Source organism: Silurus meridionalis, chromosome 1 (genome assembly GCF_014805685.1).
Source record: "Silurus meridionalis isolate SWU-2019-XX chromosome 1, ASM1480568v1, whole genome shotgun sequence".
Taxonomy (NCBI): domain Eukaryota; kingdom Metazoa; phylum Chordata; class Actinopteri; order Siluriformes; family Siluridae; genus Silurus; species Silurus meridionalis.
This window is the reverse complement of record NC_060884.1, coordinates 12,716,006-12,770,238: the sequence shown is the minus strand read 5'-3', so window position 1 is coordinate 12,770,238 and position 54,233 is coordinate 12,716,006. Positions and strand designations below refer to the sequence as shown.

At 36.6% G+C, this 54,233-nt stretch overlaps 1 protein-coding gene across 2 annotated transcripts; it reads right to left on the bottom strand.

The window, feature by feature from the left end:
• Window positions 1-875: 875 nt before the first annotated feature.
• On the bottom strand, window positions 876-50,647 carry sema3fa (sema domain, immunoglobulin domain (Ig), short basic domain, secreted, (semaphorin) 3Fa). Of its 2 annotated transcripts, none has more exons than XM_046850103.1 (19): window positions 50,393-50,647; window positions 49,230-49,396; window positions 19,971-20,131; window positions 19,034-19,096; window positions 18,419-18,538; window positions 15,790-15,879; window positions 14,174-14,267; window positions 13,847-13,966; window positions 13,349-13,488; window positions 12,202-12,316; window positions 9,165-9,234; window positions 8,279-8,423; window positions 6,956-7,178; window positions 4,974-5,062; window positions 4,837-4,878; window positions 4,379-4,536; window positions 4,045-4,112; window positions 3,806-3,939; window positions 876-3,066 (listed from the first exon to the last, which is right to left on the bottom strand). In XM_046850103.1, exons 2-19 carry the CDS (start codon window positions 49,378-49,380, stop codon window positions 2,641-2,643), a joined length of 2,409 nt encoding a protein of 802 aa, XP_046706059.1. In that variant the 5' UTR covers window positions 49,381-49,396; window positions 50,393-50,647; the 3' UTR covers window positions 876-2,640. The 2 variants fall into 2 exon arrangements, with proteins under 2 accessions (XP_046706059.1, XP_046706067.1); XM_046850111.1 differs by lacking the exon at window positions 50,393-50,647 and adding an exon at window positions 49,798-49,889.
• Window positions 50,648-54,233: the final 3,586 nt, after the last annotated feature.

Here is a 54,233-nt window from a genome sequence, read left to right as displayed (position 1 = left end):
TTTAACAATAATTTAAACCACTGACTGGGAAGATTTAAATCTATAAAGTTCTTACTTTCAGTGTCGCTCTGGATAAGGGCATCTTCTAAATGCCGCAAATGTAAATGTAAATGTAAGTATAGATTGTGCAAATAAAGCACAAACAATGGTTATTCTTAATCTAAATAAAAGTTTTAGGATTAAATATAATAAATAATTTTTTGTGCTTTTATAATTGTGTTGCAGCTTTTTTTAAATGTTTGCCATTCATTGTCTATTGGTGGAATACAGTATTATTACAGTAACACAACCATACCCTTGCTGTAGTATTCATAACAAATAATTCTTTTGGACTGTAGTTAAATAAAACTACAAATAACTCTGACCTACCAGCAGGTTGAATGTGCATGAAGTCAGCTTTTAATATTTTTGACATTAATATTGTTATTTCAAGTTTATTCAGTCAATTATTAAGTCAGACAGAAATGGACCGCACCACGTTTATACAAATTGTGTGCTATAGTCATTTGTTTTTGTTATAAAATATAGAACTTTATTTAGTCAACAACAATAAAAGGAAAAAAAAGCACAGTAAAGTCAGTACCTTAACATTAACTTTGAAGTACATCTATCTCCAATAATATTTTATACACAGGAAATATTAGAAAAGACAAAATGAAAGACAAACCACAGTGGTATATAATGTATTACAAATAAAAACCCTTGATATGGTACAACAGTCATTTGAAGCAGCCTGCTTTATTACGTGTCAAGCAATTACACAAGACAAGCAAGAGAGACATAGGAGTGAAGTCCACTTAGCTTCCTAGTACCCTGTCTTGTGCAAAAAGTAGTTCTCTGATCCTTTAAATCAGTCTCTATATGGTACTTTGTGGTTTTCGCATAAAGTGAATTTTTTTTTTCTTTTACATAAAAGACCATCCATAAACATCTACACATCAACATAACTGAGTTTTAACTAATAAAGCTGTACAGTACAAAACCATTTCATGCAAAAAACTAAACAAAAAAAGAGAACAATTCTCCTAAAAAGTGCTCTCCTTGAATTCTCTGTTATAAAGATCTACAAGTTTACCACAATATGGCATACCCCTTTTATATTCTTTTAATTTACAAAAAAAGAAACAATATCCTGATTCGAATCCTATGCATTCTGTAATTTAATGTACTTATTTGCACGTGCAATAACTGTATGTACTATTTACACATCATTTTTATGAAAGCATATATTTACTGTGAAGGATGTCTTTTTTTGGGTTTAAGCCAGACCTGGTGACTTACAGAGGAATTGCGCACATTTAGTCATACAGACATGGAAGATCAAGAACTTTACAAAGACATAAAGCTGATGTTTAACACCTTTCCGTGTCGAGTTGTAAGGATTCTGACTTTACACAGTGTTATTCGATTCATCTAAAGATTGTGAATTTTCTTTCCTTAAACAAGTACTCAGAGAGATAATATTATAATTAATTTTGACCACAAAAATGTTCAAACATTTACAAGGATAGCTCAAGAAGGGGTGTGTATAAAGGATCAATCGAATGAATTTTGCACCTATGCACGAAAGCAAGATCGTCTTTTGAACAATAACTAAACTGGAAAGAATTTACCACCGTTTTCCACTAGGGGGCAGAAAAAAGCAAAAGCAAAAAAAAAAAAAAATCCCACCCCATTCACCGACAAATGATTTTGTAATTCTTCATTAGTATGCAAAGGTTTTGACATATTACCCAATTATAGCATCAAAATTTATTTAAGTTACAAGTTATACCATGAGAAAAAGTGGAAAAGTTCCAAGGGGTAAATATTTATGTAAGCCACTGCATGTAAAAACCATAATCAGGAAAAACGCCTTTTCTTGTAATGAACTGCAGATTGTTCATCAGAATTATAGGAGATACATGTTTGTTTATTAACAATTTGGATAAATAGTGATATAATAAACAGTTTTAAGATGATTTGTTCAAATTATTGGTCTAACAAACTGGCCTTTATTTTTTGCTTCGTCTCGCCCTAATTTGGACATCGGACTCAATGCAATGTCTCCCGTTACCTAATATGAGCTGAAGCATACATGAACGTGTGACTGACTAGGAATACAGCTTGTATCCATGGAAACTGCTTGGTCAGTAAAACCACTGATGCTACAGCTAATATAGTATTGTATATTACATGGTGGAATATTCAGAACACCTGTGAATGAGGCACCATGAGTATTTATCCACTCAGTATATACAGCTTGTAACTGTGCACTCACCTTCCCTCATAATACAATCACACAGTTCATTGGGACAAGAACACTATAATAAATATGCTATACGAAGAATAACAATAATAAAATATCTGCACAGAAGAATCATATACACACAAAAAAAAAAACGGTTTGTTTTTCACTCTTTTTGTGCTCTCGGTACAAAGATATCCACAGAGTCTAACTATGTACAAACTACAATAAATACTGCCTACTCTCGCTGCTCTAATGTGTCCATTTTAGTCCATCGGTCACGCTGTAGTGGAACTTATATTCATGTGTAATGTGTTTCAGTGGGTTGGTGTTTTAGCTTAAGTCTTGTGGACGCATGTACTTTATGTGTCTGTGTTTTTTATCTGGCCTCATCAGCCTCCTCAGCACCCTCCTCATGTCTCGGCTGAGCTCCTCTGGGTCTCATGGTGTCTCCGGTTACGCGGTTTGCGCTGATCTTTCGGTTCGTACGGGTCTTTCTTGTCATGCTCAGCGATTTGCCAGTAGTCCTGGCAGTACTGGTTGATTAAACCCATCTCAGGCTGGCTCAGGATGGTCAGCAGGTCTTTGTACTGCTCAGCGCTGGGTGTCCAGGCACTGGTCTGTAGAGGAACTGCAGGCATGACGGGTATAGAGGCTCCGGTCTCCATTTGGATGCTGTTGACAGTGCGCACTGAGAGCACAAGCAACTGCAGCTTGACCAGTGTGTGCTTGAAGTTCTTCTCTGTGGCTGTGCACTGGTAGGTGCCGGCATCAGAGAGCTGCAGAGAGCGCAAAAGCAGGCCCTGATCTGTGTGCAGCACACGTCCATCTGAACGAATCTAATAAATACACAGAGAAAGCATTACACTATATTAATAACCAAAAACAATTATTTTTTAAATAATAATCAAAATACTCATTAAAATCATCATAGTATGTTTCATGATCAGATGTTTCATGATACAATTAATCCGTTATGTACCTTGACTTAGCTTTTTTTGACATTAAAACACATTTTAGCTGTGATCTAGACTGTCGGTGCTTATCCTAGGGCTTCTGACAGAATTTGATACGCAGATTATACTCAAGACAAAAAATAAATACTAGTGTTACTGAAGGAATATAAGGGAATATACTACACTGTTTAGTAAATGCAAGATATTTCAATGTAAATATTTCCAATGTTCCAATGTAAAATAAAACAAAACATTATATTGTATTATATAAATATAATACAAAAAGATCTGGTATAGTAACAGCAAATCAGGCCAATAAATTAAATACAATAAGGTTAAAGACAAAAGATTTTGTGCATAATGTAAAAAAAATAAAATAAATAAAAGCACAATACATTATGCAAAACCTGTATGTTTTTTGCTAAATGTGTGATTTTGATGGATTTCAAACTGGATTAAATATAGGGTGGGGTGTATGTTTTGGTCACAAGAGCAAGTTGAACTTGACTAATGCAAAACACAAATATATTACTTTGCAAATTGGAAAGTAACCAAATCCTCCAGAAGCATATGACCAACCATAACCCTTTAAAACATGCATGTGATGGGAATCGCTACAAACCTCTCGTCTCCTGTCACTGTTCTCCTTCTGAAAATGCCATTTGATTGATACGTGCGGAGACCTGGCCTGGCACTCCAGGAATGCAGTGCTTCCTTCCACTCCATACTGCACTGCCTCCAGGGTGTTTCGGTTGGCTGGGAAAAAACATGTAAGTAGAACTAAGTGTCTAAACGCAGTGAAGTCTTTACACTATTGCTACATAGTGTAAATCATACTGCTGCTCTTAATTCATTTCTCACCATTAGAGTTGTAACCTCTGCACTGTCTAATCGGGTTGCCGTACTTCACGTCTTGCCTTCGACTGCGCCTAGCAGAGCAGAACATCATTTTCATAATTAGTGAACATCTAAAAATGCTAACATAGCATTTTTGACAGTTAAGCTGTAATTATTTTTACACCTATTTACACATTTCTTATGGAAAATCATTTGAATATGTTCATAGAATAATTATACTAAATATAAATGTGGACAGATTGAATATAAGGTTATAAGGTTTATACAAAAAAACCCTTAAAACCTTACAGCAACACTGCAGTAAAAAAGGTATGTGGCACACACACATCCTTCTCACCTCTTGTGGTTATTGGAGTAGCGGGAGCAGGACTTGCCATCCCAAGCACAATAAGGGTCACGGGCGAGGCAGCAGTCTGCACAACCCTCACCGTACACATCACATCTGTGTAATGCCAAGTGAGTCACTCCCACTGCTGAACTCACATACAGCTGTTGCTGTAAAAATCAGAACACACACATGCTAGTTAATTTTAATTTTGTCTCTACTCCAACTCAATCATTAACTCACGTGTGATTTCTTGTAATTACAAATTGAACTTATATCTTGCTTTATCAAGTCCTGCCATTCAATAAATCTCTTATTGATTTTGTTAGTGCATGGGCTTTTTGAGGAAAAAAATCTACACAATATATACTCTCAATATAAAATAGGTTAATTTTAACATAAAAGAGATGAAAAGTTAATCTACAGGAATGATCTGATATCACAGTCTTAACAAGAAAGTTTGTACTTACTCGTTTTGGAGAAATCTTCATTGTGGTTATTGGTGTTGGAACCTACAGTATGAAGTAATAAAGTTATCATCTTGTCTGTGATCTTAGAATATAAAATAAGGTATGTGTAAAGTAAAAAAATGAAGGTGATTACTCACCCTAAAGACCTCCACTTCCTCCAGAACTAGTTCCTCAGTCTGTAGATCATCTCGAGGTAGAACAATGACCTTCTGCACTGTCCCTTTGTCTGCGGTGGAACAAAACAACACTCATCATATAACGACATAGTGGCTTTTAGACTGTAAAACTTTTAGATGATAAATTCAAATATTAACAATGTCATAAGTAATTGGCTCTGTACATGTATTTTGCACAATGACAACAAAAGTTTTTTGTAATCGAATATAATAATACTATATTAATAATAATAGTGGTGGTAACCTGATGCCATATGCAAGTGCAAAAATCATTTAACACAGTGCACTTTTACAGTGCATCCGGAAATTATTCACAGCGCTTCACTTTTTCCACATTTTGTTGTTACAGCCTTATTCCAAAATGAATTAAATTCATTATTTTTCTCAAAATCCTATAAACAATACCCTATAACAATAATGTGAAAGAAGTTTGTTAAAAATTATTGCAAATATTAAAAATAAACAATTTTTTTTACATATTTTTGGGTGTACAGAACCTCTAAAGTTCTATCAGGTTGGATGGGGAGTGTTGGTGCACACCCATTTTCAGATCTCCAGAGATGCTCAATCGGGTTCAAGTCTGGGCTCTGGCTGGGCCACTCATGGACATTCACAGAGTTGTCCCATATATATATATATATATATATATATATATATATATATATATATATATATATATATATATATATATATATATATATATATATATCACCACCATGCTTTACTGTAGGGATGGTATTGGCCAGGTGATGAGCAGTGCCTGGTTTGCTTCAGACATGACACCTGGCATTCAGGCCATAACGTTTAATCTTTGATTCTCATGGTCTCATTCAGGTGCCTCTTAGCCAGGCAGGCTATCATGGCCATGTTACCATACAGGCCTGATTGGTAGATTGCTGCAGAGATGGTTGTTCTTCTGGTGATTTTTTTTTCTTAATTAATTTGCAAGATTTCAAACAATCTTCTTTCACGTTGTCATTATGGGGTATTGTTTATAGAATTTTTAGGAAAATGAATTTAATCCATTTTGGAATGAGGCTGTAGCATAACAAAATGTGGAAAAAGTGAAGCGCTGTGAATATGCACTGTATAGATTAAACATAACCTGGTACGAACTTAAAATGTGAAACAAAGGTGAGCATTAGCATGAACAGACAATAACTAAAGAAAGTCAAACAAGAGACAAGAGTCTATATCTAAGTCATACTGAAAGTGTAATCTTATGGCATGACAATATTGTTTCATTTTTCATTACAATACAAGATTAAAAATTTTTTTTTTTAAGGTTTAGATACAGTCAGTGACTCATTCTTACAATTGTTCAATCATGTGGCGGCAGCACACTGCATAACATCAAATTCAGAATGGGGGAAAAGTGTGATCTTAGTGACTTTGACTATGACATGGTTGTTTGTGCTAGAGGATGTCCTGATATTTTTGTACACAATAGTTTCTAGAGTTTGCACAAAACTGTCAGGAAAAACAAATTACATCCTGTATAAGTAGGAATGTCTTGTTGATGAGAGAAGATTTCCTAGTTTGAGTCTGTGCTACTTGTATTCAAACTTTCCAACATTTAAGCATAAAAAAGGAATATAATTTAAGGATAAAAAATAAAGTAGATAAATAAAATGTATAAACTATAGAAAATATTAGTTTATTATTCCTAGTCTTAGCTGACAGGAGTGGGACCTGATTTGGACTTGCCAGGACGTTTGACATGCTGTGCATTCTAAGATGCTCTTCTGCTCAGCATGGTTGTAAAAAGAGCTTATTTGAGTCACTGTAGACTTCCTGTCAGCTCAAACTAGTCTGGCTATATTCCTCTGACCTCTCGCATCAAAATCAAAATTCCCAGGAGATCAGCAGTTTCTAAAATACTCAATGCAGCCCGTCTGGCACCAACCAAACATGCTACATTTAAAAAACAACATTTCTCTCACCTGTTCCTAAGAACAGCACCTCGTAACTCCCATCTGCTGCTGCAACTTGGTCCACAGTGATAGTGGTGAACTCGTAATCAACGTTGGTGCGCATCACCAGGGGGCGCTTGTGCACCGGATACACAGCGTTGTACATGGTGGGGTGGTTCCGCATAAAGTTGATAACCTCGTCTGGGTAATCTTTAGTGGATTTCATGTTGGGAGTGAATGTCCCTCCTGGGCACTGAGTTGAGAACACAAACACTTAGTGGATTGTATACTATATTGTGCTTATATTTGTGGCCTTCTTTTACATTTACATAAATCAGAACAAATATAGTAGATATATATTAGCAAATGTGCAGGGAAACTGCATTCTTGAAGCAGACAAATATGCTTCAAATTATGTAGAGTACAAAAAACGTTATCGAAAAACCAGTGCAAAAGAACAAAGAAAAAGATCAAAAATAATGGTTAATATAATAAAAATGTAGAATATCTGTGGAATTGCACATTAATGTGCATATGCTTTTACTGCTAAGATATAGCGCAATAAAAGTTACTTAAATTTTTTCAATAAAAGTTACTTATAATTTGTCACAAGTGAGTTCAGGCTAGAATCACATAAATGCTGTTCAAACCCAGACCTGTGGTAGACAGGTAGCAAAGCCTAACAAGACTCATTTAGTCTCAAACAGCCTGGCTTGATCTCTCATGAGAATACATGTCTCTCACTGAGACAGTCCTATAAAAACTTGGTAGTAAATTGTGTTGAGACTGCGAGCAAATAACACTACACCCACAGGCTTTCTCTCTCAAATCCGCCTGCGTACTACCATATGCTTGTAGATGGTAGGACAAGTCACCATTTCCAATCAGTGCTCCTACTTTTGCCTTAATGATGCATTCAGAGACACGCTTCTCCCCCCCTATGTTCCCAGGCTGCTTTTAATAAGCCAAAATTTCTCACGGACATCTCCAGAAATGTATTCTCTCATTAAAGATCATGTGTGGCCCTGCAAATTTAAACAGCTGTCAACAGAAAAAGGTCACTGTCAATTTATCGAGATAAACATAATTTCCTAATTCTTATTATACAATGCTCAGGGACAGATGATGAAGGATGTGTAAACAAAATAGACAACAAATAGAGCGAAAAAGAAGTACATGACAAACGTGGGAAAAAACAAGGGCAACCTTTGAGAAAAGGACTAGGAATTTTATTTTCCCTACAATAGTTGGCAAGCTCTTACACTAAACTGGAAAGCTGTATTAAAACACATAATAGGGTTTGTTGGACTGTCTCTGTGTGTTGAATTGTGAGAGAAATAAAGAGACGCTTACCGTGCCAGGCCGAGGGTAGGGGATTTTCCCCTGGTAGGCTATCCACTGGTAGTTTGGACCTTCCTTGTGGGCAAAGGGGCCATTGAAGACCATACGTACATCAGCCATGGAATACACACATATGGCTGAACCCTTAAACACTGATCTGGAGAGGAAAGCGTTAAAGACTCATTATAAATCATTCTGAGCTATTAAAGTTTTATGTATATTCCTCACTCATACCCATTCTTTTGTGATCTTATTCACACAAATATATAAAGGTACACATTATCATTATGGAACAGAGAGAAAAAGAGAGAGAGAGAGAGAGAGAGAGAAAGAGAGAGAGCGAGAGAGAGAGAGAACAAAGCGAGCTGTGAAAGCACTCCTGCCCTGCAGCAGAAAGACAACACATTTTTCATTACCATGTAGCAGTGTGCATTTGGCTTTACAAAGCTTAGACAAAACCTGGAGGCATCATTGATTTAATCTAAAATGGAAAGACTTGCAAATAAACTCTCCAACGCTGATCCCTGTTATTCGGTGTATATTTATATAGTTCGTATTTGAACCTTGCTAAAACTGCCTACTGTTCCCATTAGAGGCCTCTGTGCGCTGTGCTGAAATCCAACATCATTCATTACACTGATTGCTCTGATATAACATACAAGGAACAATATTCTGTTCCTCTTGTTGACAGGTTAACCATTTCCTTATAAACCTGCTTCTATTGTTTGAAGTCTGCCAAATCATATTAGATTGGAAACATTTGCGGTAAATCTGCAGTCGTGGCAGCTGGGATATGAAGGAAAAGCAGAGCTCATATTCTCCTGCCAATCTGATAATTCTGATCACCCAGTGGCATTATAACAAGCAACGACTGTATTCTACATACACTGATACTTACCCAGACACTGAAAAGACTCCATAGATGACAGGATTCTTGGTATCTTGAGTCTTCTGAATAAACACATCCCCTGCAAAAGTGCACAGGCTTAGTATAAGGTGTTGTGCGATTAGATATGGATCAATACTGCCAAATGTGTCTACAGAGGAAAGAGCTGAAAACCACATGTGAAATTAAAAAAGCACTATAAAGTTCTCATAAAGTTCATATATTCTCCCTCCAACTCTCCTGCACACATAGAAGCAGTAAATTAGGCCCAGAAGGCTATAGACAGTGCCCTGAGCCAAAATGAAAAAGAGGTTAATATGACAAGAGGGAGAAGAACACACTGCTGGACATGCTTGAGTACTATAGGATTGTAAAATGCCAGAGAAAAAGAGAAGGAAAGAGTCTTAGAAAAAAGAGAAAGACATATGAGGGGAGGGGATAGGTAGGTAACATACAGGTCTAAGATTAACCAAGAATCTCAAATGCAGTAACTTTACTAAAGACCTATTTTTTTATTTACTTTATTGATCTTTTTGTGGTCAGATCACTATTATGCTATTTATGTAACTTATGTAATGAATTATAATGTGTTGTAAATTTTATCTAGATAATGTGTTAAAGGCACACTGTACCAGACAATCCACATTTATTCGCTTCTAAAGGAAGGGCTGTATACTGGGCAAATGTACAAATACGAAAAAGAAGAGTCAGAAGATTGAGACATTCCATCAAGCGCATATGACAGACAAGGTAGGAGATGACCACTTATAGACTGTCATGGATAATCAGACACAAATGAATCATTAACACATTGAAAGCTCTCGGCTCATGATATGATGCGGCACTCTTGCTAACGCATCCTAGAAAAGGCAAACAGCCATAAAATCCTGGCTGGCCCTGAGACGACTTGGTAAAACACGAGGTCAAACGGACTTTTCAGGAGTGAATTCCTTCCACACAATCACAGAATTAGAATAAACACCAGCAAGGAGGAAAGCCAGAGGCCATGATGAGGGAGGAGGAAAAGAAAAGTCTGTATGGAATGTGATAACTGAAATGAACCGGGCCCGGAGCAACCACTTCACCATTTTGTAGAGCCTGCAGAAGTGATAAAAAAATCCATGCTTCACACATTTGGATTCAATTGTGGCTAAAGAGAGGAAGACTGGTTGTTTCTGCTGAATTTATTGCCCACTTCTGTTTCACCCTGTCAATCATACGCTGGGCAAGACTCCCTTACCTTCTGGCAAGCCTGGCTAAGTAATACATTCACAGATTCACACAGTCATATACACATTCACAGGAAACAGCACATACAAATGGCATCCACACTTAAAGACACTTGTGTAAAGAAGGCCCATGCTTTTTCATGTCTATGCCCAGCTTTCCAAAGTATATTTTAATATTTTGGGTTGACTTTTTTAAATGAATGTGGATTACTCAAGGGATTTCTTTCTGACATTGGAAACCCATTTGGCCTGTTATTTGACTTCCAGTACTTAACTTGAAAGAAAAAGAAGCACTTCATCATGAGAAAAAAAGAACAGAAATGACTGTTTCCAAATAGTAAACTCTGGAGAGCTATTGCAGTCAATCCAGCTAGAACGTTTTACAGAAATGAACTGTAACTGAGCTTTTCTCTCAGGCTTTAATTCTCTGGAGAACCATAAATTGACACCAACTTCACACACACACAAAAATAGAAAGGATATTATATATTAATTTATACGAAGAAATAAATATAAAAGAGCCTAATTTAAAATCTGCAACACAACACACAATTACTCAAGTGGTCCTTTCTTCTCTCTCTCTCTCTCTCTCTCTCTCTCTCTCTCTCTATATATATATATATATATATATATATATATATATATATATATATATATATATATATAAACTTCACCAAAAATTTTCTTAAAACATTTGTTTTACTGATGCGCTTTATAAAAAAGACGTGATGATGACTATCATGACAATGAATGTGAAAATGACTAATAAAACAAGCCCAGAGAAGAATAGACTGATAGAAAAGCTCAAAGCATGCAAATGATCCTATTCTATTTTTTATTTAAGCATAAATGGTATGCTAATCAACTGTAAGAGTTTTGGAGTTTTGTTGCTATATTCCAAATGTGATTGTTATAAACCAATTTTTTCCAGCTGTTATTTTTTGCATCTGCAATAATGGAGCAGCCTCGCAGGGGGAGTGTGACTCAAGGTCTGCTGCCACAGGAACATATTTTTAAATCCACTTTAGCCCTACCAAAACATGTTAATTGTTGGCTGAGACACTTTTTTTTTTTTTTTTTTTTTTACAAATGCAAAATCTGCAGTTTTCATGTCTTAAATCTATTCCAGACAGCATCCAGACAAATCTTTTAGCACAAAAATATTGGAGAAAATTCAAAGTAAAAGCTAATCATATAGCATGATAAACAAGTCAATATGTTTGATTGGATGACACAGCAACACATCTACCACATTTAATTAATTCCTTGTAAGCCCACCCTTTAAAAATGGGTTTTTGGGTGGGTTTATCTAGATCAGGGGTCACCAACCTTTTTGAAACTCAAAGCTACTTCGATTAATGTGAAGGGCTACCAGATTGAGACACACTTCTGAAATAACAGATTTGCTCAATTTACCTTTAATTTTATGTTATTATTAACAATTAATGATATTCATCTATATCTAGTCATCTATATTTTAATATTGTCATTTTCAAATTCACACCAATGCAAGTGTGATTTAAAAAAGAATAGCAACAAAAAAAATGAGATGCAGCTCACTGGTAAGTGGCGCTATGGTGAGCTATTTTTAGAAAAGGCCCACAGGCGACTCATGTGGTCCTTGCGGGTGCCATGTTGGTGACCCCTGATCTAGATTGTGTATCTTATAAGCAAATTTTTATTTTTTAATGTTTACTGAAATGTGGGGTTTATATCTTATTAAATTGAGAATCTGATATGAATAAAAACATAAAAACCAAGAGCAATTGATCAAAGCAAACCAATCACTTTGAAATGAAAAATAAAAAATACACACTTACGGAGCTCGTCGAAGTGCGTCTCAATGCCGTCAGCCCCGGTAACGGAGCAGATTAGTCGAGCTTTCAGGAAAGTGCTCCACTTGTTTACCAAACAACAGTGACCTCCATCATCATTCTGTAAAGGCACAAGGTAATATTCATAAGCTATTGGTAAAAATATTTGACATCTGTGTAGAATCTTAAAATGTGGTTTTGTACTATTTGCAATTCAATTATATAATATATCTGTGTTTTCGGTCTCAGATAATGCCATTCTGCATAATTCACAGAACCGACAACTGCGTTTAGTTACACAGAAGCGTCTGATATAAAGACATTGAAGTTGTGCTTTTGGTGTTATGCTTCAAATCGCACACAAAAAATCTGGGATTTATTTTAAATTGTATTGAAACTAAAATCTTGTTGTTTTTTTAAATCCTTCATACAAAAGGTGAGATTTTCTCAACCCTAAACCCTTTACTGGTGGCCACAGATTTTTGGACTCCACTGAACTGTATATGCATGTGAAATGTTATAATAGCTTTTTAAATCTCAATACTTCCCTAAAAAACAATGGATTTGCATCCATTTTTCTATTTATAAAATCTGGGTCAAAGACTTCATAGAGTAATCTGGCTCCATAAACGAAGATCAACCAGACATTTGTGTTTCGACTAATCTTAAAAACAAGACAAAGGGTTTAATATAGGATTCTCTCACACTCAGTGTAGTATATGTGTGGGTTGCATGGGCGGGGTGGGGTATGGTTGTAAACATTGCCTCTGAGCACTGCTTAGACCCATCTGCTATGGATAGCTGCCAACTCCAATAATGAGACATGGCAATGCCCAGTGACCAGCAGCCAACAACTACCCACACGTTACAAACATTCAAGCGGGAAAGAATGGATTTGTGGAAATAAGAATAAGATTCATTATTACAATATAGCTGATAAACATGACCATGGATAACTATCACTTTAGGACTCATTATACAGGTGTGAATTACTTTGGATATGAGTTGCTCATTCAGGATATGAATACTGTAGTTAAATTTGTGGGGGGGGTCCATGAATAACTGCTTATTGCAGAAAAAGTGCCTATTATGCAGAATGTGCCTGTTTGTATACAGCGTACAATGTATGCATGTGTAGGTATGTGTAGCTCACCAAACAGATCCTGCCAATTCTGGATTGAGTCATGGGGGTTTGGCCCATCTCTGAAGCCTTCTCACGAAAGAAAAAGTACAATTTGTCGTCATTCTTCTCCGCACTGTCTGGTATGAGCTGTGCATGAACAAATGTGGGATCTAAGAGAAATGGATATGGAGAAAATTACAAGAAAGAACAGGTTTCATTTATAGTAACACCATATAATATTTGATTTTAGATAACCAATTTTATAAAAGAAAAAAATGACTTTTTGTTGAATTACCTGTAGAAGGACAACAAAAATGTCACAACCAGAACTATATAGACTATGTCTATCTTGTATATCATTTTCACTAAACACAGAGACAAATACTGCTATATTCCTGATCACATAATATATTGGCAAAATAAAATGTGTTCTGGTTATGAAAAGAGATCATGCCAAACACATAATGCTCAGGGCAATAGTAGGTTCAATCAACCTTTGGTATGTGTTTCAGCGAGCTATGTGCATACCATTGAGCCAGCGTGAGTTGTACTGGTCAGTCCTCATGGCCGTGTGTTTTCCTAGCGTACGGAAAATGGCAGAGTCGGTTCCCATAAAATCGATGTACACTCCAGCGTAGAGCTGGCCATCTGTCCAAAGACACAAAGGGACCAACAAAAAAAAGAGGAGGCGGAAAGGGATGCACAAGCATTAAAGACGTTCTAACTACATCCCACAGGGAATGAATGAATTACCAGGCTCATTTGCGTGATTTAAGCTACAGTATATGAGTAAACAGCTTTATTTCTGGATAACGAAAAAAATGTAATGGGCAGATATGTTCCCAAGGTCCTTACTGATCAGCGCAGACACACTGTTCAATTTGGGGTCGAATGGGCATTTTCCCTTTCCAGAATCCACTTTACCCGGCTCCAGACGAAAGATGTATTCCTGGAATATGGGGGAAACATGCAGAGTCCACATTAATGAGTCTGCAGTGTACATTAGAAAAAAACATTATTGATTATCTTAGTGTCCTAAAGCTTTCCTGGTTTTCACACTGTCAGCAGGTCAAAACCTATAACATAATGATTTATGTCAAAAGTGTAACTTCTCACTGAATTTTTGCTGCCACAGGAATTTTTGGATTCTAATGGACAGGGTGAAAAACAAAAGCATCAATAGTTCAGAGTTTCTTGTGTTGCATATAGCCACGATGCATGCATTACTCAATCACTACAAAATGCTTTCATATTGGGCATAATGGGCAGGATACAATTCACTAACCACAATCCATACAGTTAATACAAAACAATCAGTTGCAGAATTGTTATGATTCCTCACCAGCAGATAAAAGGATTAGTTTACATATGGAGCTGTCACAAGCCAGCCAAAGACAAGCTTATCCATTAAAAAACCCAGTTTTTTAAAGCAATTTCCCATGCTTCTTGAATTAATAATGGTCATTCTAATAAACCAAAAATATTTTGTACGAAGGCAAAATGCATGTCAAAAATGTTCTATTCAAAACTGTTACATTTTCAGTAGACAACATTTGTTTGGACTATACATACATCGTTTCATCAAACTAATAAGCACAAGAAGCACTTTCATTTTTCTGTTAAACTCTACTTTTTGAATGTGTATATGAAAAGATGAGCAGGTTTCCCACCTGCCACAACATCCTGGTTTTAGCACGAGATCTTGGTGAAGTCAAAACAAAATTTTGTCTATCGAAGTGCAATCTAACAGGCTCTGCCTTTGAAGTACACTCCCCATGAGGTAAATAAAGATTTATCTGTACGTTGCACGATTCAAACAGCTGTCAGAATGGAAGTTCCAGTAAAATAAGATTAGAATCTGTTGTGAATGCGATGCATGTACGACAGTTAGATAAACGCAGATTTCAGTGTGAATCTCCAGTTCGACAGGTACCATGCATGAAATTCATGTCTCGACAAATCATCCATTATGTTGCACCCTTGAATAAGGGGAACATGCCCCCGTTTGGGATTTGCTCAGCTGTGACACTTTACAAGCAGGCTTTAAATTTAACACTTAACCTAGATTAATTTTTTGGCTGACTCATCTCTTTGCTGTTGTAATAACCTACAATCAGTGGGTGTCGGGAGGGTTTGCTTTTTATACACTGTCTCTAACGCCACTGTTTGGGCATGTGTAGGCAAATCTGACAGGATGAGGCATCCAAAATCAGCATTTTTTTACCCCCTTGTTTATGTATGTTTCCCACTGACACATTTAACAGCAGCCAAGAACAGCTGCTACACTGTGTACACTCATCCCCTTCTCTCCCACCACACCAAACTAACACGGATGCCACATGGCTGATAAAATTAAAAACAAAACTTTTAAACTGATCCTAAGATGTAGATTAAAAAAGAAAACACAGAAATCCTTTAAAAAGATCTTGATAATATATTTTTTCCACTTGAGCAGGTATATTGTGTCCCACCTTCGGTGCATAAGGCTCAGGCGAGGCACTGGGTTCAGCTGCACGACTTGTTCGGCCTCCTGCTCGAAGATTCTGATTCTGGAGCAAAGCCTATGAGACAGGCAATGTTAGTGTGTTAAGCTTTCACTTCACACTGTAGCTTCTTGTCTAAGAGTGACAGGGAAGCATAGTTAGTTAAAATAAAGAGACATGGTGTCATGCTGACTAATTTCATGCTTTGTCAAACTTTAGAATTTTACTGTTACACTGTAAGATGCACAGCATGCAGACATGTTTGTCACGGTCTGGGAAAATCCACTACACGTGGCCAAACACAATAAATGAAAATCTCCCAGTATAGTTTGTTTTTGTGTGTAAAACATTATATGACATCTCTCTCTTGAGATTTCTTCAAGAAACTAGTTACATGTTTCATATTTTACTAAAAAGATTTTATTTGATTTTTTTCTTGCCCAGGCAAATTCCTTAATCCAAAACATTTAATTGGGTAAGAAGCCAGTTTAACAGATGTGGTGGCAAACTAAATAAATCTGCTAAAACCTTAGCATCTAGGTGTGATTTCCACACAAAGTAAATTACATGATTTGATCAGGACACTGGCTAGGTCTGTGGCACCTAACCAATTGACTGAAGAAATTTTGTTTTGAGTCCAAAATATGATATATAATATATGTGTTAATAGATCCGAATTATAGCTGTCGTTTACTGATACGTACATTTGGATGTGAGAAACAAATTAGAAAATTTAAAAATATTGATTGAAAGCTAATAAAAAAAAGAGTGATATCAGAAAAACTAACAAAAAGACATCTGTGTGGAGAAAGAAAGGATCTGCTTATGATCCAAAACACACACAATTTGAGCATTGTAAAGCATTATGTCATGGCTAAGGCTTGCATCCTACTTCTGGATTGGGCTCACTAATCTTTACTGATGTTGTAACTCATGGTGGAAGTGGCAGAATGAATACAGAAACATTCTGTCTGCCAATTTCAACTGAAATACAACAGAAAATCTAATTGGGAGGTACTTCATCATGCAGCAGGACAATGATCCAAAACAAATTGAGAATACAAAACAAAGAATTTTTATTATGTAGAAAAAAAGGATTTTGACTGGCAAAGTCAATCACCAGACCTTAACCAAAAGTGAGCATCATTTTACCTTGTGAATTGAAAACAGAAGAAAGAAGACCCCAAAATCAAACAACTAAAAGAAATTGTTAAGTGACTTAAGCAAGAAGGCAGTTTGATGCAATTATTGCAAGCAAAATATATGCAACCATTAATTGAACTTGTTTGTAATTATTTATTTTAGGTAAATAGGTTTCTTTACATTTCTCACCTGAATTGTATGCCAACAAAGGTGAAATGTTCTAAGTTGTTTAAGATGTACATGCGAATATCATGAAATTAAAGTTGAAATTTTGTTGTCTAATGTTTATTTTGAAATCAAAATGACCAGTATATACCAAAACAGATAGATAAATAAATAAATAAATAAATATTAATAATAAAAAATGTAATAGTCTTGCACTAATATTTTTTGAAGACTGTATAAAAGCCAGTTTTGAGTGTAAGCCTGCACATATACAGTGCAGATAAATTAAATACAGAAACAAAAAATTTTCACACTAAATAAAGGATCATTCATTGCAAGAAAATAGCCCAAAGAAATAGAATATATGGTAAAATTCTAAGAATAATGTAAGCCTGACTTAAGTCAAGTAATCACTTTGAATTATTTTCTTGCGCTTTGAATTCTCATCCAAATTGTGCAGCTGTATTCAAGTGCACTATACATGTAAAGATCTATGAAGACTGGTAAATGAAATATAGATAAATGAACAAATGATCGTCTCAGCCAGCCAAAATGAAATAAATTTATATTTTACAGTTAAAAAGGATGCACCAAGAAAAGCTTTATTACTTAGAGTAATTATTTAACCAGAAATAAAATAAAAAAGATGAAAATCAGCACATCTTAGGTGCTTCATTTAATCTCAAAGACTTACATTTTCTAGATAGGCTGCGCATGTGACATGTTACTTGTTCATGTGTAATTAAGCAGGTGATAGATGTTATTTCTAAATATATTTATACAATTATATCCATTGATATGATCGTATTTCAAACTATTAAATTGTTCCATTTTTATTTCTTAACATTCTTTATTATTGGTTAATGATTTGCAACATGAAATATATTTGCAAAACAAAATCAACAAAATAGCAAAGAAGTATACTTCAAATAAAGAAAGATGGCGCTGTCATTTCACTGGCTCACCTTTAATAATTACGTAAAATAACCAAAAATACCAATATGATGTAGAAACGGGTGTAACCCCATATTTGGCTGAACAGATTCATTTCAAGAGTATGGACTTAAGTTTTAGGAAAATATTGAGACTAATCCTGCAGTAGAAGACATTCTCCAATAAAAATGTTTTTTGACCATAAATTCTGCCACAGTCCAGTGTGGTTCAGTGGTGTTGAGTCAGAAACGGTTAGTTTGATCTAGGATCTGGGGTGAGAGTGCATTCCTTTATTATACTCTGTGACTAAGAAAGAAAGTTTTGACCTTATGACCCCAGAGGTTACAGCAGGTCATCTGTGAGGCAGATGCATTACCTGTGATTTTTGACCCCTGTCCACGTAAGTGCAAATGGGGTTGTAGGCTCCTGTTCCACATACATACAGGTGAGTCCGGTTCCATGGTTCAATCAAACGGATGAAGTTTCCACACTCGCCCTAAAAGCAACATAAACACACAACTATGATCAATTATTTCACTTAATGAGTGTTTCTATCCAAATGTAACAAAGGTTCTGTTGGCAATAAATTCTGTTACACAAACATTCTTAGTAGTAACAAGTGGTTTAATTAAAACAAAACCTTGGTTTGTGTATGCAATATTTAATTTTCTTTCCATTCAGGTTTTCAAAACCTTCACTATTGACACCTTATGTTTTGCTGTAATATCTGACTATGAAAGAAAACCTACTTTTGGAACCTGATGCACATTTGTATTACTGATATGTTTTATGTTTTCACATGAAATGTTTAAAGCTTCCCTTGGACTGGCCTTATGTTTAACTCCCATGTGGTCTTAGAACTTTTGCCACAATAATAATTCACGTCCCTTTCAGTTCTGCTTTTATGTGCAAAGAGTGTACAAGGTATTAAAAAAAAATGATAAAAAGATGACTGAGCATCAACGACTTCAACACACAAGTGGATACTTACATTGATGTCCTTCCCTGACAGAACACACTCATTCTTCCTCAGAGGAGCCACAGGCCAATGGATCTAAAAAAAGAGGGAGAAAAAAATGAATACTGAAAGCTATTACAATAAAACATTGTATTAATGGAGATTTTATTGCAGTCATGCATACAGCGTAAGCTCACAATGATGGGAATTGCATTTAACCATCCAAATAATAAAACTTTCCACAGGGTTTCCTGGCCTGCTTTGGTCTTAAGTGACTGAAACAGGGTTAAGTTCTGAAGTAAAATGACAAACTAGCTTCTTCTAATGACAGAGATGTTTTACTAATGTACTTAATTTTCTAGAATACATACATTTGTAACTTTCAAGCTAAATCTTGGGTACCAGGGCTGCACTTTAGATAGTGTAAGTCAATACACAATATTAAAAATAAATGAAAAAGAACGAGTAAATTTTTCTTATTATGATCTTCAGGAAATTTGGATTAACCTGCTCGTGTGTGAAATATATGAAATATTCTACAGAGATTAATGTGTTCAGGTAACAGGTCTGAGAAAATGTTAATGTTAAATGTTAAGACCAAAGTTGTCATTTCATAACCTATAATTGGATGATGCATGTAAAAAGATGTTTTAAGCATGAGCTCTTAGACTGATTTAAATGGATCAACAGAAACTAGAGATAAAGCCAGGTGAAGCTTTCACAAATCGTTTTTGTTTTGAACAAATCCGTGTATGTGTGCAATGTAAGGATATTGTTAAACTATATGCATTTATTACGCTATGACCATCCAACATAAGCTGATTAAAATTGATCATGATAATGACTATTCTGTCTTAGTGCCAAATTAATACTTTAGAAGTATTGAATTAAACGTATACTTGTGTCTGTTTTTGGTTAAATACTTTAGTGTTCAGAGTTCAAGATAGAATATGAGTATGTTCCTGCTTACTATAAGAGGCTCCTTGTTGATGTCATTTAGGTCCAGGGAGAGGATGTAGTCTTTGCTTCCCACATACATGCGGTCATGATCCTCGTCCATGCGCAGAACCCTGTAGTCAGTAGAGTTGAGCAAGAAGGCAAAGTGATGTGCCGTGCCTGTAGACTTCAGCTCTGCAACAGGAGAGGGAAAAAAAGCCAACACTGGCATTTAGAAGTGGTTTGACAGAAACTAGGAATAAAGCCAGTTGAAGCCTTTGGAGAGCCTTTTGTTATGAATAAATCGGTGTACTTGTGCAGTGAATGGATGTTAATGAACAATGTGCATCTATGACTCTACAAACATCCATCATCATCTAAGAAATGGCTGTTTACTGATAAATGATCACGCTAATGGCTATTCTGTTTCATTTCTGTATGCCATTAAAAATAGAAAAAAAAACCTGAGCCAAGTACAAACCTCAGAAGTTCTCCTCTGAATAAAAGCAGCTGAATAATTGGACCCCAGCAATAAAACTGTTTATCTGAAACTGCCTATTCCTTGACTATTTTCCAGTCCACACACTACTGGCAGCTGCAATTCCCTCAGGACCAACAACAAAGCCAAAATCCTCTGTTATTATTATTATAACACTGTAATTGCAATGCGGCTTTCTCAGTGGCTTTGGGTCGTCACTGGGGAGCCATGAAAAAAGCACAAAACACTAAATGCTGTAGCCACGAGTAGTGAACACAATAGTAATCTGGTAGGATGTGAGAGCAAATTGTCCTTGGGTTTTAGATGTAAAAAATTTGATACATCACTGAGACTTTTCTGAAAGATTCTATGAATTTTAGACAATAGCTAATCATTTGGGTGACTTGAGAACCTCCCAATAGAATGCAATCCTTTTATAAAATCATGATTAAGAAATTAGACAGCAAATTATGAAAAAATCTCAGTGCATCATAAAAAAAATATGTATTTAATTGTGTAGCAAAAACAATTATTGTAAAGATTGTTCATATAAGAGTACAGAGCATTATGACTATAAACACTTTATGGTGTTGTGAGAGTGTACAAAGTAAGGCACTGTTAGAACACAGGCAATTCAAATTAGTTGTTGAGGCAAAACACAGGAAAAACGTTTCTACCTTGATAGCTAATCAGATTCCTTTTTATCACAAATGTAGGTTTGCTTGGATATAATTAGTAAATGTGTGAAAGGTTTTAAGTATGCAATCAGATGACATACACCAATTTTACAAAACTGGATAGGAACACCTGTAACCCTAGTCATTTATATAATTTAAATTAGTTTCAGCTAATGAAGAAACTGAAAACTTTTGAATGTGGCATGGTTTGAGAGGGAGAGGAAAAGTAGCATATCTAGTGAATAGCAGGGAGAATTGTTTTGTTGATGAGACAAGCCATATGAGGGATGCCCGGACTAGTTTAAGCTGACAAGAAGGCTATGATAACTCAAAACAATAACTCTTTACAACTGTGGTAAACGAAAAGAAATTCCAAAAAAACCACAAACTGCTAAACAGTGTTTTTTAGTGAATTGTTGGCCTTCTGGAAAGTATGCTCATTTACTGTGTATACTGTGGCACTGCTGAGGTGGTAGCCCAGGTTATCTTTGACAGTGGCCTTCAGCTCATTTGCATTTTTTGGTCTCTTGTTTCTCATTTTCCTTTCGACAATAACCCACAGATTCTCTATGGGGTTCAGGTCTGGTGAGTTTGCTGGCCAGTCAAGCACATCAACACAATGGTCATTTAACCAACTTTTGGTGCTTTTGGCAGTGTGGGCAGGTGCCAAATCCTGCTGGAAAATTAAATCAGCATCTCCATAAAGCTGATCGGCAAAGGGAAGCATGAAGTGCTCTAAAACTTCCTGGTCTATGGCTGTGCTGACCTTTGATTTGATCAAACACAATGGACCAACACCAGCAGATGACATGACTCCCCAAACCACCACTGACTGTGCAAACTTAACACTGGACTTCAAGCAACTTGGATTCTGTGCCTCTCCTCTCTTCCTCCAGACTCTGGAACCTTGATTTCAAAATGAAATGCAAAATTTTCCAGTCCAGTCCTTTTTGTCCTTTGCCCAGGTAAGACATCTCTATCGTTGTCTCTGGTTCAGGAGTGGCTTGACACAAGGAATGAGTCAGTTGTAGCTCATGGATACGTCTGTGCATGGTGGCTCTTGAAGCACTGACACCAGCTGCAGTCTACTCTTTGTGAATCCCCACCAAATTCTTGAATGGGCTTCATTTCACCTTCTTCTACCACATTTTTTCCTTCCATTCAACTTTCCATTAATGTGCTTGGTTACAGCTCTCTGTGAACAGCAGCTTCTTTAGTGATGACCTTTTGTGTCTTACCCTCCATGTGCAGGGTGTCAATGATCGTCTTCTGTACAACTGTCAAGTCAGCAGTCTTCCCCATGATTGTGTAGCCTGAACCAGACTGAGAAACTATTTAAAGGCTCAGTAAACCTTTGCAGGTGTTTGGATTTAATGAGCAGATTAGAGTGTGACACCATGAATTTCCTATATTGAACTTTTTCACAATATTTTAATTTTCTGAGATACTGAAATTTGGGTTTTCATTAGCTGTAGAACACCAAGAGTCAGTTTCGGACTGTAACTCATTTGTAACCGCAACAGTTTGAAGCAGGAAGATGGTGTGCAAAAAGAATGGAATGCTCCGGCTCATGTTTCTGTGTAACCAAACATCATCTAACACCTTGTCCTGGGTTGATAATGCGAACTTGATAAGGAGAAGTGAGAGCAAATTTGAGAAGATTTAGCTGCTGTATGGCACAAATTTTCAGTTCTGGGAAAGAATCCTGGCAATTCATATTAGAGACTGACTGTACATTCAGGTTCAAGGCTAGACAGGCTCAACTGATCTAATCCAGATACTAAAAAGAAATAACAAGCCAAGAATAATTATACCTAAATGCAACCATTCTTTTTGCCTTTTGGCACTTTATGTTTGGTTTCAGGAACTGGTACAATAAAACAAATTTATAGTCATTAATGTAATTCCAGATTATTATTTCTGTTGCAACTATTATGCTTTAAATAAATAGAAATTTTATACAACATTTTTATGATTTATTATTGAATTCCACATCATTTAATATGAAGAAAATGTGATTGCTCCGCTGATTTGTTACATTGCCAGTCAAAAGTTGGAAAACAGTCTTTTATGGTTTTTGACAAACACATGCATGTCTCTTTTGTGTATACAAACTAGGCAATTTAACAGTATGAAGATTTACTTTGACCAGTTGTTACAGATGTTCAAATGTATTTAATTGAAAAGCATGAATAACAGTTTTTAACATAGTTGGTATCCGGACAGTTAGTTTCTCCAAATATTTAGTTGTTTTCATTAGTTAGAAATTTCTTCATGCCCTGTTGATCCAGTTCACCCCAGAGCAGTTAAGTAGGATTTTAGGTCTGGTGATTGGGCAGGCCATTCAATGATTAGATAACACTCCATCATCTGTTTGCTCTGTAAGTTTTGCTGACATATGCTTTGTGTTATTATCTTATTGTTTGGTGAAATTGGTTACAATTAGACACAATCCAGACAATGTTTGTGTATGGAATGGTAGCCATGTTGGTTCCTGTCATCTCCAACCTTCCTTGCTATAAAACAATTCCAAACCATTAGCCTCCACCTCCATGTTTGACTGTGGCACTGTTTGGGTGTGAGTAACATCTTTGCCTCTCAACTCCATCTTACATAAGACCTTTTTTTAGAGCTAAAAATGTTTTAATTTGGACTCACCTGTCCACAAAACCTTTGTATGTTAATTATGACAACAATACTGTTCCAACATACATAAACATTTTTCAAGCTGTCAAACTTGAATTTTTCTTTTTTTTTATAATAAATCAAAATATGTCAAAATATGTCACACAAAAAAGAGCAACACTAAATATATGTGTAAAAAAAAAAAAGAATAATAATGTTTCATGCTTTTTTCATAGTATTATTAATTATTGATTAATTTGTTAAGTTGGTTATTTGTGTTCTTTTGGTAGAAAGTGCTTTTTAACAGACTTACTGTAATAAAATATCTAATCAAATACTTCCACTAAATTCCATAATCAAATACCAACTACAAAACAAGTGCTTAAATATTACTACTAATTAATTAATTAATTAATATTATTACTACTTTCTCAAAACTACTGTTGCATAATACTAATAATACATAATAACTCAGTGGTTGAGGTGTTGGGTTACTGATCAGAAGGGCAGGAGTTTAATCCCTGGTATCACCAAGCTGCCACTCTTGGGCCTTTGACCAAGGCCCTTAACCCTCTGTATTCCATTGGCACTGTATCATCTCTGATGCAAAGAAGGAATTTATCTGTAATATATATCTGACAAATAAAGGCTACTCTAGCACAGTTCAATGTCTTATTTCTATGAGCATATAATTCACCACCAGACAAATATATATATACAGCATTTTCTGAGTTTTCTGTCTGATGCTGAAATGTTTATTATCAATCACATTCATTAACATTTCAATGACTAGCAGTAGTTTAGTTGTTCAGTGATCCTCCAATCGTTATACTGAGATACAGTAAACTGGGTGAGTCAACAAAGTGTGAATTGTACACAATAAACAGTAAAATATTTTTCTATACAAAATTCATGAATATTACATTTATAAATTGTTTCAGAATTAAAATAAATTTTACTTATTAGTGAGTTTATAGATGCATGGATTTCTTGGTTCTGGGAATATAGAACTATATGGAAAGTGTATTGTGATACCCAACTTTCCCGCCATATATGGTTCTTGCCGAAACTGTCTTCCACAAACTGAAGGCACACAATTGTATTGGATGTTTTTAGATGCCATATCATCACATTTTCCCTTCACTTGAACTAGGAGACACAAACCTGTTCCAGCATGGCAATACCCTTGCGCACAAAGCCAGCTCCATGAAGATATGGTTTCTATGGGTTGGAGTGTAGGATCTTGGGTGGCCTGTTATACAGCACTAAGCCCTACTGAACACCTTTGGGGTAAACAGGTAAATCTTGTGGAATATTTTCTCAGAAGAGTGATGGTTATTTAAAAAAATGTGTACTGGGATGTTCAAAAACCAAATACAAATCTTGTAGTTAGGTGTCCCCAAACTTTTGTCAATAAAGGATTGTATAATTTATTGTAGTTTGAAGATTTGGGAAATGTGTGTATTATTCTGGGAAATGTGTATCCAATGGACAAAAAACACTTTACTTAGCAAACCTTCTCTATATATGTTAAGGAATTCTCTTAAATGAAGGCTGAGCAGAAAACAAAGGAGAAAAGGGCTGTAGTGCTAGGAGACATAGAATGTATTATATTCTAAACCAGCATATCGCAGCACTACCAGATGACAGGATCTTTACACGTGGAGTCATATAAAGTGCAGCAGCAGACACAAAACCTTCTTTTACCTGTGCGGGCATTTCAAGAGCATAGTTAAAATTCCTCCCGCTCTTATTTCAGCATTCCAATTAAAAACAAGAACAGATTAAGCTTGTTCCAACAGGACCAATGCCACGAGTGTGTCATTATCAGTGCTAATAAATGCAATGCAATGATTGAATATGTGGATGGGTAAAGGCAAAAATTTCAATTACTCCTTGGGCTGAACAAAATAAAAAATTGCTATTCAAGCCACTATTTTGTGGCCATGTTAGATTTTTGGAATATGTAGCAAACACAAGTTTGCAGCAATAGCTTAAACATGTAGTAGAATACACATAAATAACATGATCAGTTCAGTTGAATGCCAAAAGATGCCAATACTTGTACATGAATTACTCTATGGAATGGGCGATTCAACCTGAATTTACTCACTCTCTGTAAATTTAAATCAAATTTTATAATGAAATAGTGCTAAAAAGGGTATTTATTATGGGCAGTGTGGCCAGCAATTTAATTATCTTCAAATCTATGAAAGTCTTTTACTTAGGCCAAAAGGAAATACTTTTTTTGACAGAGAAGTCTGATAAAGGCTAGGACATTTGGAGGACATCGGAGCATCAGCAACACACTTACACACACATAGCCATCATTGCCCATAATCACCACAAGAGCAGATCTTATCTCTAGCATTCCACGAGCTGTCACTCCTCTATGTATGATTGAAAGAGAAGTAAAGGGAGAGGAAGAAGGAGAAAATGAGGTTATGGAGGATTTTTAGTTTGTGTATTTGTGTGTGTGTGTGTGTGTGTTAGCACATGTTACACACCTGTTCACTGATCTTCCAAATAAAGTATATGAGACATCGATTTTACTGGCATTCATCGACAAAGGATTAGCGCATCATCTTTATCGCTCCTAGATTTCTCCACATTGCAGAAGGGCCTGACTAGAGCTTAGAGTTTTAATCTAACAAGTCAGATAAAAATTACTTTTTCTCCCACCCTCCTCCTGTCCATCAAAGTGCACAGGGGAGAGAGAGTAGAGCAAACAGAATAGTTATGCTTGTCAAATAAGTTATACATTATAAAAGCATAACTATGATGCTTTATTTCATCATATCTTAAAATTACATCAGGTTGCAAAACTCAGCATTTAAACTAAGCAAAGTTTTTTTTCAATTGAGTGCTTAGTTTTGCTCAATTTCAAATCATTATGGTCATACAGTATATTTCAAATGGTAATGTTTTCTGCAACTGAAAACTATCATATACAATAGAAAATGAATCAGATTTTATCCCTGCTAAACCAACAGCCCAAAGGATTCAAATAATTAAATACATTGAAGAGCAGCGAATCATAATACATTAAATATTGGTAGTGTGATGAAAGAAAATAAAGCAAAAAAAGGAAAAGAAATAAAAAGAAAAAAAAAAAAGAAAAAAAATGAAGAGAAAAGAAAAGAAAAGAGAGAAGTGTGTGAACAGGTGCCCTGACATCTGTCTGTCCTGAGGGAGACAGAGAAAGCCACTGTTTGCTTTGGATCATGACTTCAGGGAGCCTGTGGTTCATAGTACTTGCGCGCACACACACACACACACACACACACACACACACACACACACACACGCATGCACGCACGCATACGAGCGCACCCGCACACACACACACACACACACACACACACACACACACACACACACACACACACACACACACTGTCTTAAGCAAATCCATGATCACACATTACTCTGACCTATCTGATTCTTTCTAATAGCTTTTAGCTCCAACAACAGCCCCAGGAGCAGATAAACACAGCACTAATTAGCTATAACTTGGCATTATGACCCACAGTGGTCTGCAGTTTCTCCTGCACCGTGAAGAAGCTTATTGAAAATGTCAAGTTATGTTATCACAAGATCAGGTCCAATAATAAGCTAGAGTGATGTGTATTTATTTTTCATTAAAGCTTTATATGGTATCATTTTTATCCAGCCTTCAAGAGTTACAGCTCCTGCCATTGGCCTTTAGAGTTTGACATTTTCTTTTCAATATGGCCAAGAATAACATCTTAATTTCTCTCTTCATATCGTTTCAAGAGTCAAATAAATCACGTGTTGGAAACAGATGGATGGTTGATGCTTGATTCACCAGCGGTTAAAGAATACTATGGGTGTACTGTATATGTGTGTGCTATTAAGTTTCTTAAAAACTAATAAAGGCTAAGATTTTCTTATATATACATATACATTACAGCAAAGTGAAATTCTTTCTTCACATTCACCAGCAATGGTAGGAAGCTGGGGTCAGACATGATATAGCACCCCTGGAGCACAGAGGTTTAAAGGCCTTGCTTAAGGGCCTAAGAGTTGCAGATTGGTGGGGTTTAGTAAAGTAGGCATGACTTGTATGTTAAGGAGCCAACATAACCCACCTGTATAAACCCATACTGCAATAAATCAGGATCGGTATAACCACACAGCTGGTTTGATAAGGTTGATCTGATGTACCCCAGATTTTTATGATGTAACTAGTCAGGAATTTCCCATGCCGCTTTTACTTTAAACGTCCTTTAAAACAAAATCCTTTAAATCCTTTCAACGTATTATTGTATTATCTATTAAATGTATCTTATTTACAGTATCCTGTTTGTGTACATTCAGCAATATACAGTACAAGAAATGGAAATAAACAGCTCATTGCTGAAAGTGCTGGCCAGGTCCCTGGTGGTCTAGTGGCTGGCCCAATGGTTAAAGGCTCTAGATGATGAATGAAAATCAACAGCCTAAAGATCCATGATGGTACTGTAAAGGGTTGAACTCAAGAACCACAAAGGTGGTTTTGGAGTGTAATTAATATAAACAGTCTGCTAAAATAGCTTAGGGCCACAATTGCCACAAACTATTTTACATTCAATTGCCTGGATGGGCTTCTTTTTGAGTCTAGTTCCTCTCAAGGTTTTTTCCTTATAACATATCAGGAAGTTTTTCCCTGCCACTGTTACCACTGGTTTGCTCTTTAGGGATAAACTAATTAATGATGCTAAATGCATATTTACAATCTATTTAATTCTGTAAAGCTGCTTTGGGACAATACCTATTGTTAAATATACTATAAAAATGAAACAAAATTTTATTGAATTGAATGTTATGTTGATATGGTTAATGTTGTTCAAGGGCTTATTGTAGGGCCCATAACCCTATCAGATCAAAGGGTATCTGTATATATGTACTGTAATGTATACATTTCAAATAAATGCATCTATTCTATAATGTACAATCTTCTTACAAAAAGCTACATAATGTAATATTTGGGAATTAATGAGCTTATGAACTTTTTGTAATGTGTAACTTTTTGCAGTCTTCCCTCAATGCAAATTTAATTCTTTAGTGTTCACTGTGTCACACATTAGCGTTGAAGTAATATTGCAGTCCAGGATTTGTTGTAATTTGAATTCAGATCACTCAGTCGCTCCAGACTGAATTAAAAGTACGAACAGACTTACCAACATCGATTAGTTTCCTAGCTTAGCAAGTAAAATATATATACACATTATAGGAAAATTTGTTGACCATCATTTATTATTGTCAAACTTTCCGTCAAATTAGGAAATAAATAAATAAATGTTCAGCAAATATAAAATCTTTTTTTTTCTATTATAGTATCAAACTTGTTTACTCTCACTCTTGTTTGCTTAAATTACTCTCACTCTTTCTCTTATTTTCTCTGTTGATTTGTTTAATGACTTGGCAGGCAGCATGTTGTACTTGTACTAATCCTTATTACATGATTGTCAGCTCATAGACATTATATTATATTATATTATAATGTGTAGTTAATTTCTTTTACATCCTACTTGCTTTTCTGTCCACCTTATATTAACACCGCATCAGTACAGATTACATTTCAGATTTCAAATTCTACTTTCTGTTATCATTCACTGACATGCAGTGGGCAGATCTTTAAACGAGCAGTCTGAGAGATAATTAACATCTCTGACCTGCTTGTACTTTTTCTAATCAGGCTCATTCTCCCTCGTTTCCTCCCCTATGTCATAGCAGCATGGCTGTTATTAAAAGGAATCCTTAAGGGTTATCATTCTTGGCTGAGGCCTCTCTTTTTCTCCACCCAGTTCTGCATACCAGACCACAGATTACAGGTATTGCCAAGTTCTTTCTTTTGTAACTTTGTCTCATCTCGTCCATCATCTTGCTTCTTTCACAGGAAAAGTGGAAGATAGCAGTACGAGAGTATGGCTTAAATTAGTATGAAGGTGGTGGGGATAAGAATTTTCCTTTGCTGTTCTACATTATGGCAACTGTATATTTTTAAAAACAAACCTATGCTGCCCTAGAGATTTTGTTTTAGTTCTATATTTTCATATAGTGTGTGTATGTATATACAGTATATCAAAAAGTGAGTACACCCTCACTGGCACAGTGTAACTTTAATATCAGCACATGGACACTTTAGCGACAAGCACACAGGCACTTTAAATCTGTACTTTAAAATTGTCAATATCTATGTGACATACATATCCATCCATTTCTGTTTAATTATTGCAATCTATAATCTATTTATTTGTTTATTTAGTACTGTGCACAAGTTTTAGACAGGTGTGAATGCAGTAAAATAAGAATGCTTTTAAAAATAGCAGTGTTAATATTTGCAGTATTCATTCATGGAAAATGAAAAGTATCAAAACAGAAGACAATTACAAATCAAATCATTTGTCAATATTTGGTGTGATCACCCTTTGCTTGCAAAACAACAATTATTTTACGTATACTTGCACACTGTTTTCAAAGGAACTGTACATGTTCTGAACATCTTGAAGAACTAACCATTTATGTAGATGTAGGCTGCCTCAAATCCTTCTGTCTCTTGATATACTCTCAGTCAGACTCGATGATGATGAGATCAGGGCTCTGTGGAGGCCAAACTTTTACTTCAAGCACTCTCTATGGTGAATATTTTAATGACATTGGCTGTATGTCTGGGTCCTTGGCCTGCTGCAGAATAAATTTGGAACCAAACAGACACCTTGCTCATTTTATTGCATGATGGTTAAACATCTGCATGTATTTCTTAGCATTGAGGACAGCATTAATCCTGACCAAATCTTCAACTCCATTTGCAGAAATGCAGCCCCAACTTGCAAGGAACCTCTACCTTGCTTTACTGTTGCCTGCAGACTCTCATTCAATACTTTACACTATTCCGGCAGGAACAAGTTGCTCAAGTTGAATATGCATGTTTTAGACATATCTATTTATCTTTTACTCTTTCTGTTAAGACCAGTGAAAAGATTAGATTTTTAATGGATTTTTTAGCCAGCACTTAGCCTAATAAAGGAAGTTATAGCCTGACAATTCCATAGTGCAAACACTTTTATGAATGATGGCACAAAGCTGGTTATTATCTAAGCAATTTTGTGCATAGTTGCAAAAAAAGAGGTCACAATGTGTGTATATGTAATATAATATATACAGTAGATATTTGTTTATTTATTTATTCAGGAGTCCTAATCTTAGTTCCTGTTAACTCTGTGTACAAAAGAAAAAGCAAACGTTTTTGCTGTAATATATACCTTCTGAATTTAACTCTAGGAGGTATGGGAACCATCTTACCAAGCCGCCAATGATTAAATTAGTTTGCAAGAGCAAGGTCCAAGGGTCAAGAGTGTTATCACAGCCCACAAACCACAAGCAACAAAATTCAGCTCAGATGGCCCCTTCTTGGATTCTTTACATGAGGACTGGAGGTGCAGTCTAAACTCCTCCTGAATGCTCAACGTACACCCTCCTTGACCCCTGTCAACTGAAAACAAAGGAAGGATCACCACAAGCTAGTCAGAGTGCAGCACAACCTGGCATTCAAGCCTAATGTCATCTGACAGCCCAAAGACATGCACTTTACAATGGCAGCTGGATGCATATGAGCTTAGAAGTAAAAGGCGAGGATCCACTTGCACACAGAGTGGTCTTTATGCTCCCTTACTGGGTCTAGTCTTAAGAGTACTTAAAGTACCTTCTTTGGTGGTAATCTTTACTATTAACTTCAAGCAACCAAAATATCAGGTTTTAAATATTCACAATTGCTTGCATTAGCAATGGTTAAACAAAAATTATATACCAAAAATAATCCTGGATTGTTCACAAAAGTCAAGCATATGGCAGGTTTAAAAGGTTAAAAGCCAAGATTTCTGTTGTGGCTATTGTATGAAATGATACTCTGTAATCAGTGGCAGAATAGAAATAAATGAGCAATCAGGGATTATGCTGTCCTGTCATACATTATTCAAGAGTGGAGAGTGAAAACTCTCAATAACACAGCATGTAGAGCACCACAATGCATCAGAAACGCATCTGTCTTTTTCACTCTGTGTCTCTTATTGTCTCTCTCGCTCTCTCTCTCTCTCTCTCTCTCTCTCTCACACACACACACACACACACACACACACACACACACACACACAGACACAAACCAAGTGTCCCTGGGGAGAGGAACATGAGAGAGAAAAGCGTTCTTCTTCATGGGAGGTGTGAGTCAAGATTCACATTAACCATAAGCAGTGCAGTGCCCAAGTAAAATATCTTAATTATATGCTAAAATGTGCTACCAGTTTAACTTGATTATGGCTGAGAAAAAAAATATGAAAATATGAAAATATATATTTGTCATTCATGTTCCTTCTGAAAATCAGTAACAGGTCCTGCTCTTTAAAAAACAAACAGTCCCTAAACACATAGCGGAAAGCCTACATATCTAATATCTTTCTAAACGCAGAATAAAATATTGCAATAACATTTCTTTTTTCAAGTATACAATGGCTTTAGTCATTAGCCGTATGGTCAATCAAATTATTTCTAGTCAAGAACAACCCTCAGGCACTATCAAAACAAATTTTGAAAAATAAGTTCACTAAAACACAAAACGTTATATTTCTTTCCTCATGAGAGTGAACTAGTTTTCAAGGCACATACTTTGCAGGGACACCTTAATATAATATAATAGGCATATAAAGCAAACATATAGGAAAATGTTTTTTTCTACAATTTTAGCAGTAGAGTGTGAAATATTATCATATTAACCATATTACCCTAATAACGTCTAGTATTAGATATACATATTAAATCATAGGTGAAAATCCTAACGGAGCATCCAAAATAAATAGTAGTAATATTAATATAATTAAAAAAATCTAATTTTACATTGATTATAATGAATATAATTGTATATAATTATAATTAATATAATATAATATAATATAATTAATATAATATCATATAATTAATATAATATAATATAATATAATATAATATAATATAATATAATATAATATAATATAATATAATATAATATAATATAATATAAAAAAAATAAACCAGTGAATGTCACTGGATATCATGGCATTGGTGATATCATGTACAAAAGATTGTAATTTTTCAGTTGTATACATTTGGGTTGGAAAGGGTTGACAGATACTAGACAGAATGGCATGCTTAATCACACAGACTCTGGAAAAAAAAATCCAGCCCTGCAACACCAGTAAAACACCATAAAGATAAAACAGGAAAAAGCACCGCGCTCACCGCTGATGAATGAGGTTTCAGTGCCCTAAAGAATTTGTCATGGACTTTCATAGAGGCCAGGAATTATACAGTCCCATACGTCCTTGTTCCAAAACAAATGAGTGTCCCATATGGCACTACATGTGCTGAGAAAACTGATTGTCCAGAAAAGCAACTCAATCTTATAAAAATATATAAATAGATTTTAGATATAAAAGCATCATTAAGCACAACGCTGGATTATGTTGTACAGTTACCAACATAGATCATAAATTTAACACATTTGCTAAACATATTACTTTGTTCATTTACAATAGAAAACCCAACAGTAATAATTAATTACACTGCATTCCATGCTTAAGTGGTTGGCTAGACTTATGTGTTTACTTCTACAACACCCAGAGCTTAAATGTGACAGAAATGACACAGGATTACTGTCCTTTGGCAACTCATGGTGACTGACAAAGCAGCACAACCTATTTTAGTCAGTGTGTGAGGGCTGGTTTATATTGTCTCACTGGCCCTGTTCACACTTCATAGAAACATTCATCTCAGCACCCTGATCATGCAGACCACAGGTGGAGGTGGTCTGGGCTGTATGTGGCCACTGTCCATTTGTTAACAGACATGTATCCTGGTGTAACCCACTCAGCAATAAATGATGTCATGCTAATTTGTGTAAATTAAACTACACTGCTTTATTTATACATTCTGTGCGCTTATACATTGAAATCATGTTGCAATAATGGTCTTAATGTTGGTATTTACTGAAGGGATGAAGAGGAAGATGATGATTTGGGCGATGTATTTTCAGCTGTCAGAAGGCTTTGTTGGATTTTTAATATTAAAGCTTTTGTGAACAAAATCTGTGTAGGAGCTGACACATGATGGCTAAACATACTCACTATGAGCTTTTATTCATACTAGTATATCTGAACTAGGTCTTAAAGTACCTTTTTGTTGTTTCTGGCAGATTTGACAGCCTACCCACTAAGGAAATGTGATTATAAGTGGTCAGTGAAAACAGATTTAAGACACATGAATAGATATTTGCCTTGGCTATTTATGTATGATTGGATCACCTGAGAAGGACCTTTAACTCAAGTTTGAGCAAGGCAGTCTGAGTGCAATCAAGTCTTTTGGCTTATAACCAACACATTTTAGCAGAAATTGAAAGAGCATTTCCTTGGTTTTTATTTATAGGGATACCTCAGAACTTTTGGCCACCACAAATAGACCAAAATGACACTTTAATGCCAAACACTACAAACGCACATGGCTTTGATAAACAATTTAAATAGGAAACAGAAACGGAAAATCAAATTTACTGTAGTTGTAATTTGTCAGGTTGTAGTTGTAATTGAACCTTGGGGTTATATGGGTATCCAGTCATTATAGATTTTACCATATTCTCTTTCCAAATGAATTACAAAGCATAAAAAACATAACATTAGAATCTTAATTTCCAATCCAAGTGCAGCCTATTCTGAATTTACTGTGTTTAATCATGATATGAATGCAATGCTTATGTGATGCCCATATATATTATACACTGTATTGCCAAAAGTATTTGGTCGCCTGACCTTTCCTTCTATATGTGGTTCTTTTCCAAACTGTTACCACAAATTGTACTTAATTGTATAGGACGTCTTTGAATGCGCTTTTTGCGAATTTTGTATTCACTTGAACCAAACCTGTTTCAGCATTGCGATGCCCCTGTGCACAAAGTGTGTGCCATGAAGATGTGGTTTACATGCTTTAGAGAGGAAGATCTTGAGTGGCCTGCAAAGAGTTCTGATCTCATCCCTACTGAACACCTTTGGGATGAATTGGAACGCTGACTGCACCTGAGGCCTCCTCACCTACATCAGTATCTGCCTTTCGTAGTACCCTTGTGGCTGATGAACACAACTATCCATAGCACTTTCCAAAATTTCATGGAACATCTTACCAGAAGAGTGGATGGATTTATTAGAGCAAATTGGGACTAAATGTACTAAAATCACATTCCAAACTTATGACCAGGTGATTCAATACTTTTGCCAATATAGTGTATATCTGACTTAATTAAATATGAAAAACCTCAACAAAGTCAATCAGCTCTATAAAATAAAATCTAATGAAATTAGCTGCAGTCAATTTGGTGATTACTTTGTTGGTTTAGTGTAATGGGGTGAGTATTTAAAAACAGCAATCAAAATGTACAAAATTCAGATCATTAGCAAAGCCCATTCTCTTTTCTCAATGACTTCATTAATTGCTGTATCGATTTATCTAGTTTAGTGCAAATGGCCCAATGCGTTGTTTTAATGGACCTACTGATTCATCAGTGTTGAAAAGCATTATCTACAAAACACCCATGAAATTGTATAATAGGATTATCCCTTGTTCAGAATGCTAACTGAATTAATGTGCCAAGTAAAACAATTTGCCAAAAAGATAAAAGCCAGAATTAAAGGAAGAAGTTATTGGTGTTATCGCAATACAGGGTTTTCTTTTCTTTTTTACATTGAGAAATCTTTAACAGTAATTGCTATAACAACATTTTAACACCATTTAAAATAGAAATCAAACATCAGACATGTTTAGTTCTCTGAGTTTATAATGAGAATGAGAATATCAATGATTTTATGCTTGATCAGATAAGATTTTCATACAAACAGTCGTACTGTAGGCATATGATAATCGTATATATGTTATAACAATCAATGTAGACATGGTATCAATTCTATTTTTTAATGGCATACTTCATAAATATATAATGTTTCATATACTATATTTATACAGCAGTCCTTAACACAATACACAATCTAACTACAAATTCCACACTTAGGAACCTCCACAGGGTGTCCATTATTCCTGAACAAATAAAACTGCATAATTTGCTTATTTAAACAAATGTTATTTCAAGAATTTGAAGCGTATAAACTTACAAATGTATGTATGAATATGCATACACTTAAGCTTGTACCACAAATTATATATTAAAGGCCTACATAATACAAGGTCAAAATTGTAACAGACGCCACCATTGTTTCTGGCATCATTGATCATGCTTACTCAACTCTTTTTCTCTCTCTCTCTCGTCCTGCTCTCAAACACACACGCACACACACACATGGAAAGGGAGACTGGAAATGCATTTTCACAATTCTGTCTGTAATCGGCAGACAGTCTAGGAACCATGTTCTGAAGTCCTACAAAGCAGATATCAGTCACATATGGCCCTTTATACTCTCTTCCTCATAATTTCTCAGCTTTATGTTTCTTTTACTACTAACATTAGCCAAATTCTCATTCTAGACTGTATTTATATTGTCTGCCCACTTTAAAGTATAATGTTGTTATTTTAACTCTCTTCTTATCACTGTTTCATTCTTATCCCTCTCGCTCTTTCATTGCCTTTGGAAGTGCATCTGTTCCTCTCGGTGCCTTTCACAGTATCTATCCATTATATGATCTCCTCTGAGGTTCAATTTCCCACAAGGACTAATGCGACACGGACTCATGATTCAAAGTGAAAAGTGCAGTTCTCAAAATCCCATCATTCTACCTTCACGCTACCTTCGTGCAACAACCTAAAAATGTCTGGAAGAAGAATGGATTTCACCTTTAAACTCCTTGTCACTTGTTACTTTCCATCTCTATACAACAACCTTCCAGACGTCCTCCAAAAGACTCCTTTGTTCCAACAGACTTGTTTTTAATAAGCTTTTTTTGGAATAGGAGCGCTGCTGTGATTAGTTTAAACCTTAAATTACTTTAGAAAAAAAAAAACAAGCAATACATTCTCACACTTTTCTTCTCCGTACTGGAAAGTAAAAATTGCTCTTTAGAATGTCATCAGGCTTTTTATATTGTTCAGTGTCTAACTAATCATTACCTGACGGTGTTTTGGTTTTAATAGCTGGCTGTTGAGGATTTCTTAAAATCCAAGCCTGTGGTTTCTCATATGATCATGCATGAAATTTTGAGTGACAGTGTCTTATTCATTAAAAGTGAATTTCCTGAGTAACTATAGCCGAGCCTGTTTTAAAGAAAAAAAAACATAATCCTGTCATCTCCCTCTCTTTCTCTATCCCTCTCTCACTCTCTCTCTTTCTCTAGCTCTCTCTCTCTGTGTGCATAGAAACCTGACCTCAGATGTGCAGAGGCATTTTTGCAGCATTTTTATTTGGTTTATGTAAAGTTCATGAAAACTACCAGAAGGATGTCATTATCAGGTATAATGTTTGGACTTTATTATAAAGCACAGATGAAATTACCAGACACGCTCTGCGGCCAGAGATGTAGAAGGAAATGACAAGTGTGTGAGACTGAAAGGGAGAAAGAAGAGCTACAGTAGAACAATGAATGGATCTGAAGAGGTGCCAAACAAGACCACCTTGCGAATATCCAGGCACACGTCCGAAAATGAGGGTGACATCATCTTTACACAGAACAAGATGATGCCAGTGTAGGCCCTGGCCATTATAGAGGACACCCATGATTCTATCCTCGCCACTCACACACTCATACACACACTCCCACGTGGCTCACAAAGAATAAACATGGCATTCACACTTAGCTAAGAGTGTCCCTAGAGACCGGAGCTCAATCTGGCCTAACCGCAGGCCCTGCTTTTTCCCATAGAAAGACTGCCTGAGCTCTGGCCCACATGTGGCGCTCCACGCTAGCTCACGTTTCTCCTCACGCAGATGCGCAGCTGCTGAATTGAAGTGCACCATCTGGACAGCATCAGGGATTATTACCTGGGAGATGCACTGAAATGCATATAGACACATGCACATAATAACCCACACAGACGTCTCGTCATGTTTATGCCAGCACACACTCCATCACAATTACTTACACACATGCACACAGTCTTATGCACACATGTAGACAGGTGAAATAAAGGTACTCTCATATGCACTTTTATGTTCAAGATTGCCACTAGAATGTTCCAATTCATGGTTTTCAGCTATTTCTATTCTCTTTTTTGAGTATTTGTTATCTTTTAAATTCCATACTACATGTATGCTCATTAATGTTCACAGTCAAACAGCTTGCTGAGCTTCTCTCTTTCTCTCTAGCTCTCTTGTCCCTGTGAATCACTCCTCCCTTCTTTAGCATCAGAACTCTGATTAGAAGAGTCTGCCTCATCCGTCACTCAGCAATTGCAGATTATTGTGTGTTTCCAAGAGCCCCAGTTATTGCCTCCAATAGTCTTAACACCGTGCACTTCACCACTGTAATGATAACCTACACTCCATTAGTGCTTGCTCATTTCTGTCTCCCTGTTGTATAATTTTTCTCTTCATTATCTTCCCTACCACTTCCCCCCTGTCAAATAAATTCCACATAGTGGGATGGAACGGACAGATTTTTTTTTTCCTTTTACCATTATTTACCCCCTGTTGTTAGCTAGCACTTGGTTGTCTTCGTTTAGCTTGTGGATTGATCAACACCCCCTCTTTCTGCTGCATTTAATAATGTTTTTGGTCTACTGGCATGGATCATTGCCCATGCTGCTGCACTGCTACGGTAACAGCATCTAGTGTTGACTGACAGACGGTAATAAATGGTGGCAGCCAAAAACAACATACACAGAGAGGTGCCCTTGACCCCACCACCCCTCCCAGTCACAGGACCAAGGTCAAGCCCAGTCTGCTAACCTCCACAGTACGACTCCTCCAACCATGCAACAAATCAGGAGGCCCCCATGATGACAGATTATGTGTATAATTTGCTTGAAGTTTGCAGTAATACTTATAGCTGTCTTTTCACTGGCATCAATTTTGACTGGTGACTTACTTTGACTTACTACTGTAGGGAAATGTAATTATTAAACTGTTAAAAAGCATTTTTATACAACATACTCTGGAGTACATTATTTGGTTTTATAAGACATACTTGGAATTATAAATTAAAAGTTCAAGAATACAGACAGCTACTAAATGTTTGCTATATATCAACATATATACATATATCAACACTCACGCACATGCATACATATGTCATATTCCACTCTAGTTCACAGGTTCTTTATCTTTATTTCACACAAAAGTTTCCACACAAAGATCTTTGATAGCTTGGGCACAGTGTTTTAAGCCTGGGCTCCCTATGCGTCTGCTTTGTGCAAATGCCTTTTGTGAACCTGGCTTACAAAACAACCTGAATGTGGGTGAGTTTGATTGAATTGCAATGTGTTGGACCCCATTGCTCTCCTATTTTTATACTGAAAAAGAAAAGGCCACAATGGGGAAAGTCAAGACAATTTCACAATTGTTGACATAAAATTGAGGGGAGCTTTGAATGAAATGTTGAGTAAAAGCAGAATGGCCGCCTGGGAAACTTTATCTGACTGGTATTAAAAAAGCTGGGATGTGGAAAAAACATATGATCTTTAACTGTGGGAAATATTTCTCTAGTCTGACCAGCAATGGGATTAGAAACATGGATGGCTCAAGTCATTTGAACAGTCTAGCAAAAGTAGTGGAAAGTAGTTGAATGACAAATGCACATGGGTCTATGTTAATATTCTCTGCCACGGTACCATCCGGATACAAAATACTGTCATTATAACAGAGCCATCTTTCAACACACATGCATAGACAGACACACAAATCCACTCATATATATAGGGTTGTTTTTTTCATATACATGTGCTGTTTTTTTTATCTCAACCTGGAATTCTGACTGTTGTCTTATAACTTCATGTCTCCCTGCATTAATCACAGCTATACACAATGACAGAAAACATCTGGCTGTTACAGAGACTGCTCAAAATCTGCAATGTGGGAAAATGAGCAACTGTAAATAAATGTAGATAAATTATAGATTTTAGGAAGATTAAATAATATATAAAAAGTATAAAAAAAAACTATATGAATGGCAACATTTTGGTTAAAGTTTTTAAATCGATTGGTATGAATCTATCTAAATAGAATTTCCATCAAAAATATATGTATCTACCTATTGTCTATCTATATGACACAAGAGCATACATTTCCATCTGGCTGGCTGGCTGGCTGGCTGGCTGGCTGGCTGGCTCTCTGCCTATCTATGAAAACATTAGCGTAGAGTAAAGAATATATACTATTTTGCTGAGTTTGCTTCCTCTTTTTGCTCAAGTTCAAAACAAGACAAGATAGGATAAAATAAAGAATACAATAAAATAATGCCATTCATGTACTGAAGAACACAACACAAGTAAAACTTACAAGTCAGAGGTTTTAGGGTGAACAATGTAATTATCATTGAAAAAAAAAAAGTTGTTTATTGTTCCATGCCAAGACTTGATGGCTCTGATGGTGTGTTTTAGTTCTCCATATTTAATCTGATATGGCAATGCCAAAAAAATTATGATTAGTGTATAAAGTATAAAACAACTTAGAGATACAGTATAAGTATATAATGCAAACCGCGCTACTTGAGATAAAGCTTGATTAGATCTTGTAACCAAAAGTCTAGTCTACTTTAAATAGACCTGTCCAATAAGTAATAAAAAGAAAACTATATTAGGTGGCTAATGGTTATGGATGTCTAACAAGGAAACTGTCAAAGCAAATAAACCTTTTTGCTTCTAGAGAAAGGTATACAATAGATATATAATAAGCGGTTCTGAGTCAGCATATTGCAAAACCAATGCTGTCAGCACTCATTACATTTGGATTATTGGAAAATTTGTTTAATCTTGGCAGCAAAAATATCTTTCTTTTTGCACAATATTACAACCCTGGCATGTCCAAATATTCTGACATACAATATTTCCAATAGATTGCCACATCCTAATCTAAAACATTTTAAATCTTGGCATGCTATGTCTTCACATAAAGCAGACAAAGAGAACTCATTCAAAATGAGATTCAAAACTTGGTGGAAAGAAATCTGTATCTGTAGATAAAAGACCAGTCATTAGTGTTGTTATAAACCATCTGCCTCAGTTAAGTTCATCAGCACAAACTCCACACTGTCCGCACACAATGCATTGCGGTCGTGCCACAGACATTTCTCTTGACGCCAACCTCATTTTCTCCTTCATGAGGACCAAAAATGCACACTGAAGTAGTTCTTATTCCTATAGATCAAACATTCAGGCTCCAGGGTTTATGGGGGCCATGTTTGAAATGATAAATGTCTGCAAGCTTCTCAGTCTCTTTCTCAGTATCTTTTTTTAAGTGGTCCCCAAAACACATGCTTGGAATGACTCATCCCGGAAGCTTTGCCCTTACCCAAAATGAATGTCCATACGCCCCTCATGGGAATGTCCCCATGAATTCGTAGACATGTCACAAAGGATTGAGATAAATAGATGGGCATTAGGGGTTGGGACGTTAAAAAAATGAGGTGATTCAAATATTAAATGATCAGGATGATAAAAAAGGAAATTGAGCAGAGGGAAAAAACAAACACAGTAAGAGATTGACAGATCGAGGAAGAAAGAAAGAGAGAGAGACAGAAAGATATAGAAAGAGAGGGGGTGTGAGACAGTAGGGTCTCTATATATAGCTGTGCCGCTGTCACCTTCACTCTTCCTCCACAGTGCACACTCGCTGTGACAGCTCAGATTCAGTAAAGCAGCACAGGATCCCAGGATGCACCACCACTTTGAAACTCAAAAATGTTTGTTGCAGTAATACAATATCACACATGCTCCCAAGTTCACACAGACCTATAGATCTATATATATATAAAACAGAATGATACCATTCCAACCACAAAGTGTGATATTTCTCCACCAATAATAATTTTTTTCCTCCAAATTCAATTACATAGATAAAAAGGAGCTTTTTGCAAAGACTTAACTTCTGACTAAATAGCACCAAAAGAGAGAACTTAAAGCCACTTGTGCTGGTGTAGATCTGACAGAGCTGTGGGGATTCTTGCAGAGAGCTTGCAGAGTCTGGAAGGGTCAGCAGGCTAAGTTTATTATGCTGCCAAGAGCTCCATTAGAGTGTAGCCCATGGGACGACCCCAGAAAAATGTGCAGAGATGCCTCCCAACTCCCAGGGTTATTAATATCGCTCTGTCACATTTCTGTGGTTGCAGCTACAAAGCAAGAACCCGACTGGGCCTGTAAGTGGAGCCTAATGATGGGCCATCATGATGTCACTCGGGGGCAAATATGTTCAGTTCAAAAGGAAAAGGATTTCAAGACAGTGTAGGAAAAGATTTGGATATAATGGGATCTCATTCACACTGCCCAGACATTACACGAGACAAAGAGACAGACGGAGACATGGAGAGGCAGGCAGGTAGACTGATACACAAAGGCGGATGCAAAGACACGCACACAGACACACATACACACATACACACATAATCCCTCTCTTTCTGTAACACTTTTTCTCAAATGATTCATGTAAAAAGATCGCTAGCCAAGCTCTGGAGAGATAGGTACCTATTTTGTTGTCCTTATTTGTATTGTGCCATACAGAGATTCATGTTTCACAGAGAATCAAAGTGTGTGTGCATGTGTGCGTGTGTGTGTGTGTGTGTGTGTGTGTGTGTGTGTGTGTGTGTCTTTTCATCTAGTAGTCTCTCATATTCTCCAATGGCATTGTGTTATTTGCCTAGCCACAAACTACCTCTATTATTCACCTTGTCTCTCATTGTTTCTCTCTCTCTTATTACAGAAAGACAATTTTCTCACAATTCATGCTTTCAAAATACATTTCCCTGCATTTTTTACTTTCCTTTACTCTCTACCTTGTCCCATTAAGGCAAGCATGAATGCAACACTTTGGGGCAAATACATTTCCATTTATATCACCATTACAACAGGCCAATTAAGTGCACATGGAAATATTGCAAAACAACACGATTAATTCGAACATAGAACCCCCAAACTCTGTTTCTCCAGGCATGTGATTCGTTCTTGAAGGGCATACAGCTAAAGCAGAAGAGGGAATTTTGCCCCATGGCATTTTAATACATAGTGAATTAGGATAATTGAAGAGTCAAAGGTGTGAAGGACATAGCTATTGGTGCTGTCAACTGGCTGTTCAATGGCTTCCAGAGACCAGTGTAAACAGAATGAGATTTTATATCTAGCTGTTTTATGTGAACTTTAGAATTATGAATCAAATACAATCAAAAATAAAATTTAAATGTATTTAAATCAGAAAATTATTTCGTTTTCTCGAATCAAGAAGCAAAGCAGCAAAGAGAAAAGAGTACATGATTACACATAAATTGCAAGTGCTGAAGCTCGACCTACTGTTTCTAAGCATGAACATGGCCACATGGGGACTCTCATGCACTGTTTGGACTGACACAAAAACTTTTTTAAAGATTGCTTGAATAAATAAAAGCAACATCAAATATCATGTGACCCTGACCGGGATAAAAAGATGACTAAAGAAGAATGAATGAGTGAATATTCAATGTCTAGTCTATATTTTATGCTGCTGTTTTGGCAAATTTTCTTTCACACACAAGCAAAAACAGCCATGAGTTTTGGATATTACAATATTTCCTTCCTAGTCATGGCCAGAGATGAATGAAACACAGATATTCTTTTGTCATCCTGTGAGAAATGTGTGAATATTAAGCCAGCTAGAGAGATCAGCAATAACAAAAAAAAATTGATTCTTTTGGAGTTAATACTGCAGCTGTTGGGATGTGTGGTTCAATTTTTTTTTACTTTCAGACCACGGAAAAATTACGGTTCCAGGTGTTGCAATGACCACACAGGAAAAGGGTGGGGGAAATAAGTTAAGTGTTTTGAATTGAAATGACTTTGAACAAACAGAAAATGAGAGCAATTAACACTGAAACCCAGCCTCTGGCACACATAAATAGGTGGTCATTAGTGCTTGTTTGGGGATAGAAATGTCTATACCTCAAATTCAAACACACAGACATAATAGCCTGATAAGGTCACACATGTAAATTGTGAACCCAAATTTCACATACAGACACAGACACAGACACAGACACACACACACACACACACACACACACACACACACACACACACACACACACAGTGTCCTGATGGGGTCACAGATGTAAACCCTAGGTGGTGTATGCTGCTTAAGCCTATTAGAGCTTACTCTACTGCTGAGGGATAATAAATCATTTATCCTCTGTGCTGAGAGGCAGCTAAGTCCTGCTGTATAACCATAAGCAAGGAGCACAATACTATAACAACTATTTACACAACTTTATTTACAGTGCTCTCCAGAAGTCTTCAACCAGCAAGGCCATGTCTTTGTTTTTGCCATTTAATTAATACAAATTGGTTTAATATCAAAAGATTAATATATAGATATGAGATCAGTATTTTAGCATTTAGTATTTCCTCACATTTACCTCAAAATGTGTTTAGCAACTTAGAACAGGCCACCTTTTGTGTGCTCTCACCATTTTTCATGTCATCAGAAATATATGAACATGTATCTGACACATGTTTCTTGTTGCCCAGGTGCATCCTGTTTGATTGAATGTTTAAACAGTTAATAGGTCTAAATATCTATTCTTGGTTTAAGCCCTTTGTTTTACCTGTGAAAACTACAATATAACTAACATGAAAACCAGAGAGCTGTTTATTGAAGAAATACAATTGCAAGCTATTTTGACAATGAGACAATTGGGAAAATCATTCACAGTCAATGCACAAGCTCTGGTCAAAGCCAAAATGGAGTGTCCTGAAAAAGAAAGAAACCACTGGTATACTGACAACATTGGAAAAAATGTTGATGACAGGTACAATGTGAGAGCTGTGAAGAAAAACTCTAAACAACAGTCAATGACTGCAGAGAGTGAAGGTGTAAAAATTCACCATTCAAATAAGCCTTCAAGAGTTAAAACAGAAGCCAATCTACCGAGCAGCAATGAGAATTGGAAAGCCACACTGGAATTCATAAAAAGAAATAAAGAGATAAGTTGCAAAATTTTGGGGACAAAAATTACCTTTATCCAAAATGATGCAAAGCCAAAGTGAACAGACAATGGAAGGATCTGTTCATGATCCAAAACATATAAGCTCATCAGGGAAGCATGTTGGAGGTGCTGTTATGGCTTGGGCTTGCATGGATGCTTTCTAATGGGCTCGCTAATCTTTATTGATAAGAATTCACGATTGTAGAAAAATAATTAATTTAGTATTATAAAGAAACATTTAGACTTTCAACTATCAGAGAAATAAATCCAAACTAATTGGGAGGAACTTCATCTTGCAGCAAGTAAGAAAGTAAAAAGTTGAGGAAAAATAAGATATTTTATAGACTCACCATGTTAAACAGCAAACAGTTACCTTACTGAGCAGCATTTTACATCCTATAAGGGAGACTGAAGTGACCACCCCCCAAACAATATTTAAAACAAGCTACGGTACAAGCCTGGAAAAGCATCAGAAAAGAAGTAGGTATGATGTCTCCAAGACAAGGAACATTCAACCAAATAGAAATATTTACTGTTCTGATACCACAATCCTGAAGTCTGAATCCTAAGTCTTATTTACTTTAAGACTGCTCCTGCTCTATTGCTTGGCTGTAAAATGGGTGTTCAAACACCAAGGGAAAGGTTGTATTAAATCCATGTATGTCTGATATTCATATTTTAATCTCTAACCTGCATGTCAAAAATGAAATCACCTTTTCATTTCAATACTTCTGGAAGTGACTTAATAGAAAATGTGCAATTTTATGGCTTCGCAGTCACAGAGCCTTAGTATGCTACTACATGTAAGATAAACAAGTTTTAAATCTGTCCCAAGCAACCTTTAAGGCTGACCACTTATCTCAGATGACAACTTCTCAAAGGGCAAAAAGTTGAAGCAGCTTTTGGCAGAAATCTATAAATCTATTATCAGGCCTTATCTTGGCTTTAACACAGGTCTGTGGGTTATTTGGATCAGACCCACACACACACACACACACACACACACACACACACACACACACACACACACAGCTCAATGAAGCCCCTCTTATCTCCTTGACAATTGTGGTACTTACGCAATGTCTAAATTTATTCCGTATTCCCCATATAGTACACTAGTTTGTCTATCAGTGACTATCAGAAAAGATATTCCTTGAAAAGTGCACTTTATTATTACTCATAATGAACCATTAATCCACCCAGACACACTTAACACAATTAATTCAACTAAAAAAACAAACTTGTCATCGATAAATCTTAATGATAGATATTTAACAACTTTGACTGATACATACACGTGAAATATCTTTTTTAAAGAAATTTTCAAGTTGTATTGTGCAGGTTTTTTTTATGTAATAGCAGGTGACAAGCTGGTGTTTTCTGACAGCTTAGACAAGCAAATAGACTACATAGTCAATTCAGCCATACGGCAATCAGTTACTGCCACCCTATACAGTATAGCGAGTAGATATGGATCAGTCTATATAGCAAATATTGAACAAGGGAGTGAAAGAGCGATTTCAGACACAGCGCTAGTCTGTGTGGTCATTCTTTCAATTTCTCACGTATCCCATATCTCAGATGATAATACAGCGGCGGCTTCAACACTCCCACGCCTTTAAAAAAAAAAACAATAGGGACCTTCATATACGACACTGTGGTTCAGACAGTGCACTTAAGCAAGCTCAGGCTGCAGCGCACATTAAAAGCTTACACCAGAGAAGCCAGAAACACTTACACACTTAGACGAGCACTTAAGAAAGAAACTCTGCAGCAAGCGAGTCTTTCATTGTGATAATCTATGCATTGCTCTGGACATACTGCAAACATAAGAAAAATCTCAGCGCTGCCTTTTCAAGAATACACATCTAAAATAGACGTGTAAAGAGAGTCTACGGCCGCTTTACGATTCCGAGTGCTGGAATTCGAATTAAAACAACATGCACAAGCTTTGCTCGAAGCCACGCTTTCAATCACATGCAGAAGCAGAACCGTTTTTGCCAAACTGTTGAATGTGCCTTAGGTGTTTTCCTAACCATTAAACATGGATATAATATGCAGAAACATGTCCATAAATCCACCAGCGTGTCAAAACTGAGTGGTTACATGGACGCACACACTCTTAGGTCGCAGTGGGGCGCTGAAAGTCCTCTGGGCTATCTTTGAGCAAAATAGGGGATTCTGAAAACAAAAGGTAGAAGAAAATAGGAGGGGGGGAGAAGAAAGTGTGTCAGGGTGCAGAAAGAAAGAGAAAGCAAGAACGTGCATGAAATGAAAACCGCCATTAAAGCACACACCTAAACTTGAGCTGGCGGTGAGATGATAGAGGGATCGAAGCTCCTGTAAATAGGAGACCTAGACCATAAGCTTCAGACATGATTTATCTTGGCTTCCTAGGATGTACCGCTGGCCCAGACGGCATGTAATGTGAAAAGGGGCGATAAAGATGGTGGCATCTCTTCCTTCTCAACTTGCCGACACCACGGGAGCTGAAAACTGACTTGACCTGGCAGGGTTCCTCTTCATTCAGGTCGAGTCGTTTTTCAGCTCCACACACACACACATACGATGGTGTGGTCTAGACGTCTATATGAATGCTGATGGGAGTGTTAGCAAAGGATAATCCCCTAAAAGCTTCAGGATTTCTTTGTCAGCGTTGCCCTAATCAAAGTCAGTTTCTTGAGATTAACATTTCTTTTCAACCATAAATAAAACAGCTTTATAGCTTAATAGAGAACCTCTGAGATACACAGCAGTACTTGAGAAGATGATGGAACTACATTCCTAATGATCACTGATACAAATAAAAATGGCCAAGGTCTACATTATTTTTTGTTTGAAAGCGTGCAACGGTTGAAAATGATCAGCTGAAGCAGTAAGTGTATTTTAAAGGATGAAGTGTGTCAAACCAAACAACCCTAAAAGGCATGTATCATAAGGCACACTTTCATTATCTCATATCTTTAGCTTTAGTCATTTAAATCTGCCTCTTTTAGCAACAGAGCAGTCCAGTGAAAATTTCCAGACTCTTCTGTGAGAAATTCTTCATGCCTGCTGCCAAACTGAGTTGGCCCCCTTTAAGCATGAACTAGTATGTTCACTGATATATATTTTGGCACATGGTGCTATGTTTTGGCCAAATGGGCAAATGCTTTATGTTACCATGTCAGCTCAGAAAAAAAGCAGAACTGAACAAACGAGAACAAGACAAAGGAAACCTGCTAAAACAACAAGCAATAATAGAATGTTTTTAGTCATTATTTGATAAATCGCCACAGCAGAGGAGTACAATAGTAACATTTAACAATGCCTTATAAAGCGAATGCTTTATGTCGACTGCTTTTAACAACCTCTCAGCAGCAACTCTTGTATAAATCTTGCATTTTTATCTCATGACTTTGTTAAGCTTAGACAACAGGGCATTATTATAAAATAGCGCCTGATCATTTCAAACCCATATTTCTATCTGATAAATCTTAGTGGAGGAAAAAACTGCTTTTGATTTGACTGGCCGTTTCCCCTTAATAGTTAAAAGCTGAAACTGAATATCGTGTGAGAAAGTAAACGTGTCTACAAGAGGAAATTTTGAAATGCATTTGGAAGAACATTTAAAGAAAGTGCATTGCTGCATTTCAACCAAGCACAGAGTACAGAATCTCCCATCAAACCACAAGTAAAAAAAAATACAAAACAATTATAGAAATTCAATAACACAAAACTTAAAAGTAAACCAGCTGAGAAAATGCATTTGGAGCAGACTGATTAACGTGGAATTAGACGCATGAAAAAAAATATGAAGAGAGCTGCCATGCTCCGCACTTTACCCACAAACCCAAAGAAACCTAAACTTTATTACAGAAGAAGTCTCTGACCACAGAAATACAAGCTATGGAAATGGAGCGGAAACATAATGGGCAAGGAAATACACCCTTATGACACATGTGCGAGAAGTGTGTGGAGTGTGGCCTTGATTGTACTGCAGCCTGAAAACACAGCAAGTGCTAACTAATATTGCATGTTTCCCACACGATTTCGGTCCAAGCAGCCATGTCCCTTGCCAAGAAGCAGCCTACTATGCAGTTGCACAACCAATTGAAACAGGAAACCACTGAATATTGCAGCTTCCTCGAACGACATAACCGCACCAACAGCTTCCAGATTGGAAAGAGTCATAAATCAGAAACGTCCGAAGTGTGGCAAATCTGAACGTTTAACAAGGGGGATATATCAAGCCCAGTCTCAAGATTGCACACTCATACAAATCTGTACGGAAAGCTACGAGTAGTGGCTGGTGTTTATATTTCCTGTGACTTTATTGTATGAATGCAATATAAATGATTTCACTTAGTACATAGCCGAATTCCATCACATCAGGTTTGGTTTATCTTACCTTTGAAGGACAGGTAGATCCGCGGCGCTGACATAGGTGGCAGAGAGGCAAATGGGTTACCCTGGACTGATACAGCTGAGAACACAGAAATCAGAAGGGTCCATAGAAACAAATCCATTGTGCTCTGAGCAATCATTGTGTCCAAACACATGGAGAAACAGTCAACCCTGCATAGGACAAAGAGCGAGGGGAGATAGGGGGGAGAGATAATGCATAGACAGGTTACACTTCTGGAATGTAACGTGTTAAAATCTGAATTAGTACAATCTGAATTCAAGCATGGCAATTCCTTTTGCTTAAACAGATCCTTTGTATAAATACTTAATTACACCTTTTAGTAGATGCATTAGAGAAACATTTTTCAATCTCTAGTCCTGCAAAAGAATGTTTAAGGAAGTGTAAAGGAGTGTAGATTTCATCTTTTTTTTTTCTAAAAGTGGAAACACGGTCTAGGATACAGATTTCAAACTTTCGTCTAGGTTTCTACTCAACATTATTCAAACCATGTCCTAGTGCTCATAATGGACCAGACCCCCCCCAAAAAAACATAATCCGAGTTAACACCTACAGTATATTTCATTCTTTCTGGAGGCAAAAACAATGCTGACACTGTAGGTATTAATTCGCGTTTTGCCACGAACAGCAGGTGAACACTGGCGCCTCATACACACAGACACACACACCAGGAGACTTTAATGCACCTGTAACCAAATATAATAGTGGCATCCTGCACGCGCGTGCGCCTGGACACAGAAAATAAAGGAAGGTGTGTGTGTGTGTGTGTGTGTGTGTGCGTGCGTAACGCATCCTTATTTTCATGCACCGTTCCATTCAGCGGACACAATTGGATGCTTCTGATTTATCTATTCGTTAAGCTTCAAAATACAAGATATAAAAAAACACGTATAAATAAATCAGTAAACAAACAAATAAATAAAAGTAAAAAATAAATAAATTACAAACCACCAAACACCCACAAAAAAGCTGGTACTACCGTAATAAGGAAAATGCATGATTACCCGTGATCAGGATGTTTTAATTATTGTAAAACGACTATTAAATGGGGTGATCAGAACTATTCCTATATCATTAGAAATCCGCAAACACGCGTGAAAATGCGTGTTCTCTACGCGTCTGTGTAGATCCCAGACTTCAGCATTCACCTGTAATATTATCCCAAGTTTATCCCGGTATAAAACCCCATTCAGAATCCAGTGAGGAGAGGAAAGAGAATTCCCGCGATGCGCCCTGCTGCTCTTCTTCAGTCCAACACACATACACACACACCCGCTTACTGCTCACTGTCACAGGCTGAGCAGAGATACAGCGCGCGCGCGTGTGAGAGAGAGTGTGCGGGGTATTCCTCATGGACAGCGCTTATTCACTCCGCCAGAGCAAGACGTCTCTCTCTCTCTCTCTCTCTCTCTCCCTCACACACACTCGCACACACACACACACACACACACACACACACACTGGCAGGTGGACGCAGCGCCTCCTCCTGTGGGCGGAGCCTCACCTTTACTGAAGTAAAGCCCCGCCCACCCCAGCTTGCAAAACAGAAGCGCACTTAATCGCACATTTTTATCTGTTCTAAATTTACCTTAAATTAATAGCTTTCAAGTTTTTAATAATCTAATCAACATTGGGCATGGACATATATGCTTTATGCAAATGTATGTTTATTCTTGTTTATTATCATGAAACCATACTTAGCATAGTGCATGAAGATTTTTGTAAGTGTTTGAAAGTAATTATGTTTTCTAAATTGTAAATCATAAGGACGCAGGACATCAGCTTCCACACAGACTTTTAATTTAAATATATATATATATATATATATATATATATATATATATATATATATATATATAGAGAGAGAGAGAGAGAGAGAGAGAGAGAGAGAGAGAGAGATAGATAGATAGATATTATTTTATTATTTTATTATTTTATAGGAAAAGGTTGCTGCTTTTCCTTCACTCTCTGGGCCAACTCATCTCAAACTATCTCAGCTGGATTGGGTAATTGTGGGGGCCAGGTCATCTGATGTGGCACTCCATCACTCTCCATCTTGAATAAATAGCTCTTACATAGCCTAAAGGTCTGTTTGGGGTCATTGTCCTGTTAGAAAACAAATTATGGTCCCACTAAGTACAAACCAGATGTGATGACATATTGCTGCAAAATGCTGTGGTAGGCATGCTGGTTAAGTGTGCCCTCAATTTTGAGTAGTTACCAACAGTGTCACCAGCAAAGCACCCCCACACCATCACACCTCCTCCTCCATGCTTCACAGTGGGAATCACACATTCAAGAACTGTCCAGTCACCCTCTGTACATCTAAGAAAGGAGGTTAGAATCTTACATTTGCATTCATCAGAATACAAAAAGGTTTCTGATCTAATGTTTATTCCTTGTGTTTCTTAGCCCAAGCAAGTCCTTTCTGCTTGTTAATCTTCTAAAGCAATGGTTCCTTTGCCACAATTAAACCATGAAGGCCTAACTCACACACTCCCCTCTGAACAGAGGATGATGAAATATGTCTGCCACTTGAAGTCTGAAAGACATTTATGTAAATCGACAGTTTCTGAACTTGGTAATGTATTAATAATCTTATCTTCTGCAGCAGAGGTATCTCTTGGTCTTCCTTTCCTGGGATGGTCCTAATGAGAGCCTGTTTTATGATATGATTTGATGGTCTTGAGAACTAAACATGGGGATACTTTTAAAATTATTAAAATGTTCCTAATTTACTGACCATTATTTCTTGAAGTAATGATAGACTGTCTTTACTCTTTACTTAATAGATAGTTTCTTGCCATAATATGGATGTGTACAGTAGCTGTAGTAGCACTTATTAGGCTATTGACTCTGTACTCACCCTTTTCTCTGCACATAACAACCGATGGTCTAATGCACATTAAGATGGCAATAAATGTCACTATTAACGCTTGATAAGGCACGGCTAAATTAAATTAAAAACTATTCCTAGATACTACCTCATTAATCCGATGAGAAAATATGAGTTTGCCAAGCTGTCATCAAAGCTAAATGTTTACTGCATAATTACTACATAATAGTGTGTATATATATTCAGTAATAATGTAGAATGCTAAAAATAATATATATTTTATATATATACTGTATATACACACAGTATCTCACGAAAGTGAGTAGACCCCTCACATTTTAGCAACCATTTAAGTATATCCTCTCAAGGGACAGTACTATAGAAATGAAACTTGGAGATATTTTAGAGTGGTCAATGTGCAGCTTGTATAGCAGTATAAATTTATTGTCCGCTAAAAATAACTCAACATACAGCAATTATTGTTTGAATGGCTGGCAACACAAGTAAGTAAATCCTAAGTGATAACAGCTATATGTCATGCAACCATGCAAAGCCACATGTCCTATTCATCATGTTTTTGTCTGCTTGACGAGACCATACAATTTGTGTATCTTATATTAGATTAAAATTTGGTGCTTTGAGTACAATTTTGACTGACCACTGAATGTTCATCGTGGCACCTCATGGTAAAGAACTCTCTGAGGATTTGAGAATTAGAATTTTTGCTCTGCACAAAGATGGCCTAGTCTATAGGAATATCGGTAACACTACAATACAGTGGCCAGGGTCATACAGAGTTTTTCCAAGAAAGGTTCCACTCAAAACAGGCCTTGCAAGGGTCGATCAAAGAAGCTTTGCTTCAGGTTTAGAAGCTGGCTTGAAAAAAAAACGACGTATTAATGCTGCCAGTATTGCTTTAAAGGTTGCTAAAGCAGAAGGTCTGCTTGTCAGTGCTCAGACTATACGCAGCACACTGAAACAAGTTGGTATGCATGGCCATTTTCCCAGAAGGAAGTCTCTTCTGAAGCTGGCTCACAAGAAAGCCTGCTGAAGAAACCTGTCCAAGAGCATTCATTACTGGAATCATGTCCTGGGGTCTGAAGAGACTAAGATAAAGTTATTTGGCTCAGACGGTCACCGGCATGTGTGGCAAAACTCTAGTGAGGAGTACCAAGAAAATAATGTCACCTACAGTCAAGCATGGTGGTGGTAGCATAATGGTCTGGGGCTGCATGAGTGCTGCTTGTATGGGGGAGCTGCAGTTCATTGAGGGAAACATGGATTCCAACATGTGGTGTGACATTTTAAAGCAGAACTTTATGCCCTCTCTTTAGAAACTGGGCTTAACTCAAACATAGTAACGACCCCAAACACATTGCCAAGTTGACAGCTGCCTTAGTGAGGAAGCTAAAGGTGAAGTTGATGAAGTGGCTAAGTGTGTCTCCAGACCTGAACCCTATTGAGCACCTGTGGGGCATCCTCTAGCAGAAGCTAGACAAGCGCCATGAGTCTAACATCCAGCAGCTCCATGATGTCATTATGGAGGAGTGGAGGAGGATCCCAGCAACAACCTGTGCAGCTCTGGTGGATTCCATGCCCAGGAAGATTAAAGCAGTGCTAGATAACAATTGTGCTTACACAAAATATTGACACTCAGTTTTGACATGTTCACTTAGGGTGTACTCACTTTTGTTGCTATCTAGTTTGACAATAATGTGTGTGTGTGTGTGTGTGTGTGTGTGTGTGTGTGTGTGTGTGTGTGTGTGTGTGTGTCTGAGATGATATTGTAAATTTTTGATTTTTTTCAGTTAAAATTTCAGTTTAAAATAAATGTTTTAGATTTCTAAAATACTGAACAGAAAAATCTTCAGTGTGTTTAATATACTGAACATATACTATATCCTGCACTTTTTCTACCTCCCTTTATAAGTGTAAGTAAATTTGTTATACAGATCATGTTAACTCCTTTTCAAGAAAAGCCAGATTTTCCTCATGCCCAATCGCTTCAATTGAAGCATGCGTTCAAATGACATTCCAATGGATTTGACCTAAAATGCGTCATCAGGTTTTGCCCAAACTTGTGGAGTCCATGCCAGCTTGAGGGCACATTGTCAATAATGCAGGGATCTTTACTGGAGATAAAAATTCTACAA

Coding starts and splice junctions, on each gene's coding strand:
- sema3fa (XM_046850103.1), bottom strand. CDS start 49,380: ATGTGTTTGGACACAATGATTGCTCAGAGCACAATGGATTTGTTTCTA. Junction 15,880..18,418: donor ACAGGGGTCAAAAATCACAG/GTAATGCATCTG, acceptor CCTGTCTCATAG/GCTTTGCTCCAGAATCAGAA. Junction 4,537..4,836: donor TGAAGATTTCTCCAAAACGA/GTAAGTACAAAC, acceptor TGATTTTTACAG/CAACAGCTGTATGTGAGTTC.